Here is a 69,261-nt window from a genome sequence, read left to right on the forward strand (position 1 = left end):
TCGCGAGCTCAGAAAGCCTCTACTATCAGTTAAAAGACCAGTCTTGCGGAATAAACGCCAGTTCATTCACGCGCGCCTGTGTGATAGCGGCACGCCTTCTGAGCCTCAGAATATCGCTTGCGCATTCTCCCTCTCTTTGTTTGTGTCCCGCTAACACACACACACATATACGCCGCACACACGAGTCCTAAGCCAGCTGTTCCCGGCGGACGCTAGGGACATAGCTACATCTGGTGGCTGCATACGGCCATCTCTCTCTCTCTCTCTCTCTCTCTCTCGCTACTCCATCGGACGTCAGTGGCTCCGCCCCTGAACGCTGCGAGGAATAGCTCCATCTGGTGGCCGCACATAGCCATCCCTCTCTCTCTCTCTCTCTCGACGCACACGCACATGCACACGCACACGCACGCACACACATACGCACACACACACACTCCACGTGTGTCTCTCCTTCTGTTTAGCTTAGTTTTGTGTGTTAGGTAGTTAGGTAATAAGGCTTTGTTAATTGCAGTGTTATTGATTGTGATCATTATTACTGATTTTAATAAATCTTATTATATTATAACTAGCGGTCTCTTGTGCTTGTTGTGTATATGTCACTGGATAACAGCAGGTTGTGAAGGCTAGTGCTTGAATTTCACGCCCTTCTTAATTGTTAGATTGTTTTTATGGTTCCATGCCAATGATCACGATGATTGGCATGTGAGTATAAAACCTTTATATTGAGACTGAATACAGTTTTAGGTTATCTTTTCCCTGATCCCAGGGTGGTGCCCCGTTTATTCATGATTATATCATGATAATATATTAAATATAATTATTAATACCGATAATCATATTGATATTAATAATTAACTGTTGATAACCAAATCTGCTCCTGCTACAACCCCAACAACAATGAATGGGAACATCCCCCTCCGGGTAAAGGTAAACTCAGACAGGACGCCGTTTAGTTTTCCGGTGTGTCTGGGACTTCCACAACATGTACAAAGCAGTAATAGTGTTTATTACGGCCATGAATGATGACATTATAGGTGTAAATGCAGCGGGCGCCGGTCGGATTTCTCTCTCACCCCTACTGTAGTACATCCCCAAACTGCTCGGCGATCGCTCCTTCCCTGCTGGATGCAACGAATATGTATAAAGAAATTGATGAGAAAATGATTCTGGTCTGCCATTTCTCTGTGTGTGAGACTTGAGAGCGGGATCTACGTCATCAACGGTGCCGAAAGACATCCCCCGAGTATTTTTGCCGATGAGTCCACTATATAGTGCTCTAAATAGATTCCCCTATGTAGGGAGTAGGGAATGAGTGAATGATTTGGTAGGGGTGTGCATTGGCACTGCCCTCACAATTCAATTCGATTCAATTTGATTCTACGATGCATTGCGATGCATCAAAATTGTACTGCACACAACAAGGCAAATTTTTCATCAATCTGTTGTTCATTGATTTTATTGGCTGCTATGTGTGTATTATCACTCTCCTGTATCTTTGACTTAAATGTCATTAAATAAAATAAATTTGAATGGTACAGTGTATTGGATATGGCATTTTCAAACCTGAAAAAGAAAACATAAATCACTGCTTTCATTGCTTTGAATGAGAAATGTTTCTCTTCTCTCTGCTTTAGAAGCATTTGAAATAAATAAAGCAATAACAACCAACTTTTTCCAGCAGTGACCATGTGACCAAGTGTTTGATTTTAGTGTGGCAGGTTTGACACACCGCGTAAGTCTTGTCTAGTTTCCCATTAACTTCGGAGAATCCATAATGTGTCCAGATGTCCGCTTTCCAAGCATTGGGTGCGTTTTTAAAGTTGCAGTCGGCAACATTTGTTTGACCATATTCACTGAAGCCGACACTATGCTCCGATAGAACAACATAAAACATCTGGTTTTAGAAAAAAATGCGCCTCTACGTGCACGTAGAGCCTGTTGTTTGTTTTGCAAAAACCCACCGCGCCTGTATCATCCTGTCCACTCAGCGCAGTTCACAGTTCGTGCACACGCCACAGATCCCACCTCCCCCCTCACGCATGTTACAATATCACAGGCACACGCCTCAAGCCAGGCATACTCTAAATAGCAGTTGCTATCTATGAGTAAGTTAGCCAGCCTACCTCTGTGTAACGTGTACTCCATGCCGTTTATCGATGAGAGAAGACATGGGCGCGTTCACAGAATCTGGTGCACGCGCACTGATGAGCACTCGATGGGAGGGAGCGGAGGAGCTCGGTGGTAGAGGGGGAGGGGCCTGATTGTTGACTCGATCTGCCAGACTTGCCGACTGCAACTTTAATTAACCATCTATCTCGGTCATCTCCCTCTGCCATCTTGATTCTTTAGTGTTGTTGTTTGGGAAATGCCCCCGGAAGTAATTGAAACTTAGGCCAGAAAATAAACAGTAACATAATCAATTATGGCATGTTGCCGCATCGATGCTGAATCAGGCATGCCTTGCATTGTGATGCACCGCCAAATCGATTATTGTTGACACCACTAGATTTTGGACACAGCCTAACACAGGAGGGACCACATGAGCATGGGGAGGTCAAGACACCTAAAACAAGAGGAGAGGTTAGTACAGGGAACAGGAAGTAACAAAATAAAATAGGAAATCAACACTAGAGACAGAAACTACAAAGCAACAGGAAATCAATGAAAAAAAACCCAGGATCATGATAAACTACAATATCAAAGTACTTGTACATTGTTACGTCCCACTCTGCTAATCATCAGTATAGAAGTGACTAACCCTAACCCTAACCCTAACTGGAAACTGTTTTAGAACAACTTGTTTTGTATTTTATTCAAATTGTATTTTAGTTTAATTTAAATTGTAGAAACTGTATTTAGTGTTCTTTTATGTACATCTAGTATACTCAGTCCACTCAAAGGTCTGGTCTACGGGTTAGGGAAAATTTGTCAATTGAGCCCAAATTGATCCAATAGTAGCCATCCGGTCCGCATGGCGTCGGGGGGGGGGGGGGGTACCGGCACCCGCTGCATTTACACTGATAATGTTTTATCATTCATGGCTGCTTTGTACATGTTGTGGAAGTCCCAGGCACACCGGGAACCTAAACGGCTTCCTGTCTTGAGTTCATACCCGGAGGGGGATGTTCCCATTAATTGTATATGTAAGAAGCCGTGCAATGCCGTCACATCGCGGTGAGTTTAAAGAGACGGTGCCGCCGCCCGCAAGCTCTCAAAAATCTTTTAAACTGACCTTTGTCGATCTAAAATAAAGACAGATTCAGCAACTGCATAGTTTATTTCTCGCATAAAATGTCTTCAGAAACACATTTCGGTGAAGTATTTTCGTAAAATAAGAGGGAGGTGGGAAGTATGGAGGACCATACGAGCTTGGAAGGGAGGGGGGGTGGGGGTGGGATTAAGGAACACAGATGGGAGGGGTGTGTGTGTGGGGGGGTACTTTTTTCAAACCTTTCAAATCGTAGACCATAGCTTTAAATAATTTCTTGATTAATGAAATTGAAGTTAGTTTTGTTTGTTAGATTGTTACGAGTATATTAAAAATGTATTGAGTATCTTGCTAATTTATAAGCAATATATCATTAATAATAAAACAATTTTTATTGTTGAATTGTATTTTCTCACATCACCTTTTATATCAAACTGTATTACAACTTAGGCTGACAGTTTCCTTTGCAATACTGATGTATTTAAACATAAATATGACACACAAATAGAGAGACGAAATCCCCACTATTGTACATTATTTGGGGAAAAATATGTATGGTAGTCAATGACAAGAGACCAATTCTTTTTTCACCCTTTTGATTTTTTGTAGGTTTGTCGTAGTATCATTTCTTTTTGTGTGAAACTGCATGTCATATGATTGGCAGGATCAGGACGAATGTTGTCCATGAATAAATCGTGGCATGGATTACAGTGTGGCAGTTATTACCCCTTTTTCTGAAAGGCTTCAAAACAAAGAGGCTCAGTCTACTTTCCCGCAGATTCTCTCTCTCTCGCTCTCTCTCTTTCTCTCTCTCTCTCTCACACACACACACACACACACACTGACATTTGCTGGTGAGTTCTCAGTTGTATTGACTGTGCCTACTGAGCTGTTCTCTTAATGGGACCACAGTGCACTAATATGCTGAAACTCCACAATCCTGTCAGACTGTCTGACTGCCAGCGACACAAAAGATGCTGAGGCGCGCAGCTTGATGCCCAGCCTGCTCTGCTTCACCGGGACTACTTTACATTCTTTCACTAGCGTGGCCTACATTATGGGGAAAAATCAATATTCTAACATTTTTACATTTTAGTTAAGTAGTGTACGTGCAGAAGCACTAATTATCAGTGTGTTAATGATTAGTTAGTGGCAGTTTGCTCTTTTCAAACAACTCATTTTGTACATTATTGTATTTTAGTTTAATTTAAAGCTCTAGTCTACGATTTTTCACTTGCGCCAAAATTTAGCCAACAGCCATCCGGTCCGCATGGCTACTATTCGCTAAATGTTCCGATCCAATCCTTGCTCACTCTCCTGCTCCTCATCAAAAACCACCAAAAATATCAACAACAAAGTTGACTTAATGTATCAATAAACTTAAGAGTATATTTTATATATGTACAGCATACCATAGTGTGTTAAAACTGTTATTATGAAAAAATATGTGTTGTTAGTATATTTGCAATATACCAATGAAAATGTAAACATATTTGAAATACCGTATTTTTCACCTAGATTCAATGTGAACACATGCACAACTCACACACAGCTGTAAGGAAGCTTGTGCCGAAGGAACATCAAAGATTTATTGATTATGAAATCCAAGGTGGAGCATGTGTTACCGGCGCCAGACCTAGGGGGTATCTGGGCAGGTAAAAAGACCACAGGCTGGATTGCGCTGTGGGTTAAAGGAAGTGGAGAGCAACACAAGTTATGTCTTTCTCAAGTAAACAGCGTTTCTATTCTGAGTGCTTGAGCTACGGTCTCCATGACAACCCACTACGGTGCCACCGCACAACAGTGCCATCTAGTGGCATGAAGATATAACTTCGTTACTACCATTAGGTTTATATGAAATAAAACAAAAAATGTAATAAAACAAAAAAATGGGATGGGGTAACTGTTTTACAAACAAGCCATTTTTCAATGCCTGTTACACTCTCCCCCACTTTAAAAGATGTCTCCTGACATCTAGAACTACCTATGTACCTACGTATCAAAGTCAAGAGTCAGAACATCAGACAAGGAGTCAACAGTCGGAAAGTCAGGTAAGTACAGTATCTACGGGACATCAGTATGAACAGGAGGTGAATCTGTTCAATGTCAGTCACAGGTAAGTAGTGTGCAAGTAAGATTGTCTGTCCATGTCAATGTTCTGGCCACTGTCAATTCCTCCGTATGTCCATACAGCTTGGAGAGGGTAGTAGCACATCTCAGGAAACACTGGGTAGGTTGGCATGGGATGCGGGACACAGTACATGGCATTTGTTCCCATTCTCCAGGGCTGGTAGGAAGGTTCTCCTGACTGGTCATACATGAAGATGTTTCTGGGTTTCACTGGTCTGGTGGATCTCCGCAGTTGCTGTTCTACTACTTGCACTGGCTGAGGAACAGGCACAACGTATGTCTCAGGATCCTGAGGACTTCCACTCTCCACAGCATCATCCCTCTGTTGTTCCTGTCCTTCCACAGCTGGGGACGGATCCGCCCTTGGTGGTACAGGTATCGGCTCTGCTGTCGTCAAAGGGTCAGATGGTTCTGCCTGCCAGACATCCTCAGACTCCAGAGTTCGGTTCATCGGCTGATATGCTGGAGCCACAGCCCTCAGCTTGCTGCGTAGCTTACGTTGAGGCAAGTGGTGTTCGACAGCCTTCCTCTCATACACAGGCAATGGTCTGAGGTTGTATGAGCACTCGCCCTCATCACCGGAGGTGCTGGAGTCTGACTTGGTGGCTTCTCTTGGCGGCACATGCTGTCTCTGTCTTTGTGGCTTCTTCCTAACGCCAGCGTCAGGTTCCTCATGGCTGACTGGTAAGTCACTAACAGGCAAGAGGAGGTTGCGGTGGAGGACACGAAGGGTTTGGTCACCTGTTTCTGCTTTGACACGATAAACTGGACCATCTCCTAGCCTCTCGATGACACTGTGGGTCTTTCCTTCCCAGTAAGATCGGAGTTTTGCCTGGGCCACCTCTCTCGGACAGGTTCCTGACAAGCACCCGATCACCTGGCTGCAGCAGAGCTCCCCTTATACCCTGGTCATAGTGCCTTTTCCCTTTCTCTGATGACTTCTTGCTGTTTTCTGAGGCAATCCGATATGCCTCCTGCATCCGGGAAGCCCAGGTCTGGGCATACTCCTGCTGTGTCTGTGCTTTCCGATCTGGGTCAAGGTTGAAGATCAGGTCAATGGGGAGCTGAGGATGTCTTCCAAAGAGGAGAAAGAAAGGTGAGTAGCCCGTTGCCTCATGTCTTGTACAATTGTAGGCGTGGACTATGCTGGGGAGATGGTCTTTCCACTCTGCCTTCTTTTCCTCATGGAGCGTTCTCAGCATCTGGAGAAGCGTCCTGTTCAAGCGTTCAACAGGGTTCCCCTGCGGATGGTAAGGAGTAGTTCGAGAGTGAGAAATTCCTGCCAGCTGCTGGAGTCTCTGAAACAGGGTGTTCTCAAACTCCCGGCCCTGGTCATGGTGAAGCTTTTGAGGGTACCCGAAGCGTGGAATGAAATCATAGAAGATCTTCTCAGCCGCTGTTTTGCCAGATTTATTTCGAGTTGGGTAGGCCTGAGAAAAACGGGTGAAGTGGTCTACTACAACAAGGATGTACTCATAGCCTCCTTTACTAGGATCCAGGTGCATGTAGTCAACAGAGAGCAGCTCAAAAGGGGCACTAGTTGTGATTGAGCCCATTGGTGCCTTCTCATGGACAGCAGGCCGCTTTTGCTTAATGCATGAGCACTGGTGGATGACGTAGTCTTCAATGTTCCGCTGCATAAAGGGCCAGTAGAATCTCTGCCTTGCAAGGTGGATGACTTTGTCAGCCCCGACATGCCCCATATCATCATGCAGGTGTTTGAGCACAGTTGACTTGAGTGCTTTGGGAAGGACTAGCTGTTGATTCTGTCCTGACTGCCTGTACAGAATTCCTTGTTCCAGCTTGAGCCTGTTCCATTCATGTATGAGCCGTTGTGTTCCTGGATGTATTGGCCTCTGGTCTTTGTCTCTAGGATTCCATCCACTCCTTTTCAACTGGATCACCTCGCCAATAGACTCATCCCCTTTCTGGGCATTTCTGATGTCCTCTGGTGTGAACATGGGCGTACTCACTGCAGGAACGTCACTGGCGGAGATCTGAAGGGCAGCCGCCCACGGCACATCCTGATCTCTCTCAGCTTTGTTCCCCTGCCAGATGGCAGACACAACCTCAGGTAGCAGTATCTCCAACAGGTCATCTTGGAGCTTCACTGGATACCTGGACAGGGTGTCAGCATCAATATTTGCCTTGCCTGGCCTGTACTTGATGGTAAAGTGGAAGTCAGCTAATTCACCAACCCAGCGGTGTCCGACAGCATTCAACTTGGCCGTGCTCAGAACATAAGTGAGGGGGTTGTTATCGGTATACACAGTGAAAGTTGGTGCATAATACAGATAATCACAGAATTTATTGCAGATGGCCCACTTCAGTGCAAGGAACTCAAGCTTACTTGAATGGAGGTGGTAATTCTTTTCAGCAGGCGTGAGTGACCTGGACCCATAAGCGATAACCCGGAGTTTACTATCCTGTTCTTGGTAGAGCACAGCCCCCAAACCTTCATTGGATGCATCGGTGTGCAGGACAAATGGCAAAGTGAAGTCGGGGTAGGCCAAGATGGGGGGCTTGATCAACATGTCCACAAGGTAGGACACAACAGCACTGTGTTCAGGGGTCCACAGAACTGGTGTCCTGGATGGTAACTGGCCACTGTTCTTGCCTTTCTGGGTGGACTTTGCGGTAACAGGACACTTGTTTGACTCAGCAGGCTGTTCTTGGAGCTTAAACAGTGGTCGGGCTATTCTGGAAAAGTCCTGGATGAAGGATCGATAGTATCCCAAGAACCCTAGTAGAGCTCGAACCTCTCCCACATTCTTTGGCTGTCTCTCCTTCATCTGCAACACCGCTTCAAGGTCTTTGGGGTCTATCTGAACACCTTCGCTTGTGACCAGACGTCCCACATACCTCACTTGGCGTTTAAACAGCTCACACTTTTTCGGGCGCAGCTTCACACCATGCTCTCGTAGGCGACACAGCACTCGTCTCAAGTCCTCAACATGCCCATGGAACGTCTTGGAAAAGCAGAGGACATCATCCAAGTACGGAGAACAGCATTCATCTCTCAGACCAGCCAGTATGTCTTCCATGCAGCACTGAAATGCTGCTGGGGCGTTGGTGAGGCCAAATGGGAGGCGTGCCCACTCGTAAAAACCCCAAGGTGTACTGAAAGCAGTGAGGTGACGGCAGCTCTCTTCAACAAAGCCTTGGTGGTAGGCACTGCCCTGGTCAAGTATGGAGAACCATGAGTTGCCTCCTAAGTTGTCCAGAAGGTCTTGGATGCGTGGAAGTGGATGACGGTCGGGGATGGTCTTGCTGTTCAGCCCACGGAAGTCAACGCAGAGCCGCAGGCTCATGTCCTTTTTCCTTACACAGACCACCGGAGAAGAGTAAGCTGAGGTGGATTTCCTAATCCAACCACGGTCAAGCAAGTTCTGAACATAGTCTTTTACCTCTCGGTACAAGGGCTTTGGAATGGCATTGTAAGACTTTTGAACAGGTGTATCATCTGTGAGGTTGATTCTAAGTTGTAGGTTAGGAATACAACCAATGTCAGCATCGTCTTTGGCAAACACGTCTGACTCCTCGAACAACATTTCCTTCACTACTCTCTGTTCATCCTCTTCCAGATGGGATACATCAACAGGGGGGTGCCATCTGTCTTTGATTTTAGGCAAAGTCTGTCTGTTTTGCTCATCATTCAGGTAAGTAGCTGGATCTGTGTTTATCTGAGCTGAAAAGGTTTGGACAACTTCACACTGAGTGCGTTCAGGGCTCATGATAGGTTTCACAACAGCCACCTCTTCAAGAGTGCCGAGAGCGGTTCTCTGGGTGAGATAAATGGCATGTCGGGCTGCATTCTGGATGGGAAATTTAATGCATTTCAGTCAGGACCACTTTGTCAAAAATAATCTTTATTTCTTGCACAGTTTTATTTGGCGGTATGGTACTGTTCTGGGACTCCCTGCTCTTCCACGCGCTTGCGTGGAAAGCCTGAGGCAGGAAGAGCACCTTCCTGCCCTTCATGAGCCATCATGAACGGCATAAGCAGGGAGCGCAGCAGCAGGAAAACCCAGAGCAGAGCAGCCAACATGAATACAAAGACAGGAGGAGCTGGGGTGGAGGTGGGTTGCAAAGTGCCATCAGAGGAAGGAGGACGGAGGGTCGGGCAGGAGCAGTTTAAATACCCCGCTCCGAATGCAATTTGCCAATAGGGAGCGGACACGCAGAGTCAGCTGAGCCATCAGCTGATCTGTACTGACAGCTAAGCTGTTAGAGCTTGACGTCGTGGCCTGCCGGAACTAACGCTACGCTTGATTTCAGTCAGGACCACTTTGTCAAAAATAATCTTTATTTCTTGCACAGTTTTATTTGGCGGTATGGTACTGTTCTGGGACTCCCTGCTCTTCCACGCGCTTGCGTGGAAAGCCTGAGGCAGGAAGAGCACCTTCCTGCCCTTCATGAGCCATCATGAACGGCATAAGCAGGGAGCGCAGCAGCAGGAAAACCCCCCCCAAAACAACATTGTTCCGGGATCTCCCCGCTCTTCCACGCGCTTGCGTGGAAAGCCTGAGGCAGGAAGAGCCCCTTCCTGCCCTTCACGAGCCATCATGAACGGCATAAGCGGGGAGCGCATGTAGCAAAGAAGGCCCCCCGAAACAACATTGCCCTGGGACCCCCTGCTCTTCCACGCGCTTGCGTGGAAAGCCTGAGGCAGGAAGAGCACCTTCCCGCCCATCATGAGCCATCATGAACGGCATAAGCAGGGGGCGCACAGCGAAAATAAGTAAATAAATATATAAAATAAACAAATAAATAAATAAAACGAATAAATAAATAAATGAGTAAATAAATAAATAAATAAAAATCCCCAAAACGACCATACCGCCAATCCTGGAACCTGCTACAGGAGATGCCAGGAAACTATTGTTTTATTTGGCGGTATGGTACTGTTCTGGGACCTCCTGCTCTTCCACGCGCTTGTGTGGAAAGCCTGAGGCAGGAAGAGCACCTTCCCGCCCATCATGAGCCATCATGAACGGCATAAGCAGGGGGCGCACAGTGAAAATAAATAAATAAATGAATAAATAAATAAATAAATAAACAAAAAATAAATAAATAAAAATCCCCAAAACGACCATACCGCCAATCCTGGAACCCGCTACAGGAGATGCCAGGAGCTATCTAGGATGGAGATATTTTCCCTATAAATTTTAATGGGGAATAAACCACACGCTACCTCTTAATAATCACTATAATGTAATAAAATATATAATAATAATATGGATGTAACCAATAATGCCTATGAATATTTATTACATCAATATTTACAGTGAGAGGCTCATGGCTATTTGAGCGTCTAGAATAGCTCTGTTGCCAGGGCGCACGTAACGTTCAAAAGCAGAAGACCATCTGCCCATAGCTTTAAGGGTGGACACAGGAGCGACCAATGCTGCTGTTGTTGCTGCTCCTATGCGGAACGAACGGGGCGTGTAGCGTTCCGGAGGGAGACCGCAAAGTTGGCAAAGGAGGCAGAGGCGAGAGGTGAACCAGGCTCGTGACAGGGGTTCCCCTCTCTCCGTGATGAACAGCGGCTCCTGTGGGCTGGCTTGGGCGCGGCCTCTCAGATAGTGGACCATGGAAGACAAATGACAAAAATCAGAGTTAGTTTGAGATATGATGACTGATGTTCCCCTTCTCTCTCTATCAGTTTGGAATGTTTTAAGAGGACACAAAGTAATGACTGTGGACTGATACATGCCTATGGTGAGGTTTTGAGAGGATCGAAAGATCGTGAGCGTGTAGTGAATTCTCCGCACCTTAAGAACCCATAAAGGCTGCGAGGAAGACAGTTTCTAATAGTGAGTCTGTATATGGATCAAAGCACCCGTTCCTTAGTGAGAGATTAATTTGCAGAAGTGGAGGAGTGAAAGGAAGACGAATGTCATGCCTTGGGGTTTCTCTCTTTTAAAGCCGTTTAGCAGAGCTTAATGGATGGATTCTCTAGTAGCTGTCGGTGGATGGGTCCGGGCAACGCAGGTGAAACTGGACACCTGCGAGGAGGCCTTTGATGGAGGACGGCTGCATTTTTTTGGGACTCGAAACAGTGAACCAGAGAAGCACATTCAATGGGAATACATATAGGAAGAATTGCAGCAGATGCTTCTTTAAAGCCTTCCCCAGCTCAGCCACGTTGATTGGGGTTAAAGGTTTTTTTATTTTTTTTATTTATTTATTTATTTATTTATTTATTTTTTTTTATTTTTTTTTTTTTACTTTCCCTTCCTCACAGGCGGGTTCGTCTGGGGCACACAGACTTTGGATGACCGTCCCCGCAAAAGCTGCAAGCATGAACATATTTACATTTTGCAAATCTGCACACATTCTCGTTGAAATTATGGCACATGGGAGTCCAGAAGGGTGTCACCTTAGACTCATCAGTTTTTTGACCTGCCGGCGGATGGACTACACCCACGGATTTGGGACACATGTTGTAAGAGTGTGAGAAAGAGCCGCAAATGGAGCAGGAAAGAGCTTGGCGGCCAGTGCAATGCCTGCTGATTAAAGCTAAGTCGACTACAGACCAGTCCAGTCTTTGGTTAAACCTCAGAATGAACATGGCAGCCTTGGCAGAGAATGACTTGTGATATTCATAAAACAGAGTTCCACCGTATGTCATGGCGAGATCTGCGATGATGGCCAGGTAGGTGTCCAATTCTGCTCGACGAGATGGATAGACTTCACAGATTACATCTCGGAACACGCCAAAAGCAAAGGGAAATTCTGCTAGAGTCAGAGTTTTTGAAAGTCTAGGGTCACTATCCTTCAATATCACAGACACATCACCGCAATCTACCACACGCTTATCACTAACATCCGAGCACAGCAGGATTTTCACTAGATTGACATCGTTACCTGCGAGGATCTGGCTTCTCAAATTGTAGGAGATGGCAGCAGCAGGAGGATAGAAAGGCACACCGGTGGAGATTGGGACTGCACTACCCAGAATCCTGCGCGGGATGGAGATGCCGTCGGCGGGCGCCGGAGTGACGTCACTGGCCAGCGTCGAGGAAGAGGCAGCAGGTTCCCGGGATGTAAACACGGCGGTCTGGAACGCAGAGCTGGAGGATGGAACGGCGGCAGCTTCTAGGGTCTGGATCCTTGAATTCATGCTGGAGAGGGACGACTGGATGGACGACAGCGCTGCCAAGATGGCGTCGTTTGCTGGAGCTGAGGAGGCGACTGCTGAGGTCGGGGCTCTGGCTCTTTTGGCCGACGGTGCAGCGGCTGGAGTCGGAGCGACTGCTGATTTCTGGGAACAGTTTTTTCGTTTTGCCGGCGCTTTCCGAGGAGCGGAGACAGGAGGGGCAGAGACGGGAGCAGCAGAGAAGGGAGCAGCGGAGACGGGAGCAGCAGCGACGGGAGGAACGGAGACAGGACGTCGATCGACTGGTGAAAACCCAGCAAGATTCAGGAACAGCGCAAACAGTTCCCGGTGGGACGCTCCGACCGGAGCGGTAACGTCGTTGCTGAACAGGAACTCCGACAGTTTAGGGATTGGCCAGTCTTCGATTGATGGTGCGTTTTGGCCGTTACCTTTTCGAGCTATCCGAGAGCTTCGACGGAGGGAAGAAAGAGCCCTCTCGTCTTCGATGGCTTCCTCTGGTTCAGAGATCTGATGCGGCTCAAACGGGAAACCGTCGGTTTGCCACGGATCTTCATCCTCGTGGACGAGGGGCGACGACATCAGGAGCCACAGGGTGAGTACGAACACGAGCTAATTTTTCTTCATGCGGGAGCTTTTGCGAAGTGCCATCAGAGGAAGCAGGACGGAGGGTCGGGCAGGAGCAGTTTAAATACCCCGCTCCGAATGCAATTTGCCAATAGGGAGCGGACACGCAGAGTCAGCTGAGCCATCAGCTGATCTGTACTGACAGCTAAGCTGTTAGAGCTTGACGTCGTGGCCTGCCGGAACTAACGCTACGCTTGATTTTGTTGGCCCACAAGGAATGTCAACTAGAGCAGGAAACAGTTCAAGACCCTCAGGGCAGTTGTTCTCTATGAGAGGCTGGAACAGCATGGTACGATTCTCTGACAACCCCCTGACCCGGCATCTGATTTCGTAGACCTGACCAGCAGGGATAGTGACACCTTTCCTGCCGGTACGCACAGTACACAAGGCTGTCTCGTCAGTGTTTGGGATCTGGAGGGCACAGACTAAAGCCTCAACGGTGTTCTCGGGGACACTTAAAGCATCTGTCAGGATCGCAGTCACATTAAGGGTGTTATCATGCTCTTTGACGATCTCGGCTATTACGTTGCTACCTAACAGGGGACAGTGACAGCTTGGACTGACAAGTAGGGGCACTCTAATTGTCACAGACCCGTGGTGCTCACTACAAATCTGGAGGTCAACCTCAGCCCAGCCATCCAGGGGAACTTGTGTACCATTTGCTGCTGAAATTTCAAGAGGCTGATCGGCAAAGAGGGACTGAAGTGGTTGTATTTTGACATGGGGTGATGCACTGTCTATCCAGGTTTTGCTGACCATCGTCACCTGAGCGCCTGAGTCTAGAAGCATCTCAATAGGTAGACCGTTGATGTTGCAGGAGACGGTACAACGTTTCCCTATGAGCTGTGCAATACGTTTCTTTGGGTCTGATAGGCATGGTGAGACTGACGGCTTGAGCTTAACTTAGGGTGGGAGCAGAGCAGTAACATCAGACAACCTTACAACCTGATCTGTTACACTGGAGGACAAGCTACCATGGTGGACACTGCGGTTACCAGCGAAACTCGGCTGGGCTGGCATCCCCAGAGTGTCTGGTGCCTGAATGTCCATGGGTGATGTGTGTATGCATGTCCTTGGACGACGGGTGTGTGTGAATGTCACCTGTGCCGTCCATGTGAACGGTGGAAACAGGAACCTCAGAAGGCCCAGCGTCTGTCGATGTCAGGTCATGCAGCAGGTCCTGGAGGGAGAGGAGTTGAGCCATGCCTTCATCTTCCATCGCTTTCAACCTCTCGCTCTTGGTGTAGTCGACGATGAAGTCATACAGCTCTGGTTCACTGAAGTCCTCAGTGCTCTCGCTGCCATCTTCAACCGAACTGGCAACCAACTGCAGTTGACTGGAATTTAGCGCTGGAAGTCTTTTGTGGATCTGGAAGATCAGCATCCGCCGTGGAGTAACTTTGGCCATCGTGATGTCTCACCGGTGACTGACGCTCTCTGGATGACGCTCAACGCAGCAGCCTTCCCTGAAGCTGGGACACCTGGTCTCACTGTCACAGTGACCGCTCACCCTGCTCTTGGATGCTAAATCCCGGACGAGCCCCCAATTGTTACCGGCGCCAGACCTAGGGTGTATCTGGGCAGGTAAAAAGACCACAGGCTGGATTGCGCTGTGGGTTAAAGGAAGTGGAGAGCAACACAAGTTGTCTTTCTCAAGTAAACAGCATTTATATTCTGAGTGCTTGAGCTACGGTCTCCATGACAACCCACTACGGTGCCACCGCACAACAGTGCCATCTAGTGGCATGAATATATAACTTCTTTACTACCATTAGGTTTATATGAAATAAAACAAAAAAATGTAATAAAACAAAAAAATGGGATGGGGTAACTGTTTTACAAACAAGCCATTTTTCAATGCCTGTTACACATGCAGGGATGAAGGACGGACTACTGAGAGAGCGAGAAAAGACAAAACAAAGAAGAGAAGACAAGGCTGTTGCAAAAGCTCAGGTGAGGTTTTGTACCTGAAATAATAACTTTGAGTGCTGGTTTGGCTCTCCTACTGTTAAATTCAGATGATGTGGAACCAGGCATCAACCTCCTGTTGTAGAAAGTGAAGCCCAAAGTGAAGTGCCTAAAATGCATTCTCTCTACTGTCCATCAGGGGTAGACTCCTCTGGTTGTAAAAATAATTATGATTGCATAGAAGTCTATGAGAAAATGACCCTACTTCTCACTTGATTAATCATCTCAGTAAACATTGTAAACAAACTGTTTTCATATCAATCTCTAGTTTCAAGTCTTCTTCACTCATTCATTTAGTACATTATAGTTAATTTAGAGTCCACCAGACAGAAAGCAGGGGATGCTTTAGGGCAGGGCTAGTTAGTTAGCTACTAAGATTACTTTAACACTTAGCTGTTAAGTTGGCCTTGAATTACGAAGCTAAGTTTGTTAACAGCTTCACACCAGAATCCAGACAGAAATCAGATTTTTTTTAATTAATATTATGATACATGCATGCCAAGTATTGCTCTTTTATTATTTAAACTATTAATATCGCAAAGACAAGTTCAACCTTTTGGTAACAGTTGCCTCTTCTGTCCAAAGCCAGTACTTCTGGCTTATTCCAATTAATTCATTATTTCTCAAATGTTTCCAGTCTATTGTTACAATACTAATTTTGAGCATATATTTGAAAAATATACCAAAATAACAAAGTTAACATAAGTACACATGTTTGATTCTTTATTGGAAAAGGAATGTGTATACTAGTTTTCATTTCTCATCTAAAGATAATAATTACATCAACATTATATTAAGAGGTCTCTACATGACAGTAGATGTCTTGTCCTCTATGACACTGTCCTCACTCCTTTGAATGGCTTGACCGTCTTGTCTGTTTGAACAGACACAATGTTGTTGTACTTCACCTAAAGAAGAGGCAGACACCCAGAGTTCCCATTCCATTTATTAGATATGGTTTATAAATATACACACTCAGACACATATGTTGAAAGTATAAAAAAATACAAGATTACAGGATTTTCTAGACATTTTAGTGAGGTCTCTTCTTCATTGTATTTGACACGTTATTTTAACTTGAATGATAGACTAAAATGGAAATGGTTTTTTTTTCCCCCTTACACAGCATTGTAGTTTTCACTTTCACAAGTCCATTCATTGAGCAAATTACTATCATCAATGTCATGTTAAAATGAGATCAGAGCGTAGAAAACAGTCACATGCAGCCAACACCTTTTTCACTGAATCTGTACAGCCCGTCCTGTCAGCCACACAATTGTAATTCAGTGAAATAGATTTTCAAATATATATGTACTTCAAGTTTCACTGTACTTTGTCTTACAAATCTAAGGAAAGCTGATATCACAAGGGAAGAAGTTAAATAGAGGGCAATGATTATGAGGGGAAAAAACAGCATATTAACCTTTGCCATAGACTGACTGACTTTCTGCCAGAAATGTCATTTGACACATGGGGTCAAACCTTTTTCAAATAGTTTGGATATTAGCATAGAAAATATGTTCCAGCTACACTTCAAATCATCACCAGGGTGCTGTCAGGAATTTCGGGATTCAGGACGCTACAAAACCAAAATCAAGAAATGCACTGAATCTCAGGAGATGAGGCTAAATGGCTAAGTTGCATTGATACATGTTTCTAAAACTTCAGCAAACAATGAGCAATGCAAAGGTTCTGATTTGCTAAAACAAAAAGGACAATATAAATCACACATGTAATAAACTTAGTGCAGGACAAATTCACCACTAATTTCTCCTTCGAGCATGTATGCACCATATAGCTACTGTGCCAATCTGGCTCACCTTTTTCTAAGGATAATAACTCCTGCTGCTAATTCATATATATATATATTTTTTGTAAATATATCTAAAAATACAACTCAACTTCAGTGTTATAGGAAATTGCATGACTTCTCGGCATTATACCAAGTTTTGTTTTTGTGACTTACTATTCACAGTGCTTAAAACTGAACAGTACATGCCAACACCTACTGTGTGGCTGGTAATGGGCACCATTTCGATATCCATTGTGGAGGTTGCTTTCAAGTCCCACTTAGTTCTGCAGTAATCCTGAAGAGCAGAATTAAAGAACTACTGAATTTATCTTGAATCTCTCCAGAGCACGACATTTATCTCAAAGAGATGAATGTTGACTTTCATTACAGTACTTCTACTTAAAGCTCTAGTCTACGATTTGAAAGGTTTGAAAAAAGCATCCCCCCCCACACACACCCCTCCCCTCTGTGCTCCTCCGAGCTTGTATCGTTCTCCCCTCGCAGCCTCCCACCTCCCTCTTATTTTACGAAAATAGTTCACCGAAATGTGTTTCTGAAAACATTTTAGGCGAGAAATAAGCTATGCAGTTGCTGAATCTGTCTTTATTTTAGATCGACAACCGTCAGTTTAAAAGATTATCGAGAGCTTGCAGGCGTCGGTGCCGTCTGTTGAAACTCGCCGCGCTCCGACAGCATTGCACGGCTTCTTACATAGACAATGAATGGGAACATTCCCTCCGGGTAAGGGATGAATTCAGACAGGACGCCGTTTAGTTTCCCGGTGTTGTTCCACAACATGTACACAGCAGTAATAGTGTTTATTACGGCCACGAATGATGAAACATTATCGGTGTAAATGCAGCGGGTGCCGGTCGGATTTCTCTCTCACCCTGACTGCTGAACGTCCCCGATCCCAAACTGCTTGGCGATGGCTCGCCACAATCCCCCCCCTCCTCCCCCCTCTCCTCCCCTCCCCGCTGACGCCGCAGCCTCAGCCAAAATCACGTGAGAGCCCTGCTCCATACCTGAACTGCTCAGGGCAACAAGCGTCTTGTCCGCTCGTAGTTGCAAACGTGGAAGTGAGTCGGGACGAGCCGTGAGCAGGAGCAGGAGAGTGAGCGAGGATTGGATTGGATCATTTAGCCAATAGTAGCCGTGCGGACCAGATGGCTACTATTGGCTAAAGTTTGGCTCAAGTGAAAAATCGTAGAGTAAAGCTTTAAGCAACAACAACGTTTTGTGCTTGTTATAGGTGTTTCACTATCTCTTTTTCAGCTTCATTATTTTCTTATGATTTATGTTTCCACCAAACCTTTAAGATTTTATCTCAATTTCAGAAAAACTAAACATGTTTCTTTACGGATATATACTATAATATAATATAATATAATTTATAACAGAAAAACTCCTTTTACAGGAATGTGGTACTTAAGTCATGAAGCAACTTTGCATAGAAAGTATTTACGTAGCTATGAAAATAATGTTTACTATTTTCTGCATGATATACCATTAAAATCAAATATGAAAAATAGTCAAGTTATATTCAAAGAAATTAACTCACATATAAAGAGGCTAAGTTGTTATTAATAATTAGCAAAAATCAAAATACCACAATGTCGGTTCAGATAATCCACAAACATCAATTTGTTGTAACAGTAAATGACCAGGATACAGATAAATGACTTGTGGATAAAAAGCATGTGCTTGTTAAAAAGATTAAAATAAATAATGTATTGTATACATTCTGCACCTGACAGGAAATGTTCTGAAAAAGAATAATACTGACCGAGTAAACATGAATATATATCATTCTGATAACAAAATACTTATCTACAAATGTTTGTAGTTTGATTGATATATAAATATGTGTAACAATATATATGTATTTCTATACATATATATTTACAACACAAGGTGCACTTAAATAATGTCATCAAGGAGATGCGGGGTGCCTACCCAGTCCAATGTCCTGGGCTCAGAGGCAGCCATAATCATGCACATGAATTGTTTACCGGTCCTCTTATCAATAGGATAAATTGTTGTTGGTGTGAACCTTCTGTTACTTTCCACAAACTCACAGAGCTGCTGATATACCTGTGGGTATTCATGGCGCAGGAAGACCCCTCGAATCCTTAACTCCCGTTGTATATTTATAAAACAGATTTCCCTGGCTTTCCTGCCTTCCTCTCCCTCTTTGTCGATATCTGCTGTTCCAGGAGGTGGAGTGAGGATCAGTGTTTCCATGTCACTCTCTTTCTTGTGAACCTTTCTCTCAGGGCTGAAGGAAGCCAGTGCTACCTTTGCATATTTTCTGACAGTTGGAGCTTGGTTCCTTGGTGATGGCCCGTCAGGCAATTGGTCGCCAACAGCAATGGATACATTCAAGATGAAACATTCATTAGGGTCATACTCTTTACCAGCTTCCTGTAGCTCTTTACAGTACTCCCCTAGGTTGTCCTTGAAGCTTTCAAGCTCTCTGAGGGAAAGGTATGTAGGAGACATAAGTAGACTATCCAAACCATACTGGAGGAATTTACTAGATGCTCCAGGATTTGGGAAACCAAGGAAAAGAACTCCTCTACCTCGAGAAAGGTAGCCCACTTTGGCAATGCGGGAGAAGGTTTTGTGGACTTCAACGGTCTCCCGGCAGTGCTTAATTATATGACGACATATGCTGCCAATTCTTCCATACAAGCAGCTTTCTTTATGAATGTCCCAGTCTTCCCTGCGGCAGTTACGAGAGCAGTAGTAAGTGTAGCAGCTGTGGCAGGATTTAAAATATAGGCAAGCATTGAACAGGGTCTCTGTCCGCCTGCATTTGTTGTTAGAACACATCATTGTATCATCCTCATCTGGACTCTGATCTGGGGAGCATTCATCTGCACTCTTCATTGCATCACTGGCCCCATCTATGTCTCGAAAAGCATCAGGATTCATTCTTATTGAGGTTGGCTGCTTGTCAAGAGGAGCGGGTTCCTCTGTAAATGCCTTTGAGCCCTTTCTAGACAGAGATACTGCTTCTTCCTCATCAATTAACTTCTTCAGTTGGTCAAGAATGTCCTCACTTGCCCTTCTACTGGGTGGCTTGTAATCAGTGACAAGATCTGCCAGAAGCTCATCAAGCTGTTCAAGGCTTTGCTGTAGTGAGGCATTGTCGTGTGTCTTCTCTTTGGTTGAGCTTTCAAAGTCACGCTGAGACAATTCTGGACCCCCGGTGCTTCTGGAGTCAAGAATGTCCCAACTGGCAGAACGTCCTTCAGCTTTATTAAGTTTCCCTGGTCGAATATCATTGTCAGTGATTGTTATCTCAGGAGTAACAAACCAGAATTTACTAGAAGTGCTCTTTGATGTCTCTGTTGGGCTTTTGTCAATAAGTGAGTTATCAGACATTGATAAGGCTGCATAGCGTCGTGGGGAACTTGAAAGATTGACAACCACTGGTTTCGGTTTGTCACTTGCAGCTGCTGCAGGCTTCCTGGAGTCAAGAAGATCATCATAACTCTGACCCCGCTGTACAGGAAGAGGTTGTTCTCTCTCTACACGGGAGTTGAGAATATTGTCCCAGGACCTTGAATAAGATTTTGACTCTGTGCCAATTCTTTGACGTTCTACACATGGGTTGGCATACCAGGGAGTTGATGCAGGCTCTTGATGGACTCTGGTTGGAGTGACTTGAGATACATAAGAGGCAGGATTGGTGGAATAACCAGATGCATCTGAGCCATACCAGTCCTCTGTTTGTGCCTGAATGACTCGAGCATGTCTTCGACCCTCTGTGTAATATGCCCTTGCTGGGATATGATGCTCTGGTGGTATTGCGTACATGTCGCTGGAATAATAAAACCTTGGCGGAGCAGTCTGGATTTGATAGGATCTTGGATCATCCCCATAAAATATTCTTGTTGGAGGTGTCTGTATGATGTATGGCCCTGGTTCATTGGCTGTATAGGGTTTGGGATAACCTGTCTGCACAGAGTATGGATAGGGCTCCATCTCAGGATAAAAGGGTCTCGTAGTTACAGCATGCACCATTCGAGTCCTTGGATCTTGCATATATTGCACTTTTGGAGTATATGTTTGTCCCGGTGTATAACGTTCATCATGAAAGCCAGAACTTGGTTGGGGAGGAGCAGTAGTAACGTATGTCCCTGGGTCATCTGCATAAAAGAACTTGGTTGGCACATTAGGACTGGAATGAGCTCTGCGTTCCCTTCCATAGTAATCGCCTGATGAAGGCATTCTTTGCAAGGGAATCTCCATGGGTTGTATGTAACTATTTGGCATGCTGTGGGAATATTGATAAGATTGCCTACCCTCTGTGCCTAATGAATCAGTGGGAGTTGGTGTTCTTGAGTAGGAGAAATGGCGTGGTACAGTCAGACTCCTACTACCCCCACTGTGGTGCCTCTGCCAGGGTATGTCCACATGAGGTGTGGCCTGTTTGCGTCCTGAATGATGTAACACTGCATCATCAGGTTTGATGTCCACCCGACACCTGACATGAGGGCTAGTTGCTGGTTTATCCAGCCCTCCATCTTCAGAATTGTCAGCAGCATAGTGAGGTGAGTATCTACTGCTGTCACCCATTTGAGGCTGCAACTTAATGGGGTGGACTTCATGCGTATGAGCCCTAGTTGCTGCATGGGAAGGCTCCCTACGTGGTGATACTTCTGGCTTCCAGCGGGAGTCTCTTGTAGCCCTTTGGGACTCCCTGCCCTTCCTCCCCGAAGATGGGGGCCTTTCAAAAGACACAGGGGTGAGACTGGTCTGGACCCGAGGGGCACTTTTTGACCTGGTTCTTCTTTTTTGTTCAGGGATGATGACTTCACTGGTCATATCTGCAGCCATTGGTTGAGGAGTTAACCTATGGCTGAAAATGTCTGGAGCAGAAAAGCGGTATCTCTGCTGGCGGCCCAAGGCATTCCAGGCAACATCTGGGTTGGCTGCATGCCTATCAGCCTTCTTGAATGGGGACTCCATTGAGTAGTTGTGTGACTTGGGGTACTCCAATGATTTATAGTCAAAGGTCCGGCAGTGCCTCTTATTGACTTTGCTCTTACTGTACTCCAGTGTGCTGTATTTTATAGAATCACATTGTTTGGAGGGTTGCAAGGATTTGTAGTGTGAAGAAATGGGGACCACTTTAATATCTTGATGCACAGTTGATACCAGTATGTCAGGAGGGTCTGTGCGTGTCATCTTAAAGAGACTCCTCTAGTTTTCTCCATCAAGTTGCTTTAATGTTGATGTTGCCTGGAGAGACACACAAAGAATTGTAGTTAGTGATATGTATCCAAGCAATATAAAATCATGTGCATGGAGAATAATATAATAATAAATATTAAACACAATTTAGAATATGTTCATGATTTAATATATTAGTATATTCGAGAGAGCTGCATTGCAAAATCAGGTATAAAAAATAAGGTAATAGGTAAAAAAATGTGCAAGGTTTATTAATTTTGGTTTTCTAATTCAGGTGGTGAAAGTGTGGTGATAAGGAATTCTGGAGTAATAGTTCTTCATTGTGTGTTCAGGATTATGCAGCAACAGTAGGGAATGTTCATACAATATTGTAACATAATGATTTTTCTGTGCCACATTCCATAATCATACATGTGATCTGTCAGGTACTAACAGATGCTTAAATATTACGTTTGTGGGGAAGCGTAGGATTGCATCACACAAAACTGTGGCATTCACAGCTTCTTCACTTCCAAACTCAGTGAATACTCCTGGGGTTACTAAAGCTTGAAGATTTAAACATAAAAAAATATGAGATCCATCTCCTGATGTCTTTCTCTCTAACAGCACATTCATTTGAAGGCTATAATAAGTTCTTCAAATGATGTTTGACATGATGCTTTGTTGATAATGATGTTAACGTTGATAATATCTTCAATGATAACAATGGCATCAAAAGCATGGCCAAATATAAATGAGTCTAAATTTGTATTAGGCAGGCAGCACTGTTGATGTTAAATATACTTGTGAAGCCCGCTGTCCGTTCACTAATCACCACAACTTAGTATTAAAAATCAAGTAAAGCAAACTTTATGGTAACATGAGGAGTTTTTGACCAGTATTAGCACTACAGAGCAGCGTTTTTATGAAGTGGAGACCATAGAAATACGGCAAGTTATGGACTAATTGAGGTGTGATTTTGGAGTAACAACTAGCAGTGGAGTAGTTACATCACCAAGCATAAACTAAATAAGCAAACTTTAACAATATAATACTTCATTCACACACTCTTATCACACAGAAGGAAACAACATTGCTTTTGTCCGATGAGTGACTACTTAACTAATTAAATTGAGAAAAAGGCGGGCTTTACCACTTTAGCTACCAATTCCTTCCGGTGTTCATGCCAGTAGATGGTAGTAATGCACAATAAAAGGTTGATATTAGCGTTTTTTTTACCTATGTATTTCTTTTCAGTATGTCATGAACCCAAAACCTCTGCTTTTTATGTGCCCCCCCTCCCCTATCCAACAGCAGAGCAACAGCAAGAGGTCAACGTTTGCTTGAATCCACATTCGCCTGGTTGATCACACACTTGCAGCTGCACGTGTTGCAACGCTGGGATTCCAATTTATAACATTTTCAGATTTTACTGAATGTATGAATAAAGTATAAATGTCTCAATTTACAATACAATAAATTAGTTTGTATTGGCTTGTGTTAAGTCCAGGATTAGCAAAAGGGAGTAAAAAGTCTTGTTTGGTCACTCAAGCATGTACGGGGAATGATTACTTATCCTGTTTGGTGCCTCTATTCACACGGACTGCACTCACAAATTACATGAATTTATGCAATTTATGCATGAAACATTTGAAAGGTGGCAGTTGAAAAGTGACATTCATAAAAGATTTAGTTGAGCGTTGATATTTACCCATTCAAAAATAAACTTTTCCCAACTAGAAAAAGAAAAAGTAGTGACATTTCAAGATCTTTACTAACACTGTAACAATTCAACAAAAATTACTTAAAATCATGACCTGTATAAAACCCCTGTATTTTTACAGAAAAAAACATTCATATACAATTAAACTGCTCTTTTTTCCCTGAACCAAACAGGTGTAGTTTTAAACAAAACAAAAGACGCTACAAAACTACAAAGTTAGGTTTAGACAACAAAACTACTTTTTGTAAAAACAAATTGGCTTAAAATGAAATTAAGACAAAATAAAATAAAAACGCAACAAAAACTACTTGGTGAAAAGCAGTGTTCTGGTCACCCGCCCTGTGTTTTCTGACCCGTCCACCACTCCGACCTCCTCTTTACGAGGACTTCTGCTGACTCGTTTCAAACTCATTTGTGAAACTTCAAGAGCAAACGTAATCCACACGAAACATTTCCCTCAAAACGTAATTCATAATGCAGTTTGTAAAGTTTGTAAGGAAATTAAAAAGGGTATTAATATAAGTCTGTGTGTCCAGTCTTGAATGCGACTGTTTCTCCTCCTCTGATGACTGTGAATGTAGTGCACTAAACTGACCAATGGTGCAACTTGATCAGTCAGTCACTTACTTCCTTACTCAGCCACAGAGCCACTTATAAGGCTGGCCGACTATGAAAAAAATACAAGCTGCTCCAGCATGTGGGAGACCACTGCAGGAGAAAGAGCTGATCCAGAGCAACTGGCCGAACAGACACTCACACCAGAGCCGATGAAGGAAGATAATGGTGTTGACATGGCTGATGTCTTCCTATAATCCTCTGTCAACTGCAGCTGACTGCACATTTGTAAAAGTCCTTTAAAAGGACTGTCAGAGTGCAGTGAAGTGAAGGTCAAACTACTGTGGTGAGTTTCCTGAGTACAGTACCAGAGTACTGCAAAAACCCAGCATCTATACAAACTCAAGGCATACAAATCTCTTGGTGCTTTGATTTTGGTGTTACCAACCGACGTCCTGACGACATCCTCCATTATCACATTATAACACCAATGCTATTATGTGTCCCATGGCTGAGCTGAGTTTGTGCTCAGTCATAGTGTATTCATTGAATGCTGTTGTAATGTTAGCTAGCTAACTTGTTTACATGCTACTTCTGCTAACACGCTAATGTTGCTAAGGTTGATCAGCGGTGTTTACCGTTATAAAATGCCAGCTTTGTGGTACTACTAATACTGTTACTAATTTATTATTATTGACTACATAATTAATTTACCCTTGTGTGTGGTAAACAGGAATGTCTGTTTAATGGCTTGCAACCACAAACGTCTACATTTTGCTCAAGGGCGTCTTCGTTGATGGCATTCTATAAAAATCAAGACCATCTTTTTTTGCATTCTTGTTCTGAAATCTTGCAGCACAACAAGAAAATTTTTTGTCATCATGATGCAGACGCAATGCAGTGACATAAATTTGACTATTTAACGGTAGGCCTATGATTAACTGGTTGTATTTTGAAGTGGATCAAAACCAGATTTTGTTACCCAACACTGCTCACTGTTGCTCAATTAGACATCGATGAGGTCCAAGAGTCAAAAATTACAACCCTGACACATCGAAAAACAATAAGCCAACTTGCAGTAGTAGTTTCTTATCACAGATAAGCAGCCATGAATCCACTTTAAAATTATAGAAAAAAGGAAAGGCAAAATCAATTAGGGCTGAACGATATATCGTTATCGTATCTATATCAAGATATGAACATTCAAGATATTAATATCGAAAAAGAAACGATATAAACGATATAGATTTCCCCCGCGCTAGCCCTGCATGTAAAGCTCTGGCAGTCACAATAAACTCCATTGCCCTTGAATGCACCGCTATGGCCAGCCAACCACAAACCTTATTTCATGCTTGCTGTGGATCGACAGCTGAAGCCAACGAACATACGAGGGCGGGACTCCCGCCGCGGGAGTGAGGGAGATGGAGACTGAGATGCAGACGCAACATACACAGCGGGGAAATCAAAAAGAAAGAAAGGCAAGTGAGACGAGTTCGGAAGATAATGCGGCCGGTGGCGGTGCCGAATCTGATTTGGTGCCAAAACATAAATCATCCTCCATTATTTGGAGGTATTTTGGATTTAATAACGATGATGTCAACCAGAGCGAGGTGTTGTGCAGGTCGTGTTTGGCGAAAATTGCACCGAGTGTATTGCAATGCGTTCAGTAGTGTTACTTGCACCTTATGAGTCGGCATCCACCAGACATAAAGACATTACAGACGCTATAACATACATAATTGCAAAAGACATGGAACCCGTGTAGACAGTCTAAAATGTTTGATTTTTTATTTGATTGGTGACTTTGGGCCCTAGTTTCGTGGCGCAGCACAGGGTGGTGCAGGGTGGCGGAGCCGGCGCAATGCAAGTTTCGACCCGCGCAGCCTTGCGCACGGTCAGTTTGGCAGTTTGGTGGATCGCCCGGCCAAGATGGGTGTGGCGGCGCAGCAGGGGGAGGCGTCACAGATTCAGCGTGGCGTAGCGGAAGTTTCGTGGCAAAAAGCCTCGCCGAGACTGCGCTGAAAGCTCGCCAGCTCCAAGCTGGTCTTCTTTCGGCGCAAGGCGCAAGGCGTAAATAAAGTCCATTCATTCAATGCGAATCACAGCTGGCGGAGTGGAAGTTTGGCTGACTGCGCGCAGTGCGCACACGTCACCGAGACCTCACAGGCAGGTTTCCACAGTTCCAGGCACATTTAAATGCAATAAATAATCACAACAAACACTATTTAATGCAACTAATTGAATCAACACGTGAATTTATATCTATATAGATTGTCCCGTCACATCTGACGTCAGATCAAAGGCGGATGGCACGCGTAAAGGAAACTCAGCCTCTCGGACCAAAACATCTCCCTCTCTCTCTCCTGTTTTTTATAATATCGGCAATGTTATTATTATGATACGCACGCACAGCGCGTGATGCACGTGGTGGGAGCGGCGGCACTGCTTCTGTCATCGGTTGTCAAATGACGGAACTTGCACTGAACCTCCCATAACGCATTAAAGGAGAGGAGAGGAGCTCATTTGATTGGTGAAGATCTGAATCGGCTGTATTAATCCCAGTCCACGCCTCGTCTCCTCCTCGTCTCCCACTCACGCCTTCTTCTCCTCCCTCTTTCCCACTTGCGCCGGTGGGCGAGACGGGAGGCGTGCCTGCGCGAGCCTGCGCGGTGCACGAAACTTGCAAAGTCCAGGCGGACACACCCCGTCGGCGCGGCGCAGGTGTGCTGAAAGCTGACTGCGCCTGGTCTACGAAACTAGGGCCCTTTATGTTAATCATCAATCATCAATAAAACTGAAGTTTCCACATTCTTTTGTATTATGATGTTTTGATTTTTCTGAAAAATATTTGGTTTTCACTGAACCCGTAGTCATATCGTATCGTATCGATATCGAGATATCTGGCATGAATATCGAGATATGAAATTTTGTCCATATCGTTCAGCCCTACTATCAATGTATTTTTTGACACGAGTAAAGTCCTTTAGACACCGGGGGCGTAATGAATAGACAACACATGAATGCAAAAATTCTTCCCAAAATTATACGTCAAGGGCTTTATTGTTAAGGTAAGAAGGCTAGGAGTGGATTTGGTCTTTGCTACCTTTGAAAGGAGTAATGGATTTTGCCAACAGTTTCGACTGTTCTGTTCTGTCTCAAAGTTTTATAAATATAGGCACAACTCAACTGGTTCTACTCAATGTTTGTTTGTTTGTTGTTTTACCAATACCAGTATCGGGATCCCACTAAGACAACAATAGACTATATAATAAGTTGGCATAGTCATCCTGATGTCACCCATCTCTAAAACCAATCAAGTCTCTCTTCAAAAGAACACTTAAAACCCTTGACAAAAAAACCTATACATTACCACTATTGTAAAATGATTAGTAAGTACACGATCTTGGACTTTGATAGCTACCAGTTGTTTTTGGATGTCTGCCTCATCTTTAAGGTTTTGAATGGACTAGCCCCTATATTACTGGCCTTCATAAAGAAAAAATATTCCAGAGTAAACAACAGAGCACTGAGTAGAGGAGACTGTAATCTGTAATGGACAACGGCGCAGGACTAAATTTGGCCAAATGGTGGTTTCCATCAGAGGAACAGTCTTGGAATACACTGCCAGCTCATGTCAGAAATTGTGACAATAACACCACCTTTAAAAAGACCCTTAAACAGTGGTTAAAAACAAGCCACACCTGCTCTCATGGGTAACCTCATTGTCTTTTTTACCTTTTGTATTGATTTTAACCTTTATGTGAATCAGGACTTATTTCTGTGTAAAAATGTTTACATGTTTTCCTTTTCGTTCTCCCTCCTTTTTTTTGTTTTTGTTGATGTGTTTGTATGTTTTTATAATACCTGCCTTAGGACGATGTATGAAATTGAGCAATTATGCTAACTCCTGCAAATTTACATTGATGCCCTCTGATATGTTAATTAATGTGCATTGTCCTAATCAAATAAATAAATACGAATAAAATACAATTTATGGACTATGATTTTGAAGCCTTGCGTTCGTCATTTTGATCATCGCCATCTTAGATTTTTGCAACCAGTGAACAGAATTTACCATATTTGCACTGTGGAAGAGCGATGGGTGGATCTGAACATAATCTGGTTTCTGATGTGAAGCTGTTAACAAAGTTAGCTTCATAATTCAAGGTCAACTTTATAGCTAGGTGTTACTGCTTTATGGTCTATTTGACTCTAAATGGATCATAATTTACTAAAATAACATCATGCTGTATTGAAGAAAACTAAACTAGAGATTCAGACCATAAACTCATTTAGACGTCCATACAATCAGACTTCTTTTTTACAACCAGAGGAGTCACCCCCTGATGGCCAGTAGAGAGAATGCAAGTTTAAGGCACTTTAGTGTTGACTTCACAATCGGACGTTGCCACCTGAAGGCAACATGATGTTAACCTCTCATCAGTTGAGCCCAATAAGCCGCCCGGCTGCAACAATAACCTGATGCACAACATCATCACCAGCTGCAGTATGTAGCTAAACAGACACTCGTTACTTTCCGCTGCCTTTCAGTAAACAATACTATCCATGAACTTCTTATACTGCACTGTATTTTCTATTCCTTGATATTCTTGTTTTTATTCATTTATTTTCTACATTTTTAAATTTTAAACTTTATTTTATTATTGGCTTGTTTTAATGTGTTTTTTTCTCCAATGCTTTTAATGTTGTTGAAATGTGCTATACAAATAAAATTGCCTTGCCTTGCCTTGGCTTCCAGCACATTCATTAAATTTGTTGTAAAGTTGTCAGCTGTGTGTCTTTCTGCTATATGTCACGGTTTCCATCAATGTACTACAGCCTGACATAATGTTAGTGAGTATGAAGTCAGTCGTAACATTACGCAATTAAGGTGGACTGACCTTTAAGGTGGACCAGCGCTATTCTCCTTTAAGTCAAAAACTGCTCCTGAGTCTTACTTCTATTTTTAATATTCCTTTAAGGTGTTTAACTGATAGCACGGTTAAACGGTTAATTATTAACATCCCCACTGCAAACTGTTCTGTTTCTATCAGGAAAACACAACATTGAATGTTAAAATGTCACAACAGCATCATGTTGTATTTTTGATTTGTTAGTGAGTTTTCTTGTTGGAACTTTAGTGGTATTATTAAGTAGTATTGGTATTCGGTATCGGTGAGTACTGATATGTAAGTACTTGTACTTGATCTGAAATGCATCCCTAGTAGTTTCCATTTAAGGATCATAAGGTGGGTCTTTCCACAGTCTCCTCTCCATCAGTAACACCTGGAAATGAAAGGAGGGTTGGATAAAGGCTCAAACTGGTGCCTTGTTCAAGAGAAAGTGAATGACTATCCAGTGTAATGGAGACATTTCTCCAGTGCATGTGCAGTAGTGTTACTTCTGGTCAGTGATCCTAGTAAGCATGTTGTGTTTTTTTAATGCTGCATTGTGGGTATTTTCTATGGTGCTGAACTCTCAGTGCACATTGGCACTGAATGCCCTACAAAATGTCACTCCGGGCAGAACTAATTCATGCTCTCAAGACTTACCCTCCCCCAACATTAACATTCAACATTACACGCTGACTACTCCAAATCATACTGACACATTTACACTGAGAATACTGGTAAATATGTGCCAACATGCAGGGAGGAGCTGGGGATTGGACTGTTTGGAAAGGTTATGCTTATGTTTCTATTCTAGCTGCCCACCATGAAAATGGAGCCTGGTGTGAGACAGGAAGAGAGATTTGCAATCAAAACATTTCAAGGACAATGACTGCAAACTGTCAATGATATGAATGAAAGCATACACAGAATCAATGCAGCCTGATCACAAAATGGCATTGTGTACTACATTTTGAGGGAAACACATTTTGTCATGGAATAGATTTGCTCTTTAAGTACCAAAAATACGCTTGAAACAAGTCTGCAGAAGTCTGTGTAGGGAGGAGGTCTAGGTGGTGGACAGGGCTGGTTTTGTACCAAAATTTAAACAAAAATATATCTGAATACAAAATTAGGTTTCAGCAGTCTGAGGTAATCGAATGAAGTGGAAATCTTTGTAGTATAAAACCCTCTTATTGATACCATAAAAGGGACTTTGGTTAATAATTGAATGTCATGTGTTTTTCGGTCGAATGGTTAAAACATGTTCTTATTTAATAGGTCGGAGAGTAAACATAATGTTTATGACTAGTTAAGCCTTGCCTTTTCTTATAGGGTAATTCCGTGTCATTTCATCAATTTTCTGAAAATCTTCCCACCTGACCGTCTCAGAATGTCCTTAAAAAATTCAAGTACAAAGACACACTTGTTAATAGGACAAATCCAAAATATTAGGTCTCTACTGTCAATAGTTTTCTCATGAAACATCATTGAATGAAGGGTAGTTTAGACGGTTTTTGGCATCATACTCTGAAAAGCCATTTTTAAACAGCAATATCTGGAAAACTATCTCACCTGTGGCCTTCAAAATTTCTACAGTGTATATCTGTTACTAATAGCCTCCAGACATGGAATATCAGGGGTGTAGCTCAATGATAACCTAGTATGGTAGGTACTTAAAATGAGGTACATTTGAAGAGTGGCTGAGCCCCCTATTTTTGCAGATAAAAGACTTCTATCACTTCTGCCTCTATCTCTGGTGTTAGCTTAAACATTCTACAAAATATGGTCTCTCTTAGATGATTAGTTTCACAGATATTAAGGCTCAAAAATGGAAGTAAACACATCTTTGCCCAATTTCAGAGTCATATTCCAAAAAACTGACAACAAGTATCAGGTCCAAACTTACTTTTTTTGAAAGATCAAATTCTTGTTAAAATCATATTATAATAATCAGGAGGGTGTTTTGCCTCATTTTGTCGCAGTGATTTTTTAAAATCCTGATATTGGTGGGGTTTTTGTGGCCGTTTTTGGTACTGCATGTCCTACTAGTAAACATCACAGCAGGGCAATTCAATAGTGTTTTTTACCATTTACCAAAGACTTACATGTGACTTAATGTTACTGATAAATTGTCTTACGAAAACATTAAAATGTAGGGCAGTTGTAGTTACAGAGGCAATAAGTCCTTGAATGTGAGTTGAACATGCAGAAAGCAGCTTTTAATGTCTTAAACCATGAACAAACAGCATAATATTGAAGACTGTACTTTTTTACATTACAGTACAAAAGTCTCCAAAGTTTGATGTGGAATAACAGTTTGTCTCTATGCTCACTATGAGACAATATGTGAGTTGTGTGTATGATCAGAAATGGTGGATAGGAAGTATCAGAGATGTTTCAGATGAAGATGAAGATGTACTGGTTCAGTTCATGCACCCACATGGCCCTGCCAATAGTTTCTACTGGCCAAGAAGAGAAGACATGTGCAATGTCCCACTGCAGCATAGAATTGCAAGATTTGACGTTCCCTCTACAGAAACTGGGTGCATGTATGCCATCAAAAAAGATGAGCACAACAGAGTAGAGATGTACATTAGACAATTTGTAAAGTGACTGCCAAATTAATGAATGTGACTAAGGAATTGGATCTAAAAGATGAAAAATGTGTGATCCCTCATAGTGAGCATAGAGACAAGCTGTTATTCAATATCAAACTTTGGAGACTTTTCTACTGTAATGTAAAATCTTTATGCTCAAATTAAGATTATTATTTGATTTGGTTGTGTAATTTATATACTTAAAGTATGACAAAAAGTACAGTCTTCAATATTATGCTGTTTGTTCATGGTTTAAGACATTAAAAGCTGCTTTCAGCATGTTCAACTCACATTCAAGGACTTATTGCCTCTGTAACTACAACTGTGCTACATTTTAATGTTTTCGTAAGGCTTAATTTATCAGTAGCATTTAGTCACATGTAAGTCTTTGGTAAATGGTAAAAAACACAATTGAATTGCCCTCCTGTGATGTTTACTAGTAGGCTGTTAGGACATGCAGTACCAAAACCGGCCACAGAAACCCCACCAATATCAGGATTTTAAAAAATCCCTGCAACAAATTGAGGCAAAACACCCTCACAATTTTTTAATATGATTTTAACAAGAATATGATCTTTCAAAAAAAGTAAGTTTGAACGTGATACATGTCAGTTTTTTGGAATATTGCTCTGAAGTTGGGCAAAGATGTGTTCACTTCCATTTTTGAGCCTTAATATCTGTGAAACTAATCATCTAAGAGAGACCATATTTTGTAGAATGTTTAAGCTAACACCAGAGATAGAGGCAAAAGTGATAGAAGTCGTTTATCTGCAAACATGGGAGTCTTCTCTTCAAATGTACTACTTTATTTCAAAAAGCCTCATTTTAAGTACCTACCATACTAGGTTATCATTGAGCTACACCCCTGATATTTCATGTCTGGAGGCTATTAGTAACAGATAAACACTGTATAAAATTTTAAGGCCACAGGTGAGATAGTTTTCCAGATATTGCTGTTTAAAAATGGCTTTTCAGAGCATGATGCCAAAAACGGTCTAAACTACCCTTCATTCAATGATGTTTCTTGAGAAAACTATTGACAGTAGAGACCTAATATTTAGGATTTGCCCTATTAACAAGTGTGTCTTTGTACTTGAATTTTTTCAGGACATTCTGAGATGGTCAGGTGGGAGGCATTTGAAGAAACTGTTTGCAGTACGTATTAAGAAGGTGACATGCTTGCAGTAAGGTGTACCAAGAAAACATGCATGTAACACTTCAGTCATTTGTGTCAACACAATGATCTTATTCTAGGAGTAATGTATATAAAGATGATGCAACACTTGCACAAAGATGTATCAAGACGATGTAACGCTTGCACTGAAGTGTGTCATGAAGATGTATTACTTCCATTAAGGTGAATGAGGACAATGTAATGGTTGTAAGTAAAGTGTAACAAAATATGTGATGCTTGCAGTAAGCTGTATCAAAATTAAGTAACGAGCAGAAAAGTGTATAAAGATAACAGTGGTGGACAGTAACGTAGTAAATTTACTTAAGTACTGTACTTAAGTACATATCCAGAGGATTTGTACTTTACTTGAGTATTAGATTTCTTTGGTACTCATTACGCTTACTTGAATACATTTCCAAGACAAATACTTTTACTTTTACTCGAGTTAATTTCTAGAAAGGCTGAAAAGTACTTGTTACTTTCAGGTCTGCTCTTTTTTTTTTTTTTTGTTAATACTATTGGACACAAGCTGTGTTTGTCAAAGACGGAAACCTATCACAGTGCACGCTCTCCACTGGGATCTACCTAAAAGCGGAAATACGTAATCCCTCCCCATAAGGATACCGCCAAAGTAGCCACGCTCTTGACTGTGTTTGTCAACACAAAACCGCGACAACGACTGAGTCTCAGACTGAGTGTGATAATGATCCGGAGGAACTTTCAGAAAATGTTAGAGCTATGTTCGATGCAGCATCAAACATAGCTACGACAGTGCAGTTTCCTTGGCAATATTACACTGTAAGATACATTATGTTTATCTAGTCATACTAGTTAAAGGTATATGTATTATATTATATTTTACTTATCTTGTGTGACTGTATAGCGCATAGCAGTGGTTGGTATTTACTGGTGGTGCAAGAAGACATGAACCCCCAAAGACTTTTTTACACAAATATTTATTAACTATGTTAAGCCTACAACCATTCATTTTATTTGAAATGTACTCTTACACTTACTTTTACTTAAAGTAAATTTTAAAGCATGTACTTTTGGATACTTAAGTACCTTTAAAAGCAAGTACTGTTTTACTCGAGTACCATGTCGACTGAGCTACTTTTACTTGTAACGGAGTAAATTTTGACCAGTAGTATTTGTACTCTTACTCAAGTACTGGGGTCGAGTACTCTGTCCAAGGCCGTAGCTACCATTGAGGACACCGAGGTCATGTCCTCGGCATTTTTTTTTCACTGATTTCACTTTCCAATTTTTAAAAGTTGACTTTCTTTTCCTTCCATAACCAAGGGAAAATAAGTATAGCGGTACAGCTTTTACAGCTGTTATAGAGCGTGGTCGCAGGTATTATTACAATGTTTCCATTTCATTGTCTTGTCTATTTTTTTCTCACGAGATATTGTTTTTAACATTCATTTTTTTATGCCGACCGGGGGCGAGCGCGCACGCACCAGATCAGGCACCGATAAAAAACTAAAAAGGAGCCGGTTAGAAATTAAGATAGAAAAAGCACAAAGAATGTCCAGGAGACCCGTCCTCACGAACGAGGGAGGATCAGATCAGATGGTGGCACAGGTTTAGCGATGAGGAAATCGTCACTGTCAGCTGCACATTCTGTCAGCAGGTCCGCTCCATGCAGACACTTTACAATTGATTGGTGCGACTGTTTGATGTGATTTAAAATAAAAGATTCTTCTGTGAATTTCGGGTTCGTTGTGGTGGTATGTCTTCTTGATGCTCAGCCAGGTACACAGGACAATCAAACGGAGAAACGGAGACGTACTTTTCAGTGTTTACTTTCTTTACTAGCCGGCTTCATCACCATGACAGCGACCAAACAATCACAACTACTAGGCTACTGAACCAATCACAGGCCAGGGGAACAGGGTCTATGACACACACGTAGGAACATGAATAGGCCGATACAAAATATCTAACAACTAATTTACATCTGTCAACAATTAATTAAATTTACTATACCCAAACATATCCCAACTTAACACTATTTCATTGGTTTGTGGTTGGGAATTATTGAAACAGGGTGATAAGCAACTGCAGAGCAGTGCAGGGATGTAAAACCAAGTGTTTCTCAACCTTGGGGTCGAGGCCCCAAGTGGGGCCGCCTGGAATTCAAATGGGGTCGCCTGAAATGTCTAGTCATTTTAAAAAAATTTACTGATAATAATATATTTTTTAACTAGCCTAATTATTATTATTTTTTAAATTATGATTAAAAACACCACACAGAATCTTAAATAACTGTATTCTATACTTTTACTTTCTCAAATATAAATCGAGTTCAAATAAAATGCAGCATATAGCCTACATTTTTTTTTATTGAAACAGGGTTCTCATGGTGATAAGCAACTGGTAGAGCAGTGCAGGGATGTAAAGCCAAGGGGGCTGAATTTTCATTCCAGTTAATTAATGATAATCAAGTTAAAACCTTCTCTCTCACACAGTTTAATATAAAACCTCATGTTCATCCACTTAACGTCAGAATTACATGACTGTTTATGCAACCAGATGTTCAGCATCACTTGATGTTCCACCTCTTCCTTTTCAATCAACGACAAAATGAACGTTGAAGTTCAACATGTTAGTTATTACTGAAAATAAAAGTGTAATTAGCCACACTGATCTGTTTTATTCATGCTTATTTCTTTCTTTTTGACCTTGGGGTGGGTCAGGGGGGCAGTTCAGGCCAGGAGGACTTTTGTTTTGAGGGTTGAGTTGGGATTGACCTCGGTATTTGAAAAATCCTGGCTACGGCCTTGACTCTGTCCATCACTGAAAGATAATGCGATGCTTGAGATGTAACACTTTGCAGTGAGATGTATCAACATGATGTAATGCTAGTGTTATATTGTCTTGATATGAGTATCAAGACGAAGCGACACTCACAGTATGGTGTATCAAGAAAATTTAACACTTGCAGTATGGTGTATCGAGACGATTTAACACTTGCAGTATGGTGTATCATGACGATGTGGCACTTGCAGTATGGTGTATCATGACGATGATATAGTAAAGTGTATCGAGATGATGTAACACTTACAGCAAGGTGTATCAAGACAATGTAACACTTGCAGTAAACTGTATCTAGATGATGTAACACTTACAGTAAGGTGTATCAAGACAATTTAATACTCGCAGTAAAGTGTTTCTAGATGATGCTACACTTACAGTATGGTGTATGTAGATGATGTAACACTTACAGTAAGGTGTGTCAAGAAGATTTAACACTTGCTGTTAAGTGTATCAAGATGATGTAACACTTACAGTAAGGTGTATCAAGACAATATAACCCTTGAGGTAAAGTGTTTCTAGATGATGCTACACTTACAGTATGGTGTATGTAGATGATGTAACACTTGCAGTAAGGTGTATCAAGACGATTTAACACTTGGAGTTAAGTGTATCTAGATGATGTAACACTTACATTATGGCAGAGATGGGGGACTCGAGTCTAGTGACTTGACTCGAGTCAGACTTAAGTCGCCAGATTGAGGACTTGTGACTTGCTTGATCAACAGTGAGAAAAGACTTGACTTGACTTGGACTTGCTATCCATGACTTGAGACTTGACTTAGACTTGCATGAAATGACTCGACAAGTCATTGCTGTCTTGGTTAATTGGTGAATAATAATAAAAAAAATATTTTCGATTTGATGTTTCCTGTCGCATGTGGGCGAACCTGGCAACCGGTAAACTATCTACTACGTGATGCGCCCGCCCATCTAACAGCAGAGCAACGGTGCCACTTTTCACAGGAATCCGGCCCGCGAAGGAATATTTACTGGCCCTTTTAGTGAAAAAACATTAAAACATGCTGGCCATATAGTGGCCGTTATGAGCTGCCCTCTCTCATCTCCGCGCAGCAGTGTAGACTTGCTCCACAAGACGCGCGGCCACAGTAATCCCCACCATGCGCCCCCGCTACGTTCTTCATGTACTTTACGCGCTTGATGTTGTTCTGATGACCGTTCCGCCTCGTTCAACGTTCTACTTTAAAACGTTGACACTGTATTTTGATAACTGTTGCACTCGTCAGACTCGTGGTGTGAGCGGAACCGGACCGGTAGTGGACCGGTAAAATGCGGTTGTGTGTTTCCGTCCAAAATCCGCTCCGCTCATGCTCACATGCACTGATGCAGGTTGAGTTTTTACTCGCAGAGACAGCGCTCCTTCAAAACAACATCAAATAAGGATTGTTTTTGATAAGCTGTGGAACTCCGAGTTAACCTATTTCTACCTTAATTTCTATGAACTATTAAGCTGTTGAGTAAACCTTGAACCTATATTTTACTTGATAAAATAAGACAATATATGCACTCATATGTCGTAGTGTTTTACAGTATCTGTAGCTACTAATGTGATGCTCATCATTTTCCAGCCATATTTTTCATTTTCATTTCCATCAACCGGCCCTCATTCAAACTAATTGAATATAGGCCATCTTATCTAGTTAGGCTTCAGGTGTGAGGGTTTTTTTTTTGTTTGCACCCCCACTTTCAAACACTTTCGTTCCGGCGCCACTGTGTCACAGCCAGTGTTCCCAAAATTATAAAATTTGGATTTAAAAATATTCAACTCAACAAAAGAAACGATTTGCCGCGTGCAGCGCAAAAATATCCGACACATCCAGCACCACGTTGAATTTCATCTGCCATTTCGGACTATACCGAGAAAATTGTCTCTAGCTAACTTCACCATTCTTTTTAATCTAACGTTTGTTGTAAAAAAATAAAAGGAAGTGGTTTGCTGCCCTTCCCAAGATAAACTACTGTGTTGACTGGTAATTATTGTTTGGTAGACCTGGCCCTGTACTCGTTCCTAGTAATTCTGATCCCGCTGGTCCTAGTGAGTATTTATAATTATTCTTTAGCCTTAAATCCCCTTCCTCTGTTTGTTAGCCCTTTTGTTCAAAGGAGGGCTACATAAAACTTAGGCTGCAGTCTCATAAAGTTTTAAGATGGTTGTCTTCCAGCCTATTATATTTCTATGACTTGACTTGTGACTTGCTTGACCTAAGTCATAACTTGACTTGACTTGACTTGACTCGACTCTCACAAAAATGACTTGAGACTTGCTTGAGACTTGCATATGTGTGACTTACTCCCATCTCTGCATTATGGTGTATCCAGATGATGTAACACTTACAGTATGGTGTATCTAGATGATGTAACACTTACAGAAAGGTGTATCAAGACGAGTTAACACTTGCACTAAAGTGTATTGAGATGATGTAACACTACAGTAAGGTGTGTCAAGGCGATTTAACACTTGGGGCCCTAGTTTCATAGACCAGGCGTAGTCGGTGCGCGGCGCACCTGCGCCACGCTTACGGGGTGTGTCCGCCTGGACTTTGCAAGTTTCGTGCACTGCGCAGGCTAGCGCAGGCACGCCTCCCATCACTCCTACCCGCGCAAGTGGGAAAGAGGGAGGAGAAGAAGGCGTGAGTGGGAGACGAGGAGGAGACAAGGCGTGGAGTGGGATTAACACAGCCGATTCAGATCTTCACCAATCAAATGAGCTCCTCTCCTCACCTTTAATGCGCCAGGTGAGGTTCAGTGCAAGTTTCTGTTACCCAATGACAGAAGCAGCGCCGCCGCTCCCACCACGCGCTGTGTGCGCGTATAGTCATAATAATTATAATGCCGATATTATATCACTATAGAAATTGTAGGCACATTGTAGGCATGTCTATCACAAAACAGGGTCAGGGCGCACAGCAGTAGACATAATAGATCATAATCATCATCACCGTCTTCATCATCTGCGCTCCACAGCTGCACTGGATTCCCTGTCCAACACCGGGACCTCGCGTGCCGCTCAGACCAGCTGCAGCCCCAACTCCGGTTCCAGCACGCAGCAAAGTTGCTGATCCACCAAACTGCCAAACTGACCGTGCGCAAGGCTGCGCTGGTCGAAACTTGCATTACGCCGGCTCCGCCACCCTGCGCTGCGCCACGAAACTAGGGCCCTTGCAGTAAAGTGTATTGAGATGATGTAACACATACAGTAAGGTGTATGAATATGATTTAAAACTTGCAGTAAAGCGTATCGAGATGATGTAACACTAACTGTAAGGTGTATCTAGGTGATGTGACATTTGCAGTAAAGTGTATAGAGATGATGTTACACTAACTGTAAGGTGCATCATGACGAAGTAACACAGTATGGTGTATCAAGACGATGTGACGAATGGTATTACGATTATGTTTGTCAAAGCAAACACAAAACAGCAAGGTCAGAGAAAAGGAAAGAAAGACCTTCTACAATGTTTTTGCTATGAAAATTTTGGTCAGAAGTCACTCTCCTGCTCATATAGCTGGTACATTAAGTCAAGCAACTGGCGTCTGTGTCTAAAATAATTGATAGATGCATAGAAATTGTGTATATTTCATTACTGTAATTGTTACCTGTTATATGATGCCTGGAAAATGCCACTTTTCAAGCCCCTGCATGTTTTTTTCAGGCTATATTTTAATATGTGGTAAAAAAAAGACACTTTCCACTGCAGATACAATTAATTCATGACTAATTTTTGTTTAGGACCACAGATCTTTCTGTGTCACAACCATAGAAATAAAATGGGAGTAGAACTGAACTGAACCTGGGCAGCAAAGTGGTGCAGTGGTTAGCACCTCACAGCAAGATTGGCTTGGGTTTGAAATCAGGTTAATTAATGATAGATTGGTGTCCCCTGCCTTCGCCCAATATCAGCTAGTATTCCCCCTGCGTCCCTGAATAGAATTAGTGGTTAGAGAAAATGGATGATGTACTGAAACAGTTACTATCTCACTTTCTCTCAATAAACAACTGCATATTCATTTACAAAGCAAAATACAGTGGAATGAAATGGCCTGCAACAAGGTAGCATTACACAGAGAGGCTGGGGGCTATGATGCCCTTGTGTTCGGTACCAGGATGTAACGTTACTCACACTAACAACAGGTCTCTCTGTGTGTTTGGTACCAGGATGTAACATTACTATAACAACAGGGTTCTCTGTGTGTTGGGTACCAGGATGTAACGTTACTATAACAACAGGTCTCTCTATGTGTTGGGTACCAGGATGTAATGTTACTCACACTAACAACAGGTCTCTCTGTGTGTTCGGTACCAGGATGTAACGTTACTCACACCAACAACAGGTCTCTATGTGTGTTTGGTACCAGGATGTAACGTTACTCACACTAACAACAGGTCTCTCTGTGTGTTCAGTACCAAGATGTAACGTTACTCATAGAGTTGTTCCGACCTCCGATGCTGCCGGAAATGCTGGCATCGGTATCGGCGAGTACTGGAGTCCAGGCACCGATCAATTTATTTTTCCGTTAGCTTTGACACAGTTCTTTTTCGCCGCTCTTAAAACAGTTGCGCTGTGCTGCCGGCGGAAGCTGCTTTTTTTTGCACTACTGTTTAATACTATTCTATTTAAAAATAAATGGCTTCCATTTGCTGTGTTCATCCATTTTTTACAAAGGGTTTGACCTGATCCAGGCCTTACTACAATGATAATCATATCCCAGTCATGCAGTATGATCTTTTTTTTTTTTTTCCTTTTAAACACACTGGTATCGGTATCGGTACTCGGTATCGGCCGATACCCACAGCACGAGTATCGGAATCGGTATCTGGAGGGGAAAAATGGTATCGGAACATCTCTAGTTGCTCACACTAACAACAAGTCTCCTCCTTCTTTCTCTTCCTGGCTGATAAAAAGAGTCATGGATAAAACACACATCAACTAAGAGAACGTTACATTTATCAATGGAACAGCTAGCAAACCAAGCTCACGGACGTGTAGGTGTTGTACATTGAGCAACATGGGAGATGTAGTTCACTGAGCGGTTTCACACAAAACTAAATGATACTACGACAAACCTACGACAAACCTACGACAAACTGAGATATTCTTCACTTGGAAAATGATCTTATACATTGACAAACATTATATGTATGATTCATAGTACAATTCAAACAGGGTAAAAAAAATATTTGTCTCTTGTCATTTACTACCGTATATATTTTTTACGAAATAAGGTCACATGGGGAATACTGGAATACACATGGGGCATGACTTAGCGTTCTTAAATACTTACACAGACCAGGAGCTATACGATGCATTATGATAACATTAGCTAGCTGGCTAATTATCATATTCTGGCAACACTTCTGAGTCTGGCAACACTTCTGAATCTGGATGCTGGTGTGAAGCTGTTAACAAAGTTAGATTCATAATTGAAGGTCAACTTTACAGCTAAGTGTTAAAGTCATCTAGGTAGCTCAGTAGCGATGGTAGCATGGTGGTGACGCCATGGCAATACACATTCCCTGCTTTCTGTCTCTAAATGTTTGACTCTAAATGGACTATGATGTACTAAATGAACATCATGCTGGATTGAAGACTTGAAACTAGAGATTGAGACCATGAACTCATGTTTACAATGTTTACTGAGATAATACATCAAGAGAGAAGTAGGACCATTTTCTCATAGACTTCTATACAACAAGAGAGGAGTCGCCCCCTGGTGGCCAGCAGAGAGAAGTAGGACCATTTTCTCATGGACACACAGCAAGGGTTGGGGTAGTCAAGAATTAAACAATTTACTTAAGATGATTATAGATTTGTCTTCTATATCAGAAAGACTCGGGTCAAGACAAAAAACAATTTCCCTGGAAAAAACAGCTGATGCAGACACATCCAACATACATTGGATATAAAATCAAGTATTTACAGAGACCGCTGCTGAAAACAATACAGTGGATCCTAATTCACCAGCAACTAATGTTAATGCAATTGTTTCTCATCTCTACAGCTGCAAGTAACTGCAGAGATTCCGTTGATCGCATAGCAGGTCTCCCTGGACTGTGGTGGAACCTGTTCCGGACTGCACCGATGCTGTGGTCTTGTTTGACTCTTACCGACAGAATTTTAAATCAGCTGACTATTGATTAAAGAAATTGACTAAATTGACTATCTCTACTCTTACTAACTTGACTACTTGGGATTACTCCCGGGAGTCTGGCTGTGCTTTCTGGTCCAGCAGAGTCCGCTGAGGTCCTGACCGATGCAGACTGCTAACTGGCCTGATGCTGGAAACACCATATTCTAGCTCCACCTGCCCGCTGTGTGACTGCTCAACTACTCCTGCTTTTTGGTCTACGGCGACATGGTTGGGATGGATCCATCTCGGCGTGGCTGTGCCTGCTGCCATGGACTACTACTGTTGATACTATTGCTTCTGTTAATGCCACCACTACTGTTAATGCCACAACTACTATACTACTACCAACACCAAATGCAGTTGGAACTCAAGGGCCTGGGCTGCACGAGATTTCTGCCTAAAAGCCTATTAAGGCAGTTTTTTCTCGCCACTGTCGCTGTAACGCTTGCCCCTGGGTGAGCTGCAGCACGCCTTATCTTCAATCTACCCAAATTCTCCCATGTGACCCCCCTCCTCCGTGACCTCCACTGGCTCCCTGTAGCAGCACGCATCCAATTCAAGATAATGGCACTGGGCTTCAGGGCCATCAATGGAACGGCACCCATCTACCTTCAAACACTGGTCAAACCTCACGCCCTGAAGTGAGCACTTCGCTCCTCTACTTCAGCTGGCCGGCTGGTACCACCATCGCTGAAATCAAGCAAATGTCGCTCAGCAAAGTCCAGACTCTTCTCTGTTCTGGCACCTCAGTGGTGGAACGAACTCCCGACCAGTGTCAGGACAGCAGAGTCATTTGCCATCTTCCGAAAAAGGCTCAAGACTCACCTGTTCAGACTTCACCTTGACTCTACATAGCATGACCCCCCCCCCAAAAACAAAAAAAAACCTTACCTATAGGACTCTGATCATAGCACTGTTGCTCTTAAGGCGAGTCCACACCGGAAGAACTGCCCGACTCGCGTCGGTAAATGAAGTCGGGCTACTTAATATGGCCGACTCGAACAACGACATGGGCGGTTCACACCTACGGAATTACAGCGCGAGATGTAATGTCTCCAAAACAACAGGCGGCGCTAATCTGTATTGTGGGCCAAAAAACACGAAAACCTGAAGTAGCTGGTCCTCTCTAGACCATAACACAGAGCACGCTGTCCTCACCAGTCACTGTTGTCAGCAGAGTGAGGTTGTAGACTAGTTGTGATTACTCTCTGAACGGAAAAATCTAAAATGTTTGATGATGTCGATACGGAGACACTGGCCTTGTCAGCTCTCGCACTTATTCTTATGGAAGAAGACAGTCGTAAGCGAAAAAGAGTTCCGGCTTCACTGATTCGCTAGTCAAGCTGCTAGCCTCCACCAATCAGAATGGTAAAAGAATGACCGACTCGAATGGCAGATTATACATTTGAGTCGGCTGAAATGAACGCCGACGTGGGCCGATTCGAGCGACCACACCAAGTAGACTCATGTCACGGACGCCGACTCTCTCAAAGACGCCGATTTTCGGTCCGGTGTGGACTCGCCTTTAAGGTACTTTACTCAGATGAGGACCTAACACTTGTTCTATTTTTAGCTCTTACTTTATCGGCAATGATACGTTGTGGTTTCTTTGTTTACTTCTTTTGACAAATGTACTTATTGTAAGTCACTTTGGACAAAAGCGTCAGCTAAATGACCTAAATGTAAATGTAAATGTGATGTTGGAACTTTGAAATTGTATTGACTCTGAAGATCATGAGCGTATTCTAGTCTTGCTCAATATGTTAAGTGTCCTGAGATGACAAATAAAATTGGATTGAAAATTCCTCTCCAAAGAGGTGGATTAAATGGCTGATTTAATTTAGTTTTTTATACTTCATATGATGTATCAACTGTCTTCAAGTACAGCCACAGTATCACATATGAAGTATCCAGTTAAAACCTGCTAAGTCCTGATCCTTGTTTAAAAAGCCTAAATCTGCATCATCAGGGATATGTCTGCAGTTGGTGGTGGATCTCAAGGTTGGTAGAATGATGTAGTTACTCGTCAGAAGAAAAAAAATATGATGCTACAAGATATAATGATGTGTGAGTGGGTGTAGCCTGTAGATAATGCTCTCGTTATCCATTACAGTTAATGAGACATGGAAAAATAGTCGCATTGCAAGACGCGCAATGCAAAATAACTCCAACGGTGTTCGCACCGAGCACATTTTTGCCTTGCAATACTTACATGAGTTATATATTGCATTAATGAAAATTACAATGTCAGTTCTTTTCCAACATCGTACAGCCCTAACTGGAAGTGAACAAATCTTCTTGCTCTTCTCTTCTTGCAAACACTGTTATATGCCAATGATCCACTTTCTCAAACAATTATGTGACTTAATCCCAAATTGCACTTCATTTAGTTATGCAACAAACAAAAGTAGGATCCTAGAAACAACAATAATATTGGGCTTCTCCAAAGACATTCATCCCCCGGGCTGTTTCTCAATGTCAACGGCTGAATTTCAAGGATGGTTCATCATCGAATCCTCCAAAGGACTCCGACTTTTGAAGGAAGTATGTGTATATACCTCACAATCCTATACGGTCGATGCATTTCCTGATTTGAGAACGAGACAGGAGGTAAGAAATTACCAATGCAGTTGCTGACTCTTCACATCTTCTGATCGTTACGACTTTCTGACTTTGTTTAGCCAGTTATTAATAGCCCGGCAAAGGCAGACAGACAGCCGGGAACAGCAGCATGTTATTACGTAGAGGTCAGTGCATTAAGGATTAATTTTGACCAAACCAGTGGATGAACGTTGGAAGTAGGAAGACTTCAATCTTTCAGTCTTTCAATGGAGTCTGGTAGGTTTGAGGAGAGTATAACAACTAGGTGAATAAAGGGTTTATTTTGACTAAACCAGCATTGATGATTGTTGGAACAAATCAAAGAGCTAACCAAAACAGTTGATTTTGTTTCTGTTGAGTTTGAAAAAATTAAGTGTGTATCAGTGAGGTCAAATTGATGTGTTTTTTAATGGATTCTGGTGGCTTTAAGGATAGCATATTAACTTTATGTTTAAAAGGTTTTTAAATGTTTGTAAAAATAATAAAACAATTGATTGTATTTAATATGCCTAAGGAAGATGTATTTAAGTTCTTCAATTGCTTCAAGTTTTACAATTAAGCTAAAAATGTAAATGATTTAGGTTTTGAAGGATTTGTTAAAAGCGACTGGACTTGGTTTGGGTTTTTGAAGAATCTTCTCATTCAAGAGTCAGATATGAACTGTTCAGGATCATAGACGGTATATAAGAAGTGGAAACAGTCATGGTGACGTCACTGGATCTGATGAACACAAGCACCAGAACAGCACTGTGAGAGGCAACCTTACCGGATCTGGATCCATCTGGATGCTGGTGTGAAGCTGTTGACAAAGTTAGCTTCATAATTCAACTTTACAGCTAGGTGATGAATTCATCTTAGAAGCGGATCGCATTGGTAGCGTGGTAGCGATAGTAGTGAGGCCGCGGTAGTAACGTGCCAATCACACGGTAGCCCCGCCCTAAAGTATCCCTTGCTTTATGGTCTGTTGGACTCCAAATGAACCATTATTGACTAAATGAACATCATGCTGGATTGAAGAAGACTTGAAGACTAAACTCATGTTTACTGAGATAGCGAATCAAGAGAGAAATAGGGTAATTTTCTCATTTGAGTAATCAAGAGTAATCTCAGTAATCAGCAACCAGAGGTGTCTGATGGCCAGTAGTTTAAGGCACATCAGCGTCACGCCTGGTTCACACTGGACGCGGAAGCGCCGCGGCACAGCGCGCCGCCGGAAATCGCGAGCAATCCGCGCACCCCCCGTTCAGACCAGACGCGTAATTCTCCGCGGCGGTCGACAAGCGCTTCTGCTCAGCTGTTGTTCATTCAGAGCTATTTTTTCCGTTATGAGGTAAATAACCCCAGTGTTTCCCCCACGTTCGCGCCGCTGCTGAATTTTCTCCGCCGCTGCAATAAAAATCCTTTAAAACAAAAACAAACATTTTTTTTTTTTTTTTTTACGTAGCTCCTTTTAGAAAATGTACAGCGCGTAACGTCAATTGCACAGCACGCGGCACATCGTCACGTAACCAACATCAAAGAAGAAAAATACACAGCGAGTGTGGCAGTTGTTGGCAGTAGGCTACCCTACACGGTTGCAAAGTTACATTGATTCTAGCAGTAGCGAGTGAAGCGGAAGATCGAAGAAAGAAGGAAAGAGTGAGACAGACAGAGAGACAGAGAGACAGACAGAGAGAGAGAGAGAGAAAGTAAGTTGCTAAAATGTGTCGCTACATGACCACCAGTGTTAAAAACCCTCTGAGCCCAATCATTTTATTGTATCTATAAACCGCAACCTCTGTGCCGTTTTTCCTCTAGTATTGTGCGTGTGTGTGTAGGCCTATGTGTGTGTGTGCGTGTTGTCGCTCTTTTTGGGATCACTCATAGCCTTTACAGGAGCTTATATCCAGTCAGGAATTTATAGCCTAGGTATTTTCGGGAACTTTGAAAAATTAATCCATACTGTTAGATCCGATGTTGTTCTTTATTGCCATATAAAATCCGTTTTCATCGCGTATTTTAGTTAGGGATTTATGCTAATCGCCTGTAAGCATGTGGTCATTAGCATAAATGCAGGGAAAAAACCTAAGGACTTCTTAAAAGATCATGAATAGTTTCTATTATGTATAACTTATATTTATTTTATAATTTTCTCATCACTTTTTGACTCCCAAGACTAAAGGTGCGTGTCCACAGGGGCGATTTTAAACGCGTGTGGACGCGCCGCTTCCCAGTATTGCACGCTTGGTGGGCTGCCACAAGAGGATGATTGACAGGCGCTCTCCTTTAAACAACACATTTTTGCGAGCGTTCGCGAGCGTTCCCGAGGCGGCGAGTCGAGCCCGGCGCCTCTGATTAGCATAAAGTAGATTCGACTTCAACTTTAGGCAAATGAGGAGCGGCCAACTCGCGCGCCGTCTCTCGACATTCACCGCGACGCTACCAGAATGCAATGCACGGCTTTTCACATAGACAATGAATGGGACGCGGGGAAACACCGCTGCCTGTGGACACGCACCTTCAGAAGAAGTGTTTTAAGCAATAACAAGCTTAATCAATTTGCCTTTTTTGTGTCATATCAATAAATAATTGTGAGATATTATTTGCTTTTTTTTTTTACTGTCTAATTGATAATTTCCTACATTCAAACGACATCACTGCAGCACACATATTCTGATAGTCCAGGTTGTGACCCCATCTACAGTAATACACAGGACTGTTTGAATAGGATTTAAGTGCATATTCTCCTCTCAAAGTGCACCAGATTCATGCATTCCAATGTAAAGGGTACAAAAAAATTTCGGCCGGGGGGGCATGCCCCCGGACCCCCCTAGAGGGTTCGGGGAACACACCACCGCTGCTGAAAAAAATCCTGCGGGAAACACCGAACCCCATAAAATTAAGAAGTTTGTACACTTCTTGTATTTATCCCTTCTCTCTCTCTGAGAGAGAGAAAGAGAGCGAGAGAGAGAGAGAGAGAGGGACACACACACAGACAGAGAGTGTGTATGGTAGTAGACAGTAGTAGTGCAGATATACCGTTGAAATACACATTTTTTTTTATCTACTCTTCACATTTATTATATGTATTGTCTCTTCCTGTTTCCCAGTGCGAGTTTAGATACACAAATATGATCCCGTTTGTCAATCGCAGTGTTTTATTTTGAAAATTGCTTTTATTTTGAAAATTGACCGGATTGTCTCGTGTTTCTCTGTGTGATTTCCTGCCAGAATTGACGCGTTCGCTCGCGGCACGCGCAAAAAATTGAGCAGACGCCGAAACGATCGCTTCACGGCGCGGGAGGGCCGCGCCTATTCGCGGCGCTTCGCGTCTGGTGTGAACGACACCATAGCTTAACAGGGGCGCCGAATGGAAGCGGGCTCCGCTACGCGTCTATTCGCGGCGCTTCCGCGTCCAGTGTGAACCAGGCGTAAAGCAAGTCCAGTTGCCAGACAAATTTTCCAAGGATCACCAAGAGGTGGTTGACTGAGAACCTTCGCAGTCATGGAAACTAAAACTGTATGTTTTTACACAAAAATAAAAATTGTAAATTCACTGATGTCGCTGGATCTATCTATCTATCTATCTATCTATCTATCTATCTATCTATCTATCTATCTATCTATCTATCTATCTATCTATCTATCTATCATCTACCTATCCATCTATCTATCTATCCACCCATCCAACTATCCATCTGCACACATGTGTGCTCTTTCCAACTCTGCAACATCTGGCTATGCTCTTCCGGTCAATCCGAACAACTCATGCATCCTCTGTAAGCCTGCAACAACGCAGCGCTGAGGGCCTGCCTTCGTTGAAATGAAATGCACTTGGGTTGCAGAGCAATGCATCAAGTCAATCAGGCAATGCAACAAACGTAGCATTGAAGCTGCTGCTGCATGGTGAGCTGCTGCTGCTGCTGCATGGTGAGCTGCTGCTGCTGCTGCTGCTGAATGGTGTACTGCTGGTGCCTGCAGCCAGGAGCCTGGTGAGGATGATGTCAGTGTTGGAAGGATGGGAACGTCGGCCACATCTGCATCGCGCTGTGCTCGTTACATACAACCACGAACGGAATGACGCGCTTTGCATGCTTAAAATGTAAATGGTTTCCGCGTCGTGCTGCATCTGTATCTGTATCTGTATCAAACTAACAGCGACGTTGAAATGCAACAGAAATCAAGAGGTAGGTCGGTGTTTCCCTGTAGTAGCACACGACACTACAAATCAAAAGCCCCAACGTCTTACCGCATCAGCCCGGACCGCCAGCCGCCGCTCATCCATTTTTTTTGTCGCGGACGCGATACGAGGCAGCGCGATTGTGGTTTCCCGATGACGACATCGGACATGTGCAAATGGTAAAGCTGCAATATCCGCCTCATTGGTCCGATTCCCCGGAGTCTCTCTCCTCTTCTGTTGCGTTACATCGTTGGTTGATTTCTGCGCAACCCCGCTGCACCATCCTACTCTACGTGGCCGTAACTACACACACACACACGCACACACACGCACACACACACACACACACACACTCCCAACACACCCCCGCCCACCTCACTCCATCACGCCCGCAGCACTGACGCGAGCGCGCGCTAAACGTCCGCCAAGCAGGCTGTGATCGCCTCCATCTGTCTGCCTGCGAAGAACAGATTTCCAGCAGGAGGATCTGTTGTGTTGCAGCCGTCAGGAAGAAACCTCCACGTTTAGGTGCAACTCCGTGACCTTGCCCTCAGCGCCACCATCAGGATGATATGTTTGCATGTTGTAAGCGATGAATCGATCACAGAAGATGAGTCAGCAATTGCTGTGATTATTGATCTACTGCATAAGTCGTCTCAGTCTTTAATGACTACATTTGGCTTTTTAAATGTTGCTGGTTGGGTTAGTTTTGGACTAGGCCCAAATGATGATGTGATTGATTGAAAATTGAAACCATAGTCCGAAGAATATTTATAAATGTATATGATTTGAGGACATTTGGGGCTCAGTCTGGAACTCCTGATAAACAAGCTCTATATTGATGCTTTTTTAAATGCACTTTTGGCACCTTATTTACATTCAAAGTGCATAACTATATCGTTAAAAATGTACTTTAATTGTGAATTGTGATGTTGAAAATATGAGTTAGTTGCATAAAGTATAGTTATTACATGTATTTAAAAGTTTAAGGTTGAGAAGGTGATTCCAAACACTTTCTGTTATATTACTTGAAATCCTCGTAACATACTGATATCAATGAATACATTAAGTGCTTTTGGTACTTTCAGTATAGTTTGATGCTAATTCTTTTCTACTTTTTTCGAGGGATATTTTGAATGTAGGACTTTTACTTGTAACCTCCATGGCTACAAAACACTGTATATTAGAAGTGGACGTAGTCATGGTGATGTCACCTGTTGGTTTGTTTTGAAGCTTTGAGTTCAGCATTTTGCTTGTAGCCATCTTGGAATTTTTGCAACAAGTGAAGGAAGTGACATATTTGGACTGTGGAGGAGCGACAGGTGGATCTGATGAACACAAGCAGCAGAGCAGCACCCTTACTGGATCTGGATCCATCTGGATTCTGTTGTGAAGCTGCTAACAAAGTTAGCTTCATAACTCAAGGTCAACTTTACAGCTAAGTGTTAAGAGATCCTCAAAAAACGTACACTCGTGTACAAAAATGTCACCTTCCCAAAAACTGCTGTAAAAACATGCTAATTTTTTTCCACTTTAAACGAGTCAGTCTTATAAAACGACTTCCGCCTGAAATATACATACCAAATATCAATTATATTTCAAGAATTTTAACCAATATGGCCAATATATAAAGGCCAATATGTTTATATAACAAAAAAAAACAAAAAAATCCCTAAAATAAATTTCAAGTAGTCATTGATAAGTATTATTATTAGGCCCTGAGATGGGTAAATGATTGGCAGCAACATTGATTTTGATGCATTGTTATTTTTTCTACAGTGATTTTACAGATTTAAAAAAAAAGTACACTCGTGTCCCTAAGTACAGAACATGTCACCTTCCCAAAAAGTGCTGTAAAAATATGATAAATTAATATTTTTTCCACTTTAAACAGTTGGTATTTTTTTTTATAAAAAAAACTAAAAAACAAATAATTTCCATAACAATAAAATAAATGTCAAGTAGTAATTGATTTCTATTCTTATTATTAGGACCTGAGATGGGTCAATGATTCATTTTTTGACCGGTAAACACCTGCCAAAATGAGCAGCCCTACATAAACCTGCAGTTTCACCAGGTCAACATCTCACCAGTCTCGGATTGAGCTTCTCCCATGTGGTTTGTCAGGTCGACAATATGTTGCAGGATTTCCTCTGTCAGCAGCAGGGAGTTCCTTAAAAAAACTTACACTCGTGTCCCTAAGTACAAAAAATGTCACCTTCCCAAAAAGTGCTGTAAAAACATATTAAATTAATATTTTTTTCCACTTTAAACGAGTCAGTCTTATAAATCTACTTCAGCCTGAAATATACATACCAAATATGAATTATATTTTGAGGATTTTAACCCTTTAAAGGCCAATATGTTTACATAACTCCCTGTTTTTTTATTGAAAAAAAACACAAAAACTAAAATAATTTCCATAAAATAAATTTCAAGTAGTAATTGATTAGTATAATTATTAGGCCCTGAGATGGGTCAATGATTGGCAGCAACATCAATTTTCATGCATTGTTATTTTTTCTACAGTGTCAGATTTAAAAAAAACTTACACTTGTGTCCCTAAGTACAGAAAATGTCACCTTCCCAAAAAGTGCTGTAAAAACATGCTAAATTAATATTTTTTCCATTTTAAACAAGTCAGTCTTATAAAACTACTTCAGCCTAAAATACACACACCAAATATGAATTAAATTTTAAGAATTTTAACCCTTTAAAGGTCAATATGTTTACATAACTCCCCATTTTTATAGAAAAAAAGTAAAATAATTTCCATAAAAATAAAAATAAAATTAATTTCAAGTAGTAATTGATTAGGGCTGCACGTTGGTGTAGTGGGTAGCACTCTCTCCTCACAGCAAGAGGATCCTGGGTTTGATTCCCAGGTCGGCCCCGGGTTCCTTCTGTGTGGAGATTGCATGTTCTCCCCGTGTAAGCGTGGGTTCTCTCCGGGTTCTCCGGCTTCCTCCCACAGTCCAAAGACATGCAAGAACGAGATAGGTTCATTGGTGACTCTAAATTGCCTGTAGGTGTGAATGTGAGTGTGAATGGTTGTCTGTCTCTACAAGTCGGCCCTGCGATAGACTGGCGTCCTGTCCAGGGTGTACCCTGCCTTCGTCCAATGACAGCTGGGATCGGCTCTAGCCCCCCCGTGACCCGGAATACAGGATAAGCGGTAGACAATGGATGGATGGATGGATGGAAGGATAGTAATTGATTACTATTATTATTATTAGGCCCTGAGATGGGTCAATTATTAATTTTTTGACCGGTAAACACCTGCCAAAATGAGCAGCCCCACATAAACCTGCAGTTCCACCAGGTAAACATCTCGCCAGTCTTGGATTGAGCTTCTCCCATGCTGGTTTGTCAGCTCAACAATATGCTGCAGGATTTCCTCTGTCAGCAGCAGCTTAAAACTATGCCACCGCCAGAATCACTGACCCGGCCACTGTGTCAGTCCCGGGACCAAACCGCTGGGATGTAGCAGATGTAGCGGAGCATCGCAGAGTTCGTTGGAGACCAAATAATTCTTCCAGTTTTTGAAGTCCATCCTGCCCCAACTTCATCCATCTCCCATCCACTCTTATCTTCCGATGAGTCTTCCGATGAGTCGGAGTTGGACTCCAGCTGGTCTTCTACCTCTGAGGCCTCCTCCATGTCAGCCTCAGAGTCCTCGGAGGAGGATGAGGAGCCATCCTCGCACTCGGAGTGCATGATAATGTCCAGAGCCTCCTGTGTGCTGTAATGTCTGTCTGCCATCTCCAAAATGACTATTCCTGCACTACTGCTCATACTTTTGACCATGGCTGCAGTGCACCTGCATAAACAACCTGAGTGAGAACCAATTTTGTTTTGGTTCTTGTGCTACTCATTGTTTTTATTATTTAATTAGTTTAGAACGCAGAGTGTGGCTTCTAAGAGAAAAAAATGTATGAAGACGGACACACACTCGCACACAAACACACACACACACACATACACACACACCATTATCCAACATCAAAGATGACACACACTTGTCATTTTAGTAGCAAGGCCGCTTGCAGAAAACAGTAAAAAGAGTGACATTTTGAGACATGCTTAAAATGGGGGGAAAGTAGCGACACCTGGTGGACATATATAAAACTGTTAAATGAAAAGCCAGTAGTCCAAAAGGAAATATTAACAGAAAGCAATGCATTAGTTATGTTGAGATAAATGTGGGATAAAAAAAGCCATTTTCAATGGTTTTCAATGGGACATTTTTTGTCACTAGGAACAAATGTGTCGGTTTTTGTGTAGCGTAGCCATTTTAGGCTAATTTAACAAACTGAGATGAAAATTCCAAAATGTTTCAAAAATGAATATCTTCTGGAAAATGTGAGCTATATTAATTTAAAACAGACAAAATGGTATGAAAATAAAAAACAGAATGGCACAAAATGTCCCCAGGAACTCTTAAGGGTTAAAGCTGGAGGCCGGGTCAGTGATTCTGACTGCCATCTCCAAAATGACTACTCCTGCACTACAGCTCATACTTATGACCACGGCTGCAGTGTACCTGCATAAACAATCTGAGCGAGAACCAATTTTGTTTTGGTTCTCATGCTTCTCATTGTTTTTATTATTGAATTAGTTTAGAACGCAGAGTGTGGCTTTTAAGAGAAACGATTTATGAAGATGGACACACACACACACATACACACACACACACCATTATCCAACATCAAAGACGACATCCATCCATCCATCCATCCATTTTCTTCCGCTTATCCGGGACCGGGTCGCGGGGGCAGCTGCCTGAGCAGGGACGCCCAGACTTCCCTCTCCCCAGACACTTCCCCCAGCTCCTCCGGGAGGACCCCAAGGCGTTCCCAGGCCAGCCGGGTGACACAGTCACTCCAGTGTGTCCTGGGTCTTCCTCGGGGTCTCCTCCCGGTGGGGCATGCCTGGAACACCTCCCGAGGGAGGCGTCCAGGGGGCATCCGATGCAGATGCCCGAGCCACCTCAACTGGCTCCTCTCGATGTGGAGGAGCAGCGCCTCTACTCCGAGCTCCTCCCGTGTGACGGAGCTCCTCACCCTATTTCTAAGGGAGCGCCCCGCCACCCTGCGGAGGAAGCTCATTTCGCTTGTATCCGGGATCTTGTTCTTTCGGTCATGACCCAGAGTTCATGACCATAGGTGAGGGTAGGAGCGTAGAATGACCGGTAAATTGAGAGCTTCGCCTTTTGGCTCAGCTCTCTCTTTACCACAACGGACTGATACAACGACCGCATTACTGCAGCCGCTGCACCGATCCGCCTGTCAATCTCACGTTCCATCCTTCCCTCACTCGTGAACAAGACCCCAAGATACTTAAACTCCTCCACTTGAGGCAGGAACTCCCCCCCGACCTGGAGGGAGCAAGCCACCTTTTTCTGGTCGAGAACCATGGCCTCAGATTTGGAGGTGCTAATCCTCATCCCGGCTGCTTCACACTCGGCTGCAAACCGCCCCAGGACATGCTGGAGGTCCTGGCTCGAAGGAGCCAACAAGACCACATCGTCCGCAAAAAGCAGGGATGAAATCCAGTGGCTCCCGAACCAGATATCCTCCGGCCCACGGCTGCGCCTAGAAATCCTGTCCATAAAAATAATGAACAGAACCGGTGACAAAGGGCAGCCCTGCCGGAGTCCAACATGCACCTGGAACAGGTCTGACTTACTGCCGGCAATGCGAACCAAGCTCCTGCTCCGGTCATACAGGGACCGAACAGCCCTTAGCAGAGGGCCCCCGACCCCGTACTCCCGAAATACCTCCCACAGAATGCCACGAGGGACACGGTCGAATGCCTTCTCCAAGTCCACAAAACACATGTGGACTGGTTGGGCAAACTCCCATGAACCCTCGAGCACCCTGCGGAGGGTATAGAGCTGGTCCAGTGTTCCACGGCCAGGACGAAAACCGCATTGTTCCTCCTGAATCCGAGGTCCGACTATCGGCCGAATTCTCCTCTCCAGCACCCTGGAATAGACTTTTCCGGGGAGGCTGAGAAGTGTGATCCCCCGATAGTTGGAACACACCCTCCGGTCCCCCTTTTTGAATAGAGGGACCACCACCCCGGTCTGCCAGTCCAGAGGCACTGTCCCCTCTGGACAAGTGTATGTCAAAGACGACATACACTTGTCATTTCAGTAGCAAGGCCCCTTGCAGAAAACAGTAAAAAGAGTGACATTTTGTGAAATGCTTAGAATGGGGGAAAAAGTAGCACAACCTGGTGGACAAATATAAAACTATTAAATGAAAAGCCAGTAGTCCAAAAGGAGATATTACAGTTTTTATCCATTGGTTTGGCTCTTTTCTTGAAACAGAAATTACATTCTCAAAACAAAATGGACAAATCTCCAAACCACTTGGCAATTGTCCACAACAGAATTGCATTTCTCATTAATTTCATCAAATTGCAATTGTCTTAGTATATGTCTCAATATTCATTACATCTTTGCCAATGATTAAGTAAAGGTAGCCTACATTTAGCACAATTTCCAAGTGAATAGATCTTGTTGATCTAAACTGATTGTCGATTCTCAGTCTAATGGCTGTTCTCTGCAAAACATGTCAAGTGATGACTTACACAATGAAATGATGCTGACATGTTTTGCAGAGAACAACCATTAGACTGAGAATCTTTAGATCAACAAGATCTATTCACTTGGAAATTGTGCTAAATGTAGACTACCTGTACTTACAGTTTTTCTCAGTCGCTTTGGTGCTTTTCTCACATCACTATTAACATTTGCACAGCAGTTAGTTTCTCAAAACAATTAGTGCAAACTGCAAAACCTAGTGGATAACCTGCAAAAGCACATCACTTGCTCAAAATGGATAGTCAATTCCTCAAAAGCAAGTATTCATGTCAATGAAACTGCCAGTGTCATCAAAATGAGAAGTCTTACACCATCGTTTATGAACAAGACGTTCAAATGGCTCTGTCATGTTTTCGTTATGACAGTTTATTCTCTCAGTCTTTTCCAATACAAAAAAAAGGTCAGAACTTGGTGACACTACCTGAAAATGCTCAAGACACACTACTTGTACAGCCATTTGAAAACTACAGTAAAGTTACACTTTGCTGTAGTTAGGGGAGTAAGGGAGTACAAGACACTGAATACATACGTTTCACATTTTTGTATATGCTCTTTGCAATTCTACAGCATTGTGCAAAAGAAAAATACACTACAGTCACTTATTAAGAACAAACATAAGAAACACCCTTTTGGTAGAGCTTCAATTCACAGTGGTTCTTCCAACATTTGGTTGCACCCTCCGACCAGCCTCAGCCATTGTGAGGCCGTGATTGACAACATGGTCGACAACTGTAGCCCTAAATTCAGTAGGAATCTGTCAAGTATTTGGCCTCTTCTCCCTCTTCCTCTGTTTTGTAGAAATGGCCCACACTATGTCCTGCTCGGTTCATATATGCTTGCCAAGTGAAGGTTCATGGGATTCATCCCTGAGTGACTGTGAACAATCGGCTCATCATTGATTACAACTAATACTTCACACACCTCCTCGTGAGTGAAAGCTGAAGTTCGCCTGAGATATTTAGGAGACATTTCCAGGAAAAAATTATAAATAAAGGTATAAAATTGGCTTGACAGAATATGATAATTAGTTCAACAATTTTGTATGTAATGACTCAAGCAATGAAATGAAGACTATTATTTTTATTGGGAACGACTATTCAGCATCCATAAGTATAGTTCATTTTGACTGACATGACATAAGCAAATTATAATGTTATAAAACAGCAGAGAATTGTATGAAAGCAACTGATATCCAAAAGCATTTGCAATTTGTTCAGGGGAAGGAGAAATTGCTACTATGATGTGCACAAATGACTAAATGTTGTGGAGGTTGAACTAATAGTTATGAGAATTTTCATTCTGATCTGAGAAAATCACTTTTGATTCATTTCCGAGCCCGAAACAAATATTTCAATAGGTCTGAGAGAAGTTTTGTTGGTTTTCTAAACATCCTTAGTTGCTATCAATAATAACTTAATAACTTATCAATAATAATACAATGAATACATAATAATAGTAATCATAATATCAATCATAATATCAATAGGACCTAGGCAGACCACAGAAGAAAAGGAAAAGCAACAAATCCTCATATTTGAGATGCTGGAACCATGAAATGTTTGGCTTTTTGCATGAAAAAATGTCAATCAAATATTAAGAACCACTAATAACTAAAGCTTTCAATTAATTATACTGGAATAAATGGTTCAATATAATTATTATAAAATACAATTATATGAAAAGAAAAGAATCAGATAAAGTTTCTTACGTGTGTGAATGAACTTGGTTACTTGCCACCACTGGCAGCTTTTAGGTCACATAATACTCAGATGACTGGTATAGTAGCTTATGTAAAGTAAGGCACCGGGCCTCCATGCGGCTCCGTCACTCACACCGTCGGTTGTCAGCGGGTCAGGTTGGGTTACACACACCTGCAAGTGATACAGACTCATAAATATCTTGCTCTTCATGAATTATTACAGAGCTTGCACGTTGTAGTGAGCATGTGCATCCAGCTGGGTTGCTGGTTGCAGGTTGCTGGCGGGTGAAGCGGTCAGTGTGGATGAAAGCAACACAGCCAGGATGGACATCTCCGTTCTGCCCAACAACAACCACCCGCAGAAGTTCCTTCAGCTGGACGTCGGGATGCTGCCGGCCACACATGGCATGTTCCAGGTTGGGTCCATCATGTCCAGTCAGAGACACTGGCAGAACAGGGTCTACTCCCAGGTATGAACTCTATGTCACACAGCCACTCTTCATCTCTCTCTATGCTTTTATGTGGTGTTTCTCCCATTTGACATGGGGGCGGGCTTACTTCTATGTAAACGCCAATCCATCAGGGCTGAAATAACCACTGCTTTGTACATGTTGTGATGTCCCAGATATGCTAATAAAATGCTCTTCTGTCTGAGTTCAGAGAAGTTTCGGTGAATTTCACCAAGCTGTATTCACTGTGAATAGCAAGATACACATCGGCTGGTTTATTACAGTATGAACCAAAATAAACAATTTTGTTGTGATTTAATTGCAATATATGGATAAAAAAGGATTCAACAATTTGTAAAAAGTCCAAAGTCATGGTTTGTTAGGTCTGTCTGTAAGACGACAAGGAAACAACTTTTAAAATACTTGTTTTCTGAATGAAGTTTGAAATGATTTTAAGTGGCAGTCCGTAACATTTTCATCTATTTCATTGTCTTTAAAGTTGCTCTTTATCAAAGAGTGAGTTAAAACAATGGTGATTGATCATGTGACCAATAATGAAAGTGCTTGGACTTGCTGCTTTTTCCAGAAATAGGATCTCCGTGTCTGTGGCCACATTCCCACTAAACTCTAAATGAGTTTTATCTTTTTCCGTCAGTCAGCAGCAGTTGGTCTGCAGGTGGAGCTACTCACGGAAGTATGCTGCGTTACTTGGAATGGGAAATCGGTAACTTCCAACTGCTGAGTCAGGCTCCCTCTAGTCTAAAGTGTTTGACCAGGTACATTTCATTACTGCTGACTCACAATGGAGGATCAACAGGCAGAGAAAGAAGACCATTCAACTTCCAGTCCCAAGAAAAAGAAACAACAAACTAATGAAGTGAAGAAGGAAAGTCATCAAGAGGGTGTGTGTGGAGCATTTGAAGGCATCACGCAGATGAGAGATATTCACACTGTTGGGTGAGGGAGATGAGTTCCATCTACCGCCACAGAGGCTGCTAGAAGCAAGCATCTCAAATCTTAAAATGGTAAATGGTAAATTGATCAACAACACAAGCTGATCAAATGCCTGACGCGCTTGTGAAGTGGCTGCAGCTGTGGGGCATCTCAGTGTGATCGGCCACTAAGTCTCCTCCCTGAGCTGCTCTCGTCAGGCTTGAAAGCACAAATAAAAAGCAGAAATAATGGTCATCCTGTATTTGACAAAAAAACATTATTGTTTAGTCTCTGTTTTATCAGTTTCTCCAGTGTCTAAAGGTGGATTTGGTGAGATATTCAAGTCGTTGTGTCATTGTTCCCACAGAGGGAACGAAGGGTGAACACTGGAAGCTGGTCTCCTCCGTCCCCAGAGGGCACCGCTGTGGTGTTTGAGGCAAGATACCTGGAGAAGCACCACACACCCGTCACTCTGAAGTCCAACGTTAAGCGGAACCCTCTGTACATGGACATTAGAGCCATGGAAGTGGTGGACAACAGGAAATCCAAGCCTTCCTGGACTGTCAAGGATTATGACACACAAACAATCCATGGAAACCTTGCAGATAATATTAAGGTAATTTGTGGAGAGGAAGAAAGACTGTGGATGATTGACTAGAGCAAGGCTCTCAAACTCAACTTACCTGTGGGCCGCTGGAAGTAGAGTCTGGGTGAGGCTGGGCCGCATCAAGTATTGCACAAAAAAGGGGGTTCAAGTATTCCAAAAAAAGTCTCTTTAAAAAAATCTTTACTCGAAAGAATTCAGAACATGCAGAACATGAACGGTTCTTCAGAACATAGGCTTCTCTTACTGTCTCCTATATTCAGGTGCGCTCAACAGTCTGGAAATTACAGTACAAGTAACCAATGTTGCATATTCTTGTTGTTGTCATGAGCCTGAGCTATGGTAGCCCACAACTGTTAAAAAATACAAAACGCACAGGGCAACGACTTTGATTTTGGCTTTGATTTCAGGTAGGGGGCTGCAAAATATTGTTACGGGAGCTGCAAATGGCCCCCGGGCCGCGAGTCTGAGACCCCTGGACTAGATGAATATGTGCAAAAAACAAATAGTCATTAAGAAGGAAGTTTGGACAGATTAAGTTATGTACGATGTAGATTGTTTGATTTAAAGTTGTTGGTGCAACTCTTCCTTCACAGTCTGCAACCTACTACTGTACCAGAGCCAGTGTATGTCACCGGTTACATCTCCAACTGACCCCCCAAGTGCCTTAAATTTGCATTCTCTCTGCTCTCCATCAGGGGGCGACTCCTGTTTGCAAAAAGAAGTGAAATAGAAGTCTATGAGAAAATGGTCCTACTTCTCTCTTGATGTATTATCCCAGTAAACATTGTAAACATGAGTTTATGGTCTCAATCTCTAGTTTCAAGTCTTCTTCAATCCAGCATGATGTTCATTTATTACATTATGGTCCATTTAGAGCCAACAGACCAGAAAGCCAGGGATGCTTTAGGGGGCGAACTACCTGCTGATTGACAGGTCCATTTAGAGTCGCTACCACGCTACCAATGCAGTTAGCTACTAAGGAGCCGTCCACACAGAAATGTTATTTGTGTGTAAATGCAGAAGTCTTGCGTGTTTGGGCCGAACGTCCACGCGAATCTGTGGACATATTTTTGAAACCAGGTCCCAGGGTGAAAAAGAAAAAAACAAAGCCCAGTTTCATGATCGTTTTTGTGTAGACTGCTGCAGAGTCAACACACATCACCATCCTGTCTGGTCTAACTTCCTCCACCCACTGAAGCCCAAAAATAACTGCCATCATCTCTGCCGAATACACTGATCATTGATCTGTTATCCTATTGCTCAGTTGAATTTGAAAAAGTAGGTGGTGACTCCTGTACCAACACGTTTTGATCTTATGAGCCATCTGTAAACAGGCTATCTGTAAATATCATAACAACAACAACAATGGCGGCCTACGCGCTTGTGATCGTGCTGCAGATTTTTTTTTGAAACGACGCCAAGGAAAAACAGAGAAAAAAAGATTGTTTTGGTACGTGTAGACGGCCTCTAAGACGACTTTAACACTCAGCTGTAAGCTGACCTTGAATTATGAAGCTTATTTTGTTAGCAGCTTCACACCAGAATCCAGATGGATCCAGATCCAGTAAGGGTGCTGCTCTGCTGCTTGTGTTTGTCAGATCCAGCCAGAGTCCAAATATGGTCACTTCCATTCACTGGCTGCAAAAATTCTAAGTTGGCAAAGGTCAACATCCAAGATGATGATGGCCAAAATAGCGAACTAGTGGCTTAAAAACTGTAATCTACACACCAACGGGTGATGTCACGGTGACTCCATCCACTATGTGTCACATATGTCTATGCAACTAACACACATCAGTGTACAAACAACTTATTGTGATTTTCTTTGCAGGAGGAAGAGAAGACTGCTAACGATCTGGACTTTTGGCTGGAGGATCTGTACACACCAGGATATGACTCTTTGCTGAAGAGGAAAGAAGCAGAACACAAAAGAAAAAAACTTTGTAAGATTCTTTCTTCAGTTATTTTGTCTGTCTGCGCAGTACTTATTGTAATCATAGTGCCAGTTGTGGTTCTACAGAAGAAAATCTGATTGACAAGGACATTGACATTGTCTAGTGCAACTTATAGGACTTGTTTGTAAAGTGGCCATAGTATATTGTTCTGTTCTCATTTTATTTGGAAAGAGAGAACTAGAACTAAAAGTCTCAATGGATGTATTTTGCCTGCTGCACACTCACTCTGGGGACCAAGGCATCAAATAATGCAGTCTGGTGTCTTATGCTGTCGCTCATTTCATGTGTGTGTGCTTGGATGTGACACACCCACTTGCTGCATTATGGGTAGAACAGCATAGTATAAAGAGAGAGAGAGAGATAGTCCACAGTAGAGGTGGGCGGTCAAACAAACAAGACTGTCATCCAGGAGACTGCTGTTCATGTCCCGTGCAAAACTTTTGTCCCAGAATTTTGTCTGTCATTAGTAATGTGAATCGTTAGTGTCGGTAGTCACCTGATTCGTCTGAAAACTGATGTATCTGTGTTGTTTGATTCAGGTCCAAATCTTACATTTGAGTGCAAAGTATTTGAATTATATCAAGTGGTAACCTCCTGTTCTGAGTGCCTTGAACTTGCATTCTCTCTGTTGGCCATCAGGGGGCGACTCCTCTGGTTGTAACAATAAGTCAAGTGAAAAATAAACGTACTCTTCTTTAGTGTATTTCAATTATATCTTAATTTTCAATAGTATATTGCAAATATAAAAACAAAGAATATACGTTCGGGAAATATTTTGAAAGTATGGTAACATATTATTTTTGACAATATCATAACAACTTTTTTTTTCCTCAATTGCTTTGGCACAATTCTCAAATGAGAAATGAGAAATATGTGAACCTCCTCAATCTTTTAAACAAATTGCAAATGTTTTAGCACATATATGCAAATGAGTAAAAGTGATCTACAATTTGCACAATTAATGACTGAATATATAATTCTGATCAAAACTGATTATGTTGCTTCTCAGTTGAATAGTTGTTCTCTTCCTCCTACACTTGTTGGGGAGGTGGAGGCCCGAAAACCGTTTTATATAGTTGCCACAGCAGCGGGACAACGAAGAAGACAAATCAGTGCGAGGCACCCAGGAAGCGGTCAGGTGCTCACGGATACCGTCCTGCAACTCCAGCGAGACACCATCAGCACAATAAACAACATCGCAGATGAACTACAGCAAACAAGAGAAGTAATGCAAGAAATTGCTAAATTAATAAAAGATTCAGTTAAAAAAATGACCATTGACTGTTGTCTTCCTTACCTTACAAACGCTTAATGGCTGTATTTATATTTGTGTTGATGATATATGCACAGTAATTAAGGAGAATATTCAGTTATTCCCGCTGTGTTCTGCAGTGATCTAATGGAGGGTATTTGTTCAATCCTGTATTACATGCAGTCAGGTCGTCTCCTCCTCCTTCAGTGACACAGCGCTGATTCAATATTTAGAAATCATTTTGATTGAAGATAAGAGTTGGATTTTAAAAGGTGTTTATGAAACAATTATGGAGTTCATCTTCATAACGCGGATCTAACGTATGATATGGAGTGAAATTAAATGTGTGCGAGTCATCAAAACTATAATAGTTCTTCTCATATTTACTTTCTACAATCTGACTTCAGTTCAGCACAGATTCCCCTCCAGTCTCCAGAATGTGCATGCCTCAGAGTTTGCTTACAGGTACGAACACTTTCCCGTCAAGTTTGGTTTTTATGAGTGGTGGTCATAGATACATTTTTTTAATCTAGATTAATCTCACTGTAATATTGGAATTAATATAGATGAATCTAGATTAAAATGGCTCATTTGAATTCTGCCAAAGGCATTCATAATATGTGTGTGCTACCTAAATAATGACTAACTAACTAATTCCGCATTGCACAAGGTGAAACAACCTTAGTCTTGTTGAGGTTTCCATTGGTAAGCTTCATAAAAATGCATTTTCCCTGAAGCAAACCTTCATAGCTGCATCCATGTCAGCACGTGACGTTTGATGTGGTAATTTCACAGTAGGTATAAACAGGTTCGAAGTCTGACTCGTTCTCCCCCCTTAAGGTGCAAATCGGCCAGGTATACATCTGTGCTAAAATGAAAGTGAAAGTCATCATAGCTTGCTTAGTATGCAGGGCTACTAATAAATAGTGTTCGAAATGCCATACTAACGTACTGCCTACTACATACTCAACGTGTATGTACTGCTAGTGCCTACTAAATGAGTGTTTGAGTATGCTGTTACCCTCAGACACATCTCATACTACATTTTTTTTTCTTTTTTTTAAAAAACTTTATTGACATCTCGTCCTCATCTTATCTTATCAAAATATAAAGCATGATTATTATTACACTTAATTAAATATTTCTAAATATTTTTCAAGTCAAATTACCATTGTCGAATGTTTTCTACAGTTTATTATACATGTGCGCTCCCAAGCTTTCCCTCTTTTGTCCTCTTACCTGAGAAGCTGTTTCCACACTCGCCATCGATCGCGACTAAGCTGCTTTTATCGATCATTAATCGTCCGTCCATAGATCGTATTATACCTCTGACCACGGAACACCAGCACCTTCACCGCGGAGACGACGAAGGCAATCGGCCCGTTGGAGGAGGTACATCATTCACATGTACATGGAATTTTGAATTCCCTCTGAAGTCATTGTAACGGTGTTAAGAAGTAGTGTGATTCCACTTGCCATAAAAACTCATCACACAACACAGAAACTTGTAACGCAGCACCCCTGTGGATTAGGGTCGTGCACCCCAGGGGTAGCAGCAGTCGGACATCGCTGTCTCCCTGGTAGGTGCATGAGCTATGAGCTCCGCAATTCTTTCATATTCATTTCTTTAATTTTAATTCTAATGGGCGGATTAAGTTGTATGTCTTTAAGCATATAGCTCCCGAACGTAGTGGTGAGATGAAGCTGTTGTTTCTGGGCTCTCTTCCCCAAAGATCGGTGTGAAGTTTGATTGATAAATGAATCCGCTGAGACAGGCTGGGTGGGATTGATAGAGCAACCTTTATTGAAACAGAATTCTCAAGCCTGCATCAGACCAGGTTGGCCAACACCTAGTTTCTCCAAACTCGGGCAAAGTTCCTAATGAACTTATGCCTGCTCTACCTGGAAATCCTACTGAGCATTCGAATAGGAAATCCACACGAAAACCACCCCCACTTTCTGCATGCCTTTTTGAAGTCATTTCGCCTGGACCTACCTACTTCTCCTTATTGGTCATCTTGGATGGATTGAGTCCATCCATCCAATAAGGGATCGAGGAGCCTCCAAACCATCCTAATAGGCTGGGATAGTTTACCTTCTATACGTTATCTAAATCTTCTGCTGTCACCCTTGGGACCTACAAGCCTAAAGCTAGGAAGATCATCTATCTGTACTTATATGGAAATGTATACATTAAGTAAGCTCTGACCCTCTTGCCATTGGGGCAGAACTGGTTCAGCACCTAATAGGGCCTAAACATCCTGTAGCCAGCTTTAACGCACAGACAGGGCTGATTTATGACTAAGGCAGCCTGCAGATAGTTTAACCTAAACAATTCACATGCCTTACAACTTCATGCAGAGAAACAATCATTCCTTGGTAAATCATATCTCAGAATGTGTAAATGAACAGATACCTCATAATTCCCCCCTTCGAGGCCCGCAAGGTCTCGAGAGAAAAGCATGCTGACACATTCACAATGATTTACCTTCGTTTAACCCAGTTGCAGTGCTTGTCTGTTTTCAACAAAGTCTTCCTCTAAAGCACTAAAGCTAACTGTTTGAGATGCACATGATCTTCACTACAGCTTTAAAATATTTTCATACTCAAATGGCCATATTAATGATGGTCTTTTCATACTCAAATGGCCATATCAATGATGGTCTTTTCATACTCAAATTCTTTTCATACTCAAATGGCCATATCAATGATGGTCTTTTCACTGTCAAAAGGCCATATTCATGCACTGAGTACAGTCGTTTGAGTGATGCGTATGGGCATTGCATGCGTTTTAAATGTGTACTTTACATTTGCATAGGATGAGTACGTGACTGAAGAGGGGGAAAACATTGCTGAGGAGCAGAGTGAAGATGGCGAGGGGCATGGAAGTGATCAGTCCAGAAGTGAAAAACCAGAAGACTTGTTGCTGAAACTTCTGGCCATGATGCTTTTGTCATGGCAATCAACCTTCAAGATTTCTGACAATGCCCTCACATCACTTCTTCTGTGCATCAAACACTTCATGTGGATAATTGGAAATGTTCTCTGTGCTAATTCCGTCACTGCCTTTGCAAGCAACATTCCAAAGACTTTATTCTCCTTGAGGAAATGGACTGGTATCCTCCGTGACAACTTCTTACAGTATGTGGTTTGTCCAAAATGTATGACAGTATACATGCTTACTGAAACCTACGAGCTCAGACGGGATGGCACAAAGGTTTGCAAGACTTGTGGTCACATCCCATTCTACAATCACCCACAGCAGAGGTCTGCATTAAGGAAGAAATGTGGCTCTGCCTTGTTAAGAAAGGCAAAATCTTCTAGCAGCAAAGAGTATGTTAATCCAATACGTTCTTACCGTTACAAGAGTGTTGTGCAGTCTCAGGAAGAACTTGTTAAAAGACCTGGATTTGAAGCGAAATGTGAAGAATGGCGAAAGCGGAAAATACCTGAGGGTGTGTTAGGAGACGTATATGATGGGCAAGTATGGCAGGACTACCAGTATGTGAATGGAGAGCTTTTTTAGCAGAGCCAAATAATTTGGCATTGATGCTGAATGTGGACTGGTTCCAACCTTTCAAAAATGCACCTTATTCAGTTGGAGCCATCTACTTGGTAATTTTGAATCTACCTCGTGAAGACCGTTTTAAGGAAGAAAATATGATTCTCGTTGGACTAATACCTGGACCAAAAGAGCCATCACTAAACATAAATGCTTTCTTAGACCCCTTAGTTGATGAGCTTCAAGAACTTTGGCATGGCATGATTCTGGAAGACAGCTCTTTCTTAGGACATCAGGTTTACAGAGCAGCGCTGCTTTGTCTTTCATCAGATATCCCAGCAACTCGAAAATGTGGAGGCTTTGTTGGACATGGAACATCCATCCATCCATCCATTGTCTACCGCTTATCCTGTATTCAGGGTCACGGGGGGGCTGGAGCCGATCCCAGCTATCATTGGGCGAAGGCAGGGTACACCCTGGACAGGACGCCAGTCTATCACAGGGCCGACATGTAGAGACAGACAACCATTCACGCTCACATTCACACCTACGGGCAATTTAGAGTCATCAATTAACCTATCCCCATCCTGCATGTCTTTGGACTGTGGGAGGAAGCCGGAGAACCCGGAGAGAACCCACGCTTACACGGGGAGAACATGCAAACTCCACACAGAAGGAACCCAGGGCCGACCCGGGGATCGAACCCGGGACCCTCTTGCTGTGAGGCTACCCACTACACCACCGTGCAGCCCATGGAACATACAGAGGTAATTGAAATATTCAAACATTCTTTGCTATAATTAATAAACATTGAAATTGATCATTAAATCAGTAAAACCAATATGTAGATGTTTACATTGTTCATTTTTTAATGGATAGTAGTTGGTCTGTTTCATTGAATGTTCAAATATAAATATGTGTGTGTAACGTATTGCATTTTACTTATTTGCAGGATGCCACAAGTGTTTGAAGATGTTCAGCAAGAAAGACTTTGGTGAAAAAATGGACTACTCAGGCTTTGAGCGGTCTTCATGGGAGCCACGCACGTCAAAGGATCACAAACACTATGCTGGACTATCCAAACGGGCAAGGACTAAGGCAGAACAGAAAAGAATTGAAAGCAAATATGGAGCTAGATGGTCAGAACTTTTCCGCTTGAGTTACTATGAAGCCATCAGATTTGTCAAAAATCAAAGTACCTTATGAGGTTGGAAGAATTCCCTTACGGATTTCATCTGGATTTACAGGATTTACAGCAGATCAGTGGAAAAACTGGACAACCATTTACTCACTGTTTTGTCTGAAGGGGCTTATCAACAACAGACACTATGACATGTGGTTTGACTTTGTGCAGGCTTGTATCATACTCTGCTCCAGAGTCATATCTATCAATAGACTGGAACTAGCAGATGGATACCTGCAGACATTTATCTCAAAATTTGTCGAACTGTTTGGCCCATTGCACTGCACCCCAAACATGCATCTGCATCTTCATTTGAAAGAGTGCATGTTGGATTACGGACCTGTTTATTCTTTTTGGTGTTTTTCATTTGAGCGTTTTAATGGAATACTGGGAAAGTTTAATAACAACAATAGGGCAATTGAAGTCCAGATTATGAGGCAGTTTCAGCAGAGCCAACAGCTTCATATGCCATGGACATGTGAATATGGTGCTGAATTTGCCAGTATTTTAGGAAGACAAATGGTTGGGACTTTGTCATGCAATGACACAGCTGATATGCTTTATGCGAAGCACAGTGTGTTGGTGTCAGCAGAAAGACTTCTCTTAGAAAACTGTACAGTGGTGCCTTTGTCTCCATTCCACCAGACAATCTTGGATGAGCCTGACAGACATGCAATGTTGACAATGTATCATCAAATGTACCCTTGTGTCACTGACGTTGACTGTTTAGCCAATAGAAGTTTGGAGCTTGCAGGGAACAGACACGTCATACCCAGCATCATTTCTGCCTGTTGAGCGCATTGCTGGGAGATGTGTGGTTAACACATCCACTGTGCATTTAAGCAAGACCAAAGAAAGGGTCACTGTAGTCATGCCACTATGCACAGTGGTTGAGCTCTAGGAGACTGTGATGTTGTTTGCATGAATGTACATTTTACCTTTGTGGCAAAGCCTGATTAAAAGTAATTGTTGAAGCAAATAGTTTTGTGTATCTTTGAATGAAGATGAAATTAAGTTATATCTTTGAATGAAGATGAAATTAAGTTAACACCTTTCAGAAAAATGTCACCTGGGGTGAAACTCCCCCTGCTACCCTGATTTGCATTTGTATAGCTCACAGCATTTTCATTTACATGTTAAAGCCTCCCCTAGGATTACGGGGAGGGGGGTCATGGGGGGACAACTGCCAAGCAAGGCCCACGTCAATTCCCGGCAATTTACGTCAGTTTTCGGTGTTTCCTGCAAATTGCCGTTTGCAGTCGTAAACCTGAACTTCCACGGCAATTTACAGGGCCGCTAACTGACGTAAATCCCACTTTCCATGCAGTGAATGCAACACAATTTGCTTTAATAAATTACATTTTAAAAATTCCAATTTTCTTTATTTGCATTCAATCCATAATTTTTCATTTTTTCTCTTCCATTCCCCCCTTTGTCCACACTGATTCCCATTCAAAGTTTGGACATCTCTGCTCCAGGCAACGCTGCTGCTTTCTATTTGTTGTAATTAACAACAACTCATCTGTTGGTTCACTTTATTGGCAAGCTGAACAACATAAATCAAACAAAATATGAGTCAAACCAAAAAAATAGGTATTACCCACTTCAAAATAATAAAAAAAATGAGGGTTGATAATGACATAACAAAATAACCTCAAGGTAAATGGTAGGATATAACAAGATTCTATAATTCAGATTGGATACCACTCTTTTTCGCTTCTTCCTCCTCCTCTCTGTCTGAGTCATTCCCGGCATCACCAGGAACGTGCACCCCATTACCCTGACTGTCCATTACATGGTCGGACCATCCTTCCGGATCTTGCTCCTGGGAGTCCTCTCGGACTAGGTGAGATTTCTTGAGGAGATAGGATTTTCTTCTACTGGCGCCTTGACACAGTGTGATAGGTGATACCATGTCGGCGATCCTTTGACCTGGACTGCTGTTCCGGTGCTGCAAACGACTTCAAACGGTCCTTCTCTGCGTTCATTGAACCATTTCCTTCTGAACACCTTCACGAACACCTTGGCTCCAGGTTTCACTCTGTCTAGATTAGTCAAGCACTTGACGTACGCCTTCATATCATCTTCCAAAAGGGATAGACTCGGACCCTTTCCGTTTGTGCGCAAACAAGGTGTAGGCATCCGTCTGCCTGTGGCCAATTCATTAGACGTCATATGCAAATCTCAAAGTTCGCTTGAGCGACACGCCATCAACGCGAGCGGAAGCGCCGCTACCCAATTTAGATCTGTGTGTTGGCAGATTTTGACAATGCGGTTTTTCAGAACGCTATTAATTTTTTCGCAAATACCCTGACTTTGAGGATGATAGACTGCTCCCAAACGTTGTTTAATTCCCAATTTTTGTAGAATT

The 69,261-nt window shown here is 42.5% G+C and overlaps 2 protein-coding genes across 2 annotated transcripts; one reads left to right on the forward strand and one right to left on the reverse strand.

Moving 5' to 3' along the window:
• Window positions 1-18,251: 18,251 nt before the first annotated feature.
• On the reverse strand, window positions 18,252-49,014 carry ajm1 (apical junction component 1 homolog). Its single transcript, XM_084034432.1, has 2 exons — window positions 48,770-49,014; window positions 18,252-22,098 (listed from the first exon to the last, which is right to left on the reverse strand). Exon 2 carries the CDS (start codon window positions 22,042-22,044, stop codon window positions 18,766-18,768), a length of 3,279 nt encoding a protein of 1,092 aa, XP_083890558.1. The 5' UTR covers window positions 22,045-22,098; window positions 48,770-49,014; the 3' UTR covers window positions 18,252-18,765.
• Window positions 49,015-57,324: 8,310 nt separating this feature from the next.
• minar2 (membrane integral NOTCH2 associated receptor 2) lies at window positions 57,325-59,666 on the forward strand (the record flags this gene model as incomplete). Its single annotated transcript, XM_084035930.1, has 3 exons — window positions 57,325-57,479; window positions 58,759-59,007; window positions 59,592-59,666. Exons 1-3 carry the CDS (start codon window positions 57,333-57,335, stop codon window positions 59,664-59,666), a joined length of 471 nt encoding a protein of 156 aa, XP_083892056.1. The 5' UTR covers window positions 57,325-57,332.
• Between the last annotated feature and the right edge of the window lie 9,595 nt (window positions 59,667-69,261).

The sequence above is a fragment of the Eutrigla gurnardus genome (genome assembly GCF_963514095.1).
Source record: "Eutrigla gurnardus genome assembly, chromosome: 19".
NCBI lineage: Eukaryota > Metazoa > Chordata > Actinopteri > Perciformes > Triglidae > Eutrigla > Eutrigla gurnardus.

Bases quoted from the DNA above. Each gene is read 5' to 3' on its own strand.
- ajm1 (XM_084034432.1), bottom strand. From the start codon at position 22,044: ATGACACGCACAGACCCTCCTGACATACTGGTATCAACTGTGCATCAA.